This window comes from Mirounga angustirostris, unplaced genomic scaffold (genome assembly GCF_029215605.1).
Source record: "Mirounga angustirostris isolate CCGP_5_RB_7025 unplaced genomic scaffold, mMirAng1.0.hap1 SCAF_1, whole genome shotgun sequence".
NCBI classification, from domain to species: Eukaryota; Metazoa; Chordata; class Mammalia; order Carnivora; family Phocidae; genus Mirounga; species Mirounga angustirostris.
The window spans coordinates 210,465,449-210,525,601 of NW_026991709.1; the positions used below are offsets into that span (position 1 = coordinate 210,465,449).

A 60,153-nucleotide genomic window follows, 5' to 3' on the forward strand; every position below is an offset into this window, starting at 1 on the left:
TAGTCTTTCTTCCTCACTAATAATCTAGAATTCTTCCCCTGCCAGATGCTCCTCCTTGCATCCCATTTGGCTACCCAGTGGAACATTCATATAAGGCAAGACAATGGGCGCCTGGGTGGCTCAGTTGGTTGGGCGACTGCCTTCGGCTCAGGTCATGATCCTGGAGTCCCAGGATCGAGTCCCGTATCGGGCTCCCTGCTCGGCAGGGAGCCTGCTTCTCCCTCTGACCCTCCCCCCTCTCATGCTCTCTCTATCTCATTCTCTCTCTCAAATAAATAAATAAAATCTTTAAAAAAAAAAAAGAAAAGAAAAGAAAAGCAAGACAAGTGCTTAATTTTTTTCCCTTCATATACCACTCTTCAAAATAATGAATTCATTCCCCATCATCCTCTGAAGGTGATGAACTAGGCTTTTTAAAGAAGTCATTATGGGGGCGCCTGGGTGGCTCAGATGGTTAAGCGTCTGTCTTCGGCTCAGGTCATGATCCCAGGGTCCTGGGATCGAGCCCCACATTGGGCTCCTGGCTCAGTGGGGAGCCTGCTTCTCCCTCTCCCCCTGTTCATGCTCTCTTTCTCTCTGTATCTCTGTGTCTCAAATGAATAAATAAAATCTTTAAATAAATAAATAAATAAATAAAGATGTCATTATGGGGGCGCCTGGCTGGCTAGGTCGGTGGAGTGTGCAACTCTTGATCTTGGGGTTGTAAATTCAAGCCCCACGTTGAGTGTAGAGATTACTTTAAAAATAAAATCTTTATTTAAAAAACGTCATTATAGGGGTGCCTGGGTGGCTCAGTCATTAGGTGTCAGCCTTCGGCTCGGGTCATGATCCCAGGGTCCTGGGATCAAGCCCCGCGTCCGGCTCCTGGCTTGGCGGGGAGCCTGCTTCTCCCTCTCCCATTCCCCCTGCTTGTGTGCCCTCTCTCGCTAGTTCTCTCTCTGTCAAATAAATAAATAAAATCTTAAAAATAATAATAATTTTAAAAGTCCTTATACAAAACAGATGAACATAGAGGAAGGGAAGGAAAAATAAAACAAGATAAAAACAGAGAGAGAGGCAAACCATGAGAGACCCTTAATAATAAAGAACAAACTGAGGGTTGCTGGAGGGGTGGTGGGTGGGAGATGGGCTAGAGGGGTGATGGGCATTAAGGAGGGCACTTGTTATGATGAGCACTGGGTGTTATATAGTGATGAGTCACTAAATTCTCCGGAAACCAATACTACTCTATGTATTAACTAACTTGAATATAAATAAAAACTTAGAGAAGGAAAAAAATAAAAATAAAAAAGTCATCACAAGTTTATGGATTTAAACACATCATGTTTCAGTCCATTGTAGTTATCCTCACTGATGGGCCCACCTGGCCAGTGGGAGCCTTTGCAGGTTGGGACCTGTTTCAAATGTCTCTAGTGGGGACACCTAGTAGCTCAGTCAGTTAGGTGTCTGTCTTCAGTTCGGGTCATGATCCCAGGGTCCTGGGATTGAGCCCAGAGTGGGGCTCCCTGCTTGCCTGGGAGCCTGCTTCTCCCTCTCCCTCTCCCTTCCTCCCCTCCTCCCTGCTTGTGCTCTCTCTCTCTCAAATAAATAAATAAAATCTTTAAAATAAAACCAAATGGGGGCACCTGGGTAGCTCAGTTGGTTAAGTGTCTGCCTTCGGCTTGGGTCATGATTCCAGGGTCTTGGGATCGAATCCCACATGGAGCTCCCCACTCAGCGGGGAGTCTGCTTCTCCCTCTCCCTCTGCCCCTCCCCTCTGCTCATGCTCGCTCTCTCTCAAAATAAATAAATAAAATCTTTTAAAAAATAAAATAAAATGTTTGTAGTGGTCTTTTTTTTAAAAGATTTTATTTATTTATTTATTTGAGAGAGAGAGAGAGAGAATGAGAGAGAGCAAGCACATGAGAAGGGGGAGGGTCAGAGGGAGAAGCAGACTCCCCGCCGAGCAGGGAGCCCGATGCCGGACTCGATCCAGTGATTCCAGGATCATGACCTGAGCCAAAGGCAGTCGTCCAACCAACTGAGCCACCCAGGCGCCCTCTAGTGGTCTTTGATAGTGCTCTTGCTCTCTCGTATGACCAGATGTTCCAGGCGCATCTCAGACACCTTCTGTCCCTCACTTGCATCAGATAGAAACTCCAAGAAACTCTAGTTTCTTTTGGTGAGAAGGTATATTAGTTTGGGTGCTAGGAATGTTCATTACTGGGTTGGTAATTGTGTCCAGACTTTTTAGTGAACAGAGCTGGAGGGGATATATATTATATTTTACATGTACATATAATGTGCATACCCTATAACATAGGTTTTAATATATAGTTCATAATATATGTAATAATCACAATATATAATCATACAATATCATAAGACACTATCAACAGAGTGAGAAGACAACCCACAAAATGGGAGAAAATATTTGCAAACCATATACCTGATAAGGGATTAATGTCCAGAATATATGAAGAATTCCTACAACTCAACAACCAAAAGATGAACAATCCAATTCAAAAATGGGCAAAGGACTTCAATATATATTTCTCCAAAGAAGATACAGTAGTCACCCCTCCCATCCACGGTTTCACTTTCTATGGGTTTTTTTTTTGGGGGGGGGAGGACTTCTTTGTAGTAGGAGGAGAAGGAAAAGGTTTATTTCTTTATTTTACTTTTTTAAGTAATCTCTATGCCCAACGTGGGGCTCAAACCATGACCCCTAGATCAAGAGTCACATGCTCCACCTACTGAGCCAGCCAGGCGCCCCAATGCTTTACATAGTCCTAGTTACCTGCGGTCAACCATGGTCAGGAAGCAGATGATCCTCCCAACGTGGTGAGAAGCTCAATAGTAGCCTAACGCTACATCACAATGCCGATGTCGTTCACCTCACTTCATCTCATGACTTAGGTAATTTATCACCTCACATCATCACAGAAAGAAGGGTGAGTACAGTACAATTTAAGATATTTTCAGAGAGAGAGAGACCACCGTCACAACTTTTATTAGAGTATATTGTTATAATTGTCTTATTTTATTATTTGTTATTATTGTTAATCTCTTACTGTGCCTCATTTATAAACTAAACTTTGTCATATGTATATACGCATAAGAGAAAATACAGTATATATAGTATATAGGATTCAGTACGTTCCGCATTTTCAGGTCTCCATCGGGGGTCTTGGCGCATACGCTCCGTGGAAAAGGGGAGAATACCATATACAATACATGCTGTGTGAGCACATGAAAAAATGTTCAACATCACCAGTCATTAGGGAAATGCAAATCAAAACTACAATGAGATAGCACTTCACGCCCACCAGGATGGCTATTATCAAAATAAGTGTTGGCAAGAATGTGGAGAAATCGGAACCCTCATCCATTGCTGGTGGGAGGGTAATAGGACACGGCCACTCTGGAAAACGATTTGGTAGTTCCTCAAAAAGTTAAGCATTATTTTTTCCAGTTTCCAAACACCATTCCAGTAGAAAATGTGACACTTCTCTGTCCCATCCTATCCAGCTGAGGCTTGAGCCAGAGGAGAAGAGAGGGGGGCCCCTGGCCACTCCAGACTCACATGAACCCCTTGGGAGCCACTTTCAGCCCCTTTGCCAGATCAAGGGCCTCCTGGGAACTCCAGAGCAGCCCGCACCCCAGCCTGGACTGTCCAGCTGCCCCAGAGTGGCTGTGTCTACCCCTCAACACTCACTCCCCCAAACCTGAGAGCTGACTGGCGCCAGTTGGGAGTCTGGAAGGACAGTATCTCCTTTCACTCACTCCCCAGCCTCAGCCACCATCCTCCTCTGCAGACTCCAAATCCAGCCCGTCCACATCCTGTTAGCTGCCCCACCTGAACAGTTCTGGAATCCATGTCCAGTTAATCCAGGACCCCATCCCCCCAGGCTTCCTTGCTGCCCTCCTGCCCCACCCCTGAGCTTTGAACAATCTGTATCTTTCACCAGGCAGAAGTGGTGCTGGAGTTTCTCTCCTTCTGCTGGGTCTCCTTCTTAGCCTGGTTGAAAGTTACACAAATGTGTGTTGCAGTGTTATTTCATACACTTCACACCTAGGTTAAAAGTAGCCTTTTGTCCTTATTCAGTATTTATTTAAAGCAATTTAAAGCAACCAATCTGGACAATGATGCAGGCAAGAAACTAATGGGTGAAAGTCTGAGGAGAAACAGTATCTTTGCATAGCTTCAATATATCTGCCCATACAATACATATTGATTACAAAGGAGAAAATTGTAAGGCTGCAGATGAGAAACAGATAGGGTCTGCCCCAGGTGAAGGTAGTTAAAATGGCTGGTAAAAGGGCAAATGAATATCACCTGCCTCCTGATATCATGCACAGAGGACACATCATCACCTTGGCAGCATTCTTCCCAAAGATGCAGAACCCGAATCTAATCATGAGGAAAAGTCAGACAAACCCAAACAGGGCCATACTATAAAATGACTGGCCTATGATCTTCAAAAATATCAGTCACAAAAGACAGGTAAAGGAGAAAGAATGTTCCAGGTGAAGGAAGTTAAAAGGGCAACGGGGAGCCTGGGTGACTCACTCAGTTAAGCACTCAACTCTTAATTTGGGCTCAGGTCATGATCTCAGGGTCATGAGATTGAGCCCCGCATCAGGCTCTGTGCTGGGTATGGAGCCTGCTTAAGATTCTCTTTCTCCCTCTCCCTCTGCCCCTCACCCCCCAACTCTCTCTCTCTCTCTCTCAAAATTAATTAAGTAATTAATTAATTTGAAAAGCAGGGGGCATGGCCTCCAAATGCAATACATGATCCTGGATTAGACCAGAGAGCTGAAAATAAACATTGTTCTAAAGGCTCTTATTGGACGATTGATAAAATTTGAACACAATCTGTAGTTTAGATAGCAATATTATATCAATATTAAATTTTCTGATTGTGACCATTGTACCGTGGTTGTATAAGCAATGTTTCTTAACTGGAGGCAGTTCTGTTACCCCGCGGACATTATTAGTTGGGGGGGGGGGGGTAATAGTCAGATGCTACTGACATCTAGTGGGTGGAGGCCACGGATGCTAAAAATCTGACCATGCATTGGACAGTCGCCCACAGCAAAGAATTCTCCAGCCCAAATGTCAACAGTGACAAGGCAGAGAAACCCTTTGTAAGAGAGTGTCTTTCTTATCAGGGAATATAAATTGAAGTATTTAGGTATAGGATGGGTCATATCTGGGAGAAAAAAAAAATCTCTCTCTCTCCCTCTCTCTCTCTCTCTCTCCATGGATCCTCTTTATGTTCCTCAAACACATCAGCCACGTTCCTGCCTCAGGGCCTCTGCACTGGAATGCTCTTCCCCCAGATATCTGCTTGACTTACTGCTCTACTTAAAATTGCAAGCGTCCCTCTATTCCAATGATTCCCTTTTTGGATTTATTTTTCTCCTTAGTATTCATCACCATGTAATATGCTATATATTCCCCTTACTTGTATGTCCCTCAGACACTGTTATTGTGTCAGGTCCTTGTGGTAGGGCAAGGACCTTTGTCCCCATTGCGTGGCACACAGTAGGTTTTCAATAAATGTTTGATGAATGGCCTAAAAGAAGGAGGAAGGGCAGAGAGGAGGAGGAAGAGGAAAGTTGCTACTCATCATCTCCACATCTCCCCCTTTGACTGCTCCTCTGAATCTCTCATCTCCTAGGCCAAGCCCCCGAGGCCTCCGTGGGTGCCCCGCTGCCTTCCCGAGTCGCGCACAAGGGGTGCCTAGAGCACCTCACCTCCCTCCCGGGTCTGGAGTAGCGGATATGGAAAGCCTAAGGGCCGCTCTCGGATCTGCCACCAGGGGGCGGTGCGGCGCTTGTGCGCCGAGTAGCTGCGAAGAAATTTTCCTTTGGAACAAAAAATGCCAACTTAAATTTTTCTTATTGTTATAAAAAACTAATCTCTAAAAATTAACATATTCACTATAGATATTTAAGAAGCTAAAGAGAAAAACAAAAATTGCTGCACCAGCCCTCCTGGGAACTCAAAAGGAGATCCACCAGCATATTTTACTTTGATCACCATTTGCTCTGTCGAAATTTTTATTTTGACTTTTATTTTGGAGAATTTTAAAACCAAAAAAAAAAAAAAATAGAGAAGTGTACTTCATGCCACTAAACTACACTTAAAGTAGTTAAAATGGTAAATTTTATGATATATATCTTCTCCCACAATGAAAAAAATATGTGTGTGTATATATATATATATATAAAACATAGACACGGGGTTATCAACCCAATCTTGCTTCATCACCTCCCATTTTCCCACTTCCTTCCCAACTGGATTTTTTTTTAAGATTTTATTTATTTGCAAGAGAGAGCAAGCGAGTACAAGCAGGGGAGCAGCAGAGGGAGAGGGAGAAGCAGGCTTCCCACTGAGCAGGGAGCCAGACATGGGGCTCCATCCCAGGACCCTGAGATCATGACCCCAGGGGAAGGCAGTTGCTTAACTTACTGAGCCACCCAGGAGCCTCTAGCCACTTTAATTTTAAAAGGCAAAGCAAAGAAGGTAAAATTTATTGTGATCATTTAATTTTAACCCAACACATCCAGAATTTGAATATTCCAACACACAATCAATGTTGAAAATTAGTCAGGGGCACCTGGGTGGCTCAGTCAGTTAAGTGTCTGCCTTCAGCTCAGGTCATGATCTTGGGGTCCTGGGATCGAGCCCCATGTTGGGCTCCCTGCTCAGCGGGAAGTCTGCTTCTCCCTCTCCTCCCTGCTCGTGCTCTCTCTCACTATCACTCTCTCTCTCTCAAATAAATAAATACAATCTTTTTAAAAATTAGTCAAATATTTCACGTTCCTTTCTTTTCTTTTCTTTTTTCAGCCAAGTCTTCCAAATCTGGCATCTTGTTTAGAGCACATCTCAACTTAGAATGGCCACATTTCAAGCGCTTGTAAGCCACAGGTAACTCGTTGTTGTTGGGGTTTTTTTTAAGATTTTATTTATTTATTTGACAGAGAGAGACACAGCGAGAGAGGGAACACAAGCAGGGGGAGTGGGAGAGGGAGAAGCAGACTCCCCGCCGAGCAGGGAGCCCGATGCGGGACTCGATCCCGGGACTCCAGGATCATGACCTGAGCCGAAGGCAGCCGCTTAACCGACTGAGCCACCCAGGCCCCCCTCATTGTTATTATTTTGAATGGTGAACTAATTCTAGACATTTTTTCAGCTTCAAGTTTGATTTTTCAGCAAGGCAACTTTATCAGTGGTGATGTCCATGGCTTCCTCTCTTCTGTGAAACAGCATCAGTAAATATCCTAGTGAATGAATGTGCCCACAGAAGCCCTGCCTGAGGTTATTCATCTGTTTGTGTGTCTCTCACCAGCTTCCTTTCTCATAGACATGCTTAAAAAGAGAAATTGGAATGCCACTGGTTACGCAGTTTGGATTTCTCATTTAGCACACCCTATATTTTTCCCAGGTTACTAGCTGCTTCCTTAAACTAGCTTGCAGTTTGAAAGTGTGTTGCACTCTAGGTCTTTTCCCTAATGTTGAAACACTTAGGTTTTTCCTGAGTGTTACCGTTGCAACAAATCATTGTTTAAGGAGGTGGTGTAACTAGTTCATTACAATGTTGTAGTTTAGGGGGCACCTGGTTCTCGCTCTTGGGAGCACCTTTCGCTCTTGGGATGGTGAGTTGGATCCCAACTCTACTTTGGGCATAGGGATTATTTTTTTTTAATGTTGTGGTTTGAATCAAATATTTATGCATAAAAATAAAACCATAAATGTTTAACAAAAAAAAGAGAGAATTATCTTGCAAAAGTAAGATTTTCTGTGACTTAAAACCCAGAAGTAAAAAAAAAAAAAGTTTCTTCTTTCTCTCTCACACAGAAATAAAACTTCTCTATGGCAAAAATATATTCAGAGCAGGCAACAGCTCTTTCTGCCCACTGGTTCTGTCCCCATGCTTTAATAAAATCAAGTTTTTGCACCAAAATACACACACACACACACACACACATATATTCAGAACAAAGAGGCGCCTGGCTGAGTCAGTCTGAAGAGGATACAATTCTTAATCTCAGGGTTGGGAGATCAATCCCCACGTCGGGTGTGGAGCCTTCTTAAAATAAATAAATAAATAAATATTTATTTATTTATATTTTTTCAGTATATATACTGAAAAATTATATATTTACTTATATATAAGTGTATGTTAACATATAAATTTATTCTTTATATATTTATATGTTAAGTATAAATTTATATATATAAATGATATATATACACATGTATATTTCATATATATGCAATTATATATATATGTATATATATAAACTGAAAAAAGTTTGCAATTCATATCCCAGAAACAATCTGACTGAGAAGGAGCTGCTAGAAATCAGTAAGAAAAAGAACATGCCAATTTCAAAAAAAAAAAGGATAAAGGAAATAGAAATGGCTATTAAACATTTGAAAAGATAATCTTGTGCTAAGATGATAATTAAATGGTGAGATGCCGTTTTCTGCCTATCAGATTGGCAAAAGTCCTGAAGTTTAGTAAGACATTTTATCGGCAATGCTGAGGGAAAATAAGTGCTCTCATACATTTTTGGTGCCAACATACACTGGCCGAACTCCATGGAGGGCAGTTTGGTAATATTTATCAAAATTACTAATATACATGCCCTCTGACCCAGTAATTCCACTTTGGGAAATTCATTCTGAAGGTCTAATTGCAAAGTGCAACATGGCAACCTGCAAGGTTATTTATTACTGCGTGGTTTGTGGTAGCAAAAGATTAGAGACCTGGTTAAATAAATTATAGTACAAACATAAATGGAATACTATACACCCAAGCAAATAACTGATAAGAACTCTGAGATTTATGTCAAGTGAAGAAAGATACAAAACAGTGCATGCAATATACTATGTTCTGTGCAAAAAGGTCTTGGATGCATTGCTTATATCTGTCTAAATAAACACAAGAAGGATAGAGAAAGAACTCTTGACACTGATTTTATGCAGGGAACTGAGCAATACGGAAGAGGAGTGCTAGGCAAATTAAAATTAAAATTTGAAATTAGGGGCATCTGGCTGGTTCAGTCAGTAGAGCATGTAACTCTGGTCTTGGGGTCATGAGTTTGAGTTTGAGCCCCACATTGGGTGTAGAGATTACTTTAAAAATAATAATAAATACATAAAAATAATTATAATGTGAAATTTAAAAAAAAAGATTCCTGGGACGTCTGGCTGGCTCAGTCAGTAGAACATGTGACTCTTAATCTCAGGGTTGTAGGCTAGAGCCCCATGTTAGGTATAGACATTACTTAAAAATAAAATCTTTATGGGGCGCCTGGGTGGCTCAGTCGGTTAAGTGGCTGCCTTTGGCTCAGGTCATGATCCCAGGGTGCTGGGATCGAGCCCCACCTCGGGCTCCCTGCTCAGTGGAGAGTCTGCTTCTCCCTCTCCCTCTGCCTGCCTCTCTGCCTACTTGTGCTCTCTGTCAAATAAATAAATAAAATCTTTAAAAAATAAAATAAAATAAAATCTTTAAAAAAACATTCCCCCAGGGGCACCTGGGTTGTTCAGTCAGTTGAGCATCTGCCTTGGGCTCAGGTCATGATCCTGGAGTCCTGGGATTGAGTCCTGCGTTGGGCTCCCTGCTCAGCGGGAGCCTGCTTCTCCCTCTCCCTCTGCTCCATCCCCCTCATGCACTCTCTCTCTCTCTCTCAAATAAATAAATAAAATATTTTTTAAAAATCCCCCAAAAGAGGGCGCTTGGGTGGCTCAGTCTTTAAGCGTCTGCCTTCCGCTCAGGTCATGATCCCAGGGTCCTGCGATGAGCCCCTCATCAGGCTCCCTGCTCAGCGGGAAGCCTGCTTCTCCCTCTCCCACTCCCCATGCTTGTGTTCCGTCTCTCACTGTGTTTCTCTCTGTCAAATAAATAAATAAAATCTTCAAAAATCCCCCAAAAGAAAGGAAAGCATTATCCAATCAAAATCTTGTACATGAATGTCCATAGCAAATTTATTTATTGGGAAACAACCCAAGTGTCCTTCAACAGATGAATGGATAAAGACACTGTGATTGATCCATATTATCATTAAAAATAAATATACTACTGATTTCCAACGGGGGTGAATCTCAAAGTAAACACGCTGGGTGAAAGAAGCCAGACAAAAAAAGAGGGCATTCTATCTGATGGCATTGGTATAAAAATTCTAGAAAAGGCAACATACTCTGGAGTGACAGAAAGCAAGTCATGAGTACACAGAGAAGTGGGAGGAGCCAGTGAGAGGGGTTCCCAAGAAATGCAAAGAAGCTTGGATGCGGTAGAGGCGCAAGGAAGCTTGGGTGTGATGGATACGTCCATTACCTTGATTATGGTGATAGTTTCACAGGCATATTCATATGTCACTGTCAATTACGTTGTGCCCTTGAAATGCGCCATGTTATGGCCGTGCCGATTCGACTTTAACATGCTATATTAGTCATCTTCAGCTGCTGTAACAAAATGCCACAGGCCGAGTGGCTTAAACAACAGACATTTATTTCTCACAGTTCTGGAGGCTGGGAAGTCCGAGATCAAGGTGCTGGTAGATTTGGTTCCTGGGGAGAGCTCTCTTCCTGGCTTGTAGGCAGCCGCCTTCCGGCTGCATCCTCATATATGTCTCTCTGTGTCTCTTTTTATAAGGGCACCAATGCCATCATGGGGAACCCACCCTCATAACCTAATCACTTGCAAAAGCCCCCATCTCCAAATACCATCACATTGGGGGGTTAGGTTTTCCACATATGAATTGTAAGAGAATACAAACATTCCGTCCATAACAATTTTTTATTTTATTTTCATTTATTTATTTATTTTTATTATGTTCAGTTAGCCAACATATGTTTTTGATTACTTTAATTTTTTTAAAGATTTTTAAAGACAGAGAGAGAGCACAAGCAGGGCGAGGGGCAGGCAGAAGGGAGAGGCAGTCTCCCCGCCAAGCAAGGAGCCTGATTCGGGACTTGATCCCAGGACCCTGGGATCATGACCTGAGCCAAAGGTAGACACTTAACCAACTGAACCACCCAGGAGTCCATGTCCATAACAATTTTTTTAAATGAGGATATGTAAACATACAAAAAACCCTCAAAAGTGAGGAGTAGTAAACCTGGATAAACATTCTCAAAACAAAGTTTTGTGTAGACACATGATTAGGAAGGAGGGACTTCAGCATCTCTTTTTAGACTTTTTGGGTTTGGGGCAATGTAAATGCAGTACCCTTTCAAAACTGCCACTTACAAAAAAAAATGGCAAGATTAAAAAAAAAAAGATTCAATGATTTGGAACTAGAAAGAACTAGATTAAAATCTTGGCTCTTCCAAGCTGTGTGACTTTGGCTAAGTATCTGAACATCTCTGAACCTCAGTCTTCCCAACAGTCAGAAAGGGAAAGGAACACTGTCCTTTCCAGGGCTTGTTTGAGATTGACATAATATGGACCAGTCCTGACGGTACAAAGATGAGGACTAAATAAAGGTGCACTTTATGGTTATTACTCCTTCCTTAGTGAGTTGAGAGTTGTTGGCTGCCAGGTTCACATGCACACAAGCTCCCAGGCTGGGGGAACTCTGAGACAGGGTGCAGATGCGGAACCTGCCCCATTCTTTTCTAGGGGCCAACCCACAATCTGATTCATCCTTTTTTCCCTGAGCCTCTGAGCCTCCTGCCCTATGGCTGATCTCTCCTGTCAACCTGGCTGTGACCAGAGGCTGGTAGGAAAGGGCATGAGCAGTGGCTGGAGGTGGTGAGGGCCATTCCCTGGACAGAGGCCAGCAGCCTCCCTTGGGGTGTCCGCATACACACCCCCGTTGTCCCTCTGGGCTTGCCTGGGATGGACTGGGCACGTGTCCCGGGCTATGGTGCATTTTTCATGCTCTCCCTCCAACCTGGGCCATCCATTCCTTACCCTCTTCCTCTGGTTGATCTTGTGGGATTGTTCCCTTTCCTGGGCTCTACTAGATTCACATGCTTCACATGACTGACCATCCAGGATTAAATTTAAAGTTAAAATAATCACTATTCAATCAAACTTCCAGTTATAAGATAAATAAGTCCTGGGGATGTGTAACATACAGCTTGGTGACTACAGTTAATAATACTGTAGTGACCATTTGAAAGCTGCTAAGAGACTAGATCTTAAAAGTTCTCATCACAAAAACAAAAACATTTTGTAACTATGTAGAGTGACGGATGGTGATTAGACGTATGGTGGTGATCATTTTGCAACACATACAAGTATTGAATCATTATATTGTATACCTGAAACTAACATAATGTTATACGTCAATTATGCCTCAATAAAAAGATAAATTTTTAAAAATCACAACGAACAGTGCTGGCAAGGGACAGACGGACATCACGTGCCTCCTGATATGCACAGAGGACAAAATATCACTGCCAAAAAAATGTCTAATCGGGAGGAAACATCAGACAAATGCAAAGTGAAGGACATTCTATAAATAACTGGTGTGTAGACTTCAGAAATGTCGATGCCATGAAGGACAAGATTGGTCCAGATTAAGGGGAGGCAAAAGAGACACAAACAAAACTCAGCATGTGATCCTGGATGGGATCCCAAGAGAAAACACAGCTAAAGGGACATGGTGGAATATGGACCGTAGATTAGATAATGGCATGTGTCAGGGTCACATTTCCTGACGTTGTGAACCATGCTGCAGTGCCCAGGAGAGTGGCCTTGTTCTCAGCAGAAGTCAAAGGCACACATCGTGCCGGCAACATACACTCACGCCGTTCAGAAAAAATCAGTGCGGGGCGCCTGGGTGGCTCAGTTGGTTAAGCGACTGCCTTCGGCTCAGGTCATGATCCTGGAGTCCCGGGATCGAGTCCCGCATCGGGCTCCCTGCTCGGCAGGGAGAGTCTGCTTCTCCCTCTGACCCTCCCCCCTCTCATGTGCTCGCTCGCTCTCTCATTCTGTCTCAAATAAATAAATAAAATAAAATCTTTAAAAAAAAAAAAGAAAGAAAAAATCAGTGCGTGTGTGAAAGAGTATATATCATTTTTCTTTTTCCCTCTGTGCGCATATTATATCCATATCTATATCTGTATCTGTATTTTCTATTTATGGGCACGTGTATTATATATCTCTGTGTATATATATGTATATATATGTGTGTGTCTCTGTACATAAATGTACCTCTCTCCATATATGTGTGGAGTTTGTGTTATACATATATATCTGTGTATATTAATATGTCCCTACAATTTGTGTATTATGTATATATTTATGTATATATGTGTATTATATATCTCTGTGTATATTATCTATATATGTAGCTCTCTACATATAAATATGTGTATGATACGTATGTCTTTCTCCATAAATGTTTGATATATACATCTCTCAATATATTTGTGTGTATAGGGGCGCCCTGGTGGCTCAGTCGTTAAGGATCTGCCTTCAGCTCAGGTCATGATCCCAGGGAGCCCAATGCAGGGCTCGATCCCAGGACCCTGGGATCATGACCTGAGCTAAAGGCAGACGCTTAATGATTGAGCCACCCAGGTGCCCCCAAATAAATATTAAAAAAAAAATAGAAGCACAGCTCACCAAAGGCTCACCAGGCACAGTCCCATCCCCAGGCCCTTGCAGTGGCTGTCCCCTCTGCTGGGTACATGGGTGCTCAGAGAACATCTTCTCGGAATTTATAGATAGAATGATAAATCTAGTGGAACAAGTTAACAATTGGCAAATCTCTATGAAGACTATACAGGAAGCCTATGACCTCTTCTTGCAACATTTCTATAAGTTGAAGTTATTTCAAAATTAAAGATTAAAAAAAAAAGAAACTGCAGCGTCATGTGGTCTGTCTCCCCGGGCAAGCTTTTCCAAAAAGAGCTTAAAGCGTAAGCTCTTTTCAAACCCCTACAAAAACATTCAAGATTTGAAAACAAAACATACTTTCTTGCAAATTTGGAAAGAAAAAAAAAGTCTGCAATACTAAAATTAACACGTTTAATTAGATGTCTACAAAATGTCACATGATATCAACTTGACTGCAACTCAACTCCATGTAGATAATTCATCCCAGGGCCCTGGTCCCCCCACCGATTTGTGAAGTCTTGAGGACAGGACTGTGTTGACATGCCCTGGGTTGTATCCCCACTGGATGGCACAGGGCCTTGGCACATGATAGGTAATTAAGTAACATTTGCAGAACGTATAAAGCGAGCCAGAGCTGGGTCTGGCCCCCAGAGCTGGGATCTCCGTGAGGGCCGTTACAGGATCTCGATGTGCGTTGAGTCCCTGGTACAATGGAGAAGTCCCCTCCAACATTTGCAGGGCCAGGGCAAGAGTACTAGTGGAGATCCATATACCATATATCTAAATATGTGAAGTTCTACATCAAATTAACTGTGGTAGGGTGTTCAGTAATGGCCCCCAATCCTTCATGCCTAGTGATACCCATACCCTTGTGTAGCTTTGGCTGTTGGGGCATCAGCAAAGGAGATCCAAGCAGAGGCTTAAAACATGTTGGGTTGGGACGCCTGGGTGGCTCAGTTGTTGAGCGTCTGCCTTCGGCTCAGGTCATGATCCCAGGGTCCTGGGATCGAGGCCCGCATCGGGCTCCCTGCTCAGCCAGGAGACTGCTTCTCCCTCTCCCACTCCCCCTGCTTGTGTTTCCTCTCTAGCTGTCTCTCTCTCTGTGTCAAATAAATAAATCTTTAAAAAAAAAAATGTTGGGTCTTTGGTCTTATTCTCTTGCAACACTGTCTTGTCCATGCAAGAAGTTCAGTCAATCCTGCTGGAAAGGCTCTATAGAGGAGGACCCAGGGGTCCTGTCCGACAGCCCCAGCTAACCACCAGATACAAAATGTTCACCTTGGATCATCCGTTCCCAGTGGAGGTCAGGCGAGTCTTGAGTGACACCAGTAACACAAACTGCCCCACCAAGTCCCCTGAATGTAGTTTTGAGCCCCTAAGTTCTGAGAATGTTTGTTACACAGCAATAATAAGGAAACGAATGAACTAATTAACTCCTGTCAAATAATAAAATATGACCTGTCCTAGTTATTAAATATATTTATTAAATATATCTTCAAAACCATATGAAAGGCCAGTTTCAAGTTTCTTACTTCTTTTTGTCTTATCAAGATTTCTTTTAGATTTTTTTTTATTGTGGTGAAATACACATAATGGAAAATTGATCGTTTTATTTATTTATTTATTTAAGATTTTATTTTATTTAGGGTACCTGGGTGGCCTGATTAAATTAATTAACTAAATAATTAAATTAAATAAAGATTTATTTATTAATTTGAGAGAGAGAGAGCGAGAGAGAGCACGAGCAGGGGGGAGGGGCAGAAGGAGAGGGAGAAGCCAGCTCCCTGCTAAGCGGGGAGCCCGATGTGGGGCTCAGTCTTAGGACCCTGGGATCCTGACCTAAGCTGAAGGCAGATGCTCAACCAACTGAGCCACGCAGGCGTCCCCATTTTAACCATTTAAACTATGCAATTCAGTTATGTACGTTCATGATGTATTACCAGCATCATACATAGTTCCAGAATTTTTCCAGCACACTAAATGGAAACTCTGTACCCCTGGTCTAGAGGGGAGTCTGTAAGCTCCAGTAAATACATCCCTGCTCCCACAACTCCTCACCTGGTCGGGGGAGGTCACCCTTTAAGTGCAGTACCCTCCTAGGAGCCCCTCTTGCCCAGGTATGAGACTGGCACTAGCAATGGAAAATCACCAGCCCTAAGGCAATGACCAAAGTCCTCAGGGATGTGCAAAAGACAGAGCATGGAAGGGACTATGTCACACGGCTGCGACAGGGTTGGAAGGCTTGCCCTGGCCACAGAGGCCGCTTCCCATCAGCTCCGGCCCATTGCAAACAAGCAGGACTGCAGACCACCCTTGCTGGTCCTTCCAATTTTGCAAGGGAAACCAAAAATCTAGATTTTCATTAGAAAGCTCCTGATATTCAAAATTCTGGGCAGACCAAAGCAAGCATATCTGTCTTCAGGCAGGGTTTGGCAGTGGGGCCCAGTATAGGATCATGCAAGGTCTGTGCCTAAAACATGGGCAAGGGGTGGAGTGGGTGCCAGAGGAGAAATGGCAGAGGGGGCTTGGCTTCTGCCAACGTGGACAGGTGACAGGACTGTGACTCATGAGAGTGGCATTAACTGTACCCGTTGTCAGCCCCTGGCAGAACTCAAAACAGAATACAGTTGCAGCAGGGTTAAGCCCAATAAAAGCTCCTAGTCTTCCTGGGAGACTAGCCCCCTCACACCTCCTCTTTCAGGTCACGTGACCTCTCTGTGCCTCAGTTTCCTCTTCTTTCTTTAATTTTTTAAAATTCTGCTTTAATTTTTTTTAACAAATTTCTGTTTTTTTTATTTTTAAATATTTTATTTATTTGAGAGAGAGAGAGAGAGAGCACAAGCCAACAGAGCGGCAGGCAGAGGGAGAAACAGACTCCCTGCTGAGCAAGGAGCCCGATGCGGGGCTAGATCCCAGGACCCTGGAATCATGACCTGAGCTGAAGGCAGAAGCTAAACCGACTGAGCCACCCAGGCGCCCCTGCTTTAATTGTTTTTAAGTAGACTCCACACCCAACGTGGGACTTGAGCCCACAACCCTGAGATCAAGAGTTGCGTGCTCTACCATCTGAGCCAGCCAGGCGCCCCTCCTCTTTTTTTTTTTTTTTTTTTAAAGATTTCATTTATTCATTTGAGAGAGAGACAGAGAGAGCACACAAGCAGGGGGAGAGGCAGAGGGAGAGGGAGAAGCAGGCCTCCTGCCGAGCCAGCCAGGAGCCTGGTGTGGGGCTTGATCCCAGGACCCCAGGATCATCACCCGAGCAGAAGGCAGATGCCCAACCATCTGAGCCACCCAGGTGCCCCCTCTTTTTTAAAATGGAGATTAAAACAGTATCGTGCCAACCACATAAGGCATGCTAAGTGAATGAATGTATGTAAAATACTTAAAATAGTGCCCGTCACAGAGCGGGCACTATTTAATCATTGGCTATTGTATTAGTTATCTATAGTGTTAGCTGCATATTGATTCTGGCTTGGGGTCTCATGAGGTTGCTAACACATCTCAGCTGAGGCTGCATCATTTGGAAGCTTGACTGGGGCTGCAGGATCTGCTTCCAAAATAGTCCCTTGGGGGCGCCTGGGTGGCTCAGTTGGTTAAGCGTCAACTCTCTTTTTTTTAAAGATTTTATTTATTTATTTGACAGAGAGAGAGATAGTGAGAGTAGGAACACAAGCAGGGGGAGTAGGAGAGGGAGAAGCAGGCCCCCTGCCGAGCAGAGAGCCCAATGTGGGACTCGATCCCAGGACCCTGGGATCACGACCGGAGCCAAAGGCAGATGCCCAGTGACTGAGCCACCCGGGCACCCAAGCGTCAACTCTTGATTTTGGCTCAGGTCATGATCTCAGGGTCATGAGATGGAGCCCCATGTCAGGCTCTGAGCTCAGCAGGGAGTCTGCTTCATTCCCTCTCGCTTTGCCCCTCTCCCCCATCTTTCTCTAAAAATAAATAAATAAATCTTCAGAACAGTTCCCTTGCATAGTCTACAGGCTGATGTTGGTCGTTGTGGGGGGAGGGGTCCAGTTCTTCATCACACCGTGTGGATCTCTCCAAAGGGCTGCTTGAGTATCCTCACAGCATGGAGGCCGGCTTCTCCCAGAACAACTGATCTAATCAAGAACAAGACAGAAGCCACATGGTTTTTCATGAGCTAACCTAGGAAAGTTGCACACACCATCATTTCAAGAATATCCTCTTGGTTATACCACGGGGATGAACTATAGAAGGGCATGGGTGTCAGGAGGCAAGGACCACAGGGCTATTATGCACAAAGGCGGCATCCCTCGGCTGCCAGGAACACAGTTGTCAGTCAGCAAGCCTACTTTTTTTTTTTAAGATTTATTTATTTATTTATTTGAGAGAGAGAGAATGAGAGAGAGAGCACATGAGAGTGGGGGAGGGTCAGAGGGAGAAGCAGAATCCCCGCCGAGCAGGGACCCCGACGCGGGACTCGATCCAGGGACTCCAGGATCATGACCTGAGCCGAAGGCAGTCGCTTAACCAACTGAGCCACCCAGGCGCCCAAGCCTACTTTTGTAGTATGTTCAGAGCAGGTGCCTCTAAGAGCTTTGGCATGTTTTATGCCCTCCACAACATGGCACAGAGGATGAAGTCCCTGAAAAGTGAATCGAGAAAAGGCCAGCATCAGGTTGAGAAAGTAACTGATCATTTCTCTCAGTGCCAGAAGCCAGGAGAGAAGACAGCACACCCCGATACTTAAATCACCCACTTGGAGAGAGGCCAGGGCCTGGGGGATGGACAGGCCAGCTGCCAGGGCAGATGGTGGCTGTCTGGATCTACTCCTTGCAAAGAGACTTTCCTTCCTGCCCTTCCCATCGGCCTGTCACGGCTTCCGGGATCAGCCATCCTGGCATCTGGCCCGGGCCAGGGCCAAGTGTATGAGTGGTGACCTGCACGTCAGCCCCGGGGCTCGAAGTTTCAGATTCCAGAGACTGAGCTGGCTCCGAGCCCTGCTGAGTCAACTCTGTTCTTGTCTGTGCTCCGAGCCAGCCTGCCCAGGGTTCTTCCTGGCATGCAGACTTTTCTTTGCCAGCCTCAATTTCCTGACAGGGTGTACAGTGGAGCTGGTGGGGAAGGAGGGAGAGGACTTGAGTCAGAATTCGTGGAATGAGGGGCGCCTGGGTGGCTCAGTCGGTTAAGCAACCTACTCTTGGTCATGATCTTAGGGGTTGTGGGATCTATCCCTCCATTGGGCTGGTCGCCCATCAGGGAGTCTGCTTGAAAGACTCCCTCCCTCTGCCCCTCCCCTCACTTCAGCAGGGTCGTGCGCAGGAGCACGCGCGCTCTCTCTCTCTCAACATAAATAAATAAATCTTAAAAAAAAAAAAAAAGTTTGTTGAATGAATGCTTAGACTTTTGGAACGAACATGGTCCAGCCCCACAGCCTCACTTAGTTCTTCCTTTGTCCCAGCCTTGCCCCTACCCCAGGCTGAGTGTTGGACTCTCTCCACTAGCCTGGGAATTACTACCGGAGAACAGAGGACTGTTTGTTGAATGAATGAATGAATGAATGAATGAATGAGGAGGAGGAGCCCTTCTTTCCTGTATCAGCTCTTGCTGTTCCGATGTGTCTGCTGTGATACAGGCCGAGACTGAAGACACTGCAGACCCTGGGGTAGAGGGTGGACATGGAGAGTGAGCCCCGAGCTGGAGTCTGAACAAGATCGACCCGGGGCCATCCCTAGGGCACTCAGTTGTGGGAAGTGGGATGAGAGACGTCAGACGATCCCACAAACACATCTGCAGTGACGAATCCTTGAGCGGAAAGGAGGGTGGGAGCCCAGAGACGGCTCCCAAGGGGTCCAGCCCCGTCTTGGGCTGTTCTCCGGGAAGTCTCCGGAGGCGGGGGTGTTTGAGGTGTCCCGGGCTCCATGCCCGGCCTTGCTGGACTCAGCGCACCAGGGCCCTTGCTTATTCGTCTCCCCCCGCCCTCTCCCCAGCTTCTGATTTGGGGAGCGGGGTCCGGAGTACCCCCAGCCCCGTGAGTGCCCGCTGAGCGCGGCGGGTGCGACGTGGACGGCTTGGGATTCCAGCGCTTGGAAGGGGGCCGCGGAGAGTCACGTCTTCCATGGTGGGCAGGGAAACGCTGCAGGGCCTGGCGGGGAGGAGCTAGAGTTTTGCACCCCCAAGGCGCACCCCCACCCCCATAACTACCCGGCCGCCTCGAGAGCACAGAACCCCACCCCCGGCCGCACGCCCCGCCCCCGGCACTCCCTGCGCCCCGCCTCCGAGGCTCCCCTTTCCCTCTCGCACCGGCCTTATAAAAGGGGGCGTCGCGGGGACAAGCCAAGCCCAAAGGGCTGGAGGCTGTGCTCCGAGGCTTCCTGGCGGCTTCTGCACGCGACTGAGTCTCCGCCAGGGCCCCCGCGTCTCCAGCCCTCGAATCTCGAGCCCCCGCGTCCGCCCCGCGTCCCCGAGTCCCCGAGTCCCCGAGTCCAGGCCACCCCCGGAAGGATGCGCTGTGCTCCGACGGCTTCGGCAGCCCTGATGCTGTGTGCGGCCACCGCCGGGCTGCTGAGCGCGCAGGGCCGCCCGGCGCCTCCTCCCGAGCCGCCGCGCTTCGCGTCCTGGGACGAGGTGAACGTGCTGGCTCACGGGCTCCTGCAGCTCGGCCACGGGCTGCGTGAGCACGTGGAGCGCACCCGGGGACAGCTGGGCGCGCTGGAGCGGCGTCTGGGCGCCTGCGGGGCAGCCTGCGGGGAGTCTGGGGGGTCCGCCGCGCCCCCGCGCGCGCCCGAGGGCCTGCTTCCCAGCGGCGAAGCTGCCCCCGACACCCTCCGCAGTCTGCAGGTACTGCTGCTCCTACTTCTCCCCTAAGGGTCTTGAACAGTGTGGGCGGGACGGGGATGCATCCGGGGTTCCCTGGGAGGGAGGGTTGGAAGGAGGGACAAGTGGATCAATGGAGAGGCTTGCCGTACAAGGCCGGGTCCTCCCCACCGTTTTCACGCTCTCCCAGACTCAGCTCAAGACTCAGAACGGCAGGATTGAGCAACTCTTCCACAAGGTGGCCCAGCAGCAGCGACACCTGGAGAAGCAGCACATGAAAATACAGAATCTGCAAAGCCAGGTGCCTGGTGCTTGCCCGGGGTGGGGCAGGAGGTCGAAGCTCGACCTGTGGGTGTGGACTTAGAGCCAGGTGAAGCAGCGTGAGCCAGCCAGACCTGATATCCTCCTCCTGTCCTGTCCAGGTGGGCCTCCTGGCCGCCAAGCACCTGGGCCACGGGATGGCCAAGCCTGCCAGGAAGAAGAGGCTACCCAAGATAGCACAGCTCGTGGGCCCTGCTCACAACATCAGCCGCCTGCACAGTGAGTGCCCAGTCCTTTGCTGTCCTCTGGCAATCCCCTCCCCCCAACCACCACACACACACTTGCCATTCCTGTTCCCCTCCTGGTCCGGTCCACCTTACTGGGAAGAAGAGAGGCCCTGGCTCTGGGTTCCTGTGGGCTCACTTGTCTCTCCGGTGAAGGGCTGATGGGAGTACCTCCCACCTCATCCCTGCCCCTTAGCAGCTAGGCCACCCCATCCTTCTTCCTGGCAAGCCATTGGCTCTCCCCAAAGCCTCGCTGGCCACTAACTGGAGCAGGGCTTGGGGAAGAGGGTCCAAGAGGAACTTGAGCTGCAGGAATGTGGGGAAGGGGGTGTTGCAGTGCAAGGACACCTTCCTGAAGGTTGGAACCTTCTCTGAGGGCACAATGGTGGACAAGAGGGTGCTAGCTAGGGATCCTGGGGTTCTGATTGGGTGAAGAGAGAGGGCTGCCTGGGAGGGGGGCTCTGAACTTGGGCGCCCCATGGTCTCTTGGAGTGTAGATCTAGGACGGGGGGTGAAGGCAGGGAACCCCCATCTCCCTGGCCAGACATACCACTCACTCTTTTTTTTTTTAAGATTTTATTTATTTATTTGAGCGAGAGAGAATGAGAGACAGAGAGCGTGAGAGGGAGGAGGGTCAGAGGGAGAAGCAGACTCCCCGCCGAGCGGGGAGTCCGATGCGGGACTTGATCCCGGGACTCCAGGATCATGACCTGAGCCGAAGGCAGTCGCTTAACCAACTGAGCCACCCAGGCGCCCATCCCTCTTGAATCTCTTACAAATCCAGGGCTCCTGACCCACACACCTGGTTCCTCACCTCTCTCTTGGTCCCAAAGTCCCTGATTATCCCCCTTCCCACGCCCCCATTCCTGAAGAGAATGGGCCTTTTCCACTGTCACACGTTCTGGGTCCTTTATTGTGCCTCCCTGATTGCCCCAAGTCTCCCGCAGCATGTCTCTGTGTGTCTGACCCAGGCTCCCAGCTCCTGGTGTCTCTGTTTGCCCCCTAAGTTCAGGGCTCCGGATGCGGTTGGCTTCCCCATGGTCCCCCTACCCCATCACCCCAGCCTGGCATCAGTGGTCATGTGCAGCCAACTGGGTGAGAGTTCGGATTCCCTCCTTCACACCAGAGGCTGGTTGCTGGTTGTCAGCCCTCTGGTCTTAGGGCTCCTCCTCCCTCCCCCCCACTTCCCTCCCCCCACTCCTCCTCCGTGCCAGCCAGTAAGGGTCCAGTGCACCCTCCCAAGCCTCCGCCCTGGGATGAGGGGTCTTGGAACAGGCCAGCAGGCATGGGTCTGGGCTGGGGGATGTGAGGGGGGGTGCATGGGTTTGGGGACTCCCAGACTCGGGGCCTAGCCCTGCCAAGTAGGGGAAGGTTCAGAGCTGGAGAGACAAACAGCTGGTGTTAATGGAAGCCACATTGGTGGTTTGGCCGGGTGCCGTCCAGATTGGAAGAGAGGAAAGTAGGGGAAAGGGGAGCTGCTCCAGGGGCCGGAAAATGTCTCCAGTCGCTCTGGGCCCGCCCCCAGCCCCCCAGCTGCCCCCCCTCGCTCCAGTATGGACTTCCCTTCCCTGGGGCAACCTTTCCCCTACTTTCCTGGCTGGGCTGGGGGCGGGGACTTCCCCAGCCTCTGGACCCGCCCAAGCCATCTCTCCCTCCTCTCCTCCTTCTTTTCCTCCTTGGTTCATCAATCCTTCCCCTCCTGGGACCCCAGCGGGCGCTTCTGTCCCTGCAGTCCCCATCCAGGCCCTCGGCATCCCCTGCCTGACGAAGCAGAGCCACTTCTGCTCAGCTTCCCCCCACCTTCCCCACTCTGGCCCAGCTTCTCACTCACTCATTCCTCCAGTCTTTATTAAACACCTGCTGTGGGTCAGGATCAGCCTGGGCACTGGTGCCAGACTGTGGGCAAAGAGCCACTCTGTCCCTGGCCCCAAGGAATCCTCATTCAGTGGCAGAGAGACCACCAGATGACCCCCCCCCCCCCCCAGTGTTGGGAGCGGGAAGTCCTCCGTGCTCCTTTTGGGAGGCTGGCCTGGTCTGGGAGTCAAGGAAGGCATCCCTTCCAGAAGCTGGGATCTTTAGAATGAGGCAACAAAGGTCTGACGGAGGAGGGTCCTGGGCAGCATGACTGGCACGTGCAAAGTCCCTGTGGCAGGAGCATGCGTGGCGCAGGGAAGGCTGTGTGGCCAGAGGTGGGAGTGCGGTGTGGGAGGATGGTGGATGGCACAGGGGCCATCCAGGAGGGGGCCCTGGTGAACCCAGGATTGCCCCCTCATGTTCCTGTCACCCACTGCCCAGCCCCTAACATGCCTGTTTCCTGAGAACCCTCCTGCCTCAATCTTCCCGCCCTTCTCTTTTTCTGCCCTTCAGGGCTGCCCAGGGACTGCCAAGAGCTGTTTGACGATGGAGAGAGGCAAAGTGGACTGTTCCAGATCCAGCCTCAGGGGTCCCCGCCTTTCCTGGTGAACTGCAAGATGACCTCAGGTAGGATTTGCTGGCCCTCTGGGGAGCCCTGCATCATGCCATGGGCCTTGTCCTCTTTCTATCAAATGCAGCTCCCCACCACCGCGCATGGTTGAGCCAGGTTCTGTGGGCCCAGAGAAGCTCTCTAGATTTCTGCTGCCCCTTCCCTCCCTGCTGGGTCCTTGGGACAATGATCTAGGCTGAGCCCCTTGCCCACTGGCCAGCCCACCTTTGACCACCTTCCTCCAGTCCTGCTGGGATGAATGAGAGGAACATTGCCCTCTTCGGATTTGGAGGCAGTTTGGGGTTTGGGAGTCAGATGAGGAGTCCGGGTCCCCTGCAAGAAGGGTTCTCCTGACGACATTGCACCTCTCTGGGCAGATGGAGGCTGGACTATAATTCAGAGGCGCCGGGATGGCTCTGTGGACTTTAACCAGCCCTGGGAAGCCTACAAAGCTGGCTTTGGAGACCCTCAAGGTGGGTGTTTCCAGTGGGGCCAGAGGTATTGGGGGAAGGAGGGGGCTTGGAGATGGGTCTGTCTCACTGATTGGCCTCTCCCCGGTAGGTGAGTTCTGGCTGGGCTTGGAGAAGGTGCACCGCATCCTGGGGGACCGTGGCAGCCGCCTGACTGTGCAGCTGCAGGACTGGGAGGGCAATGCCGAGTCACTGCAGTTCCCTGTCCACCTGGGCGGTGAGGACACAGCCTATAGCCTACAGCTCACAGCTCCCGTGGCCAGTGAACTGGGGGCCACCACTGCTGCGCCCAGTGGCCTCTCCCTGCCCTTCTCCACTTGGGATCAGGACCACGACCTCCGTGGGGACAAGAACTGTGCCAAGAGCCTCTCTGGTGAGCAAGCTTTGTCCCTTCCCTCCCTTGCACCACAAGGGCAAGACCTCCCCTGCCCGCCTTTCTGCATCCCTGTCCGCCTTCAAGGCCAAATTCCATCTCTTCTCTGCCTCCTTTTCTCCTTACTTGCTGTGTGCCTTTGGGCAACTGACTTACCCTCTCCCACCTTCAGTTTGCCTGTCTTTAAAATGGGTGTAAGCACAGTGCCCACTCCATAGGATTATTTCGAGATGACATTTGTGCTAGAGGGGCTGGCGTGTGGCAAAGCCACCAAGATAAACCCTGTTTTGTTCGAACGAAATCCGAGGCAGAGCCTAGGCCCTGTGAAGTGAAGTCTATGAGGCTGCTTTTTGGTGGGTCAGAACTGATGGAAAACCAGTAATTCATGTGGGCCAGTCTCCATATATAAATTGATGAACCAGAGGATGATCATATCAAGTCTTTCATACACAGTCGCCATGTGCCAGGTACAGAGAAGGAATGTGCCACAGTCACAGACGTGAGAGCTGTAGTTACTGGGAGGGGAGGGGGCCCAGAGCCCCTGAGACTCCTTTGTCACAGCCCGGGGTTCTTCAGGACGCAGTGTGACAATCACGAGAAACATCGTCCCCTCTAAAGTTTGTAAAGTCCGACACCTCGCCTCCTTCCCATCCCAGTCCCAGCGGAGGCACAGGGACCCCAGCCTGACCAGGTTCCGTTTTCTCCGACCCCGGCAGGTGGCTGGTGGTTTGGCACTTGCAGCCATTCCAACCTCAACGGCCAGTACTTCCGTTCCGTCCCACCCCAGCGGCAGCAGCGTAAGAAGGGCATCTTCTGGAAGACCTGGCGGGGCCGTTACTACCCGCTGCAGGCCACCACAATGCTGATCCAGCCCACAGAGACTGAAGCAGCCTCCTAGCCTCCTCCCTGGGGCCTGGTCCCAGGCTCGTAGAAGACAGTGACTCTGACTCTGGCCCAGCATGTGGCCACTCCTGGCCTCGGCAGGGGCTCAAAACAGGGGCCATCTGGAGCCTCATGGACCGAGAAGACGCTCACAACCGGAGAGGCCCCCCTTTCCGAGTGGGGGGCTGCAGGTGATGCCCTCTGAGGACAGAGCTGCAGGGCACAGACTCCTGGAAGCGTGAGACTGAGAGGCGTTGAGACCCACTCCTTGCCCGCCTGAGGTGTCGGGGACAGAGGGGGACCATTTGGGGGCAGCCAGGCCAGCCCTCGATGGCGGATTCAGTCACATTGACTGGCTGGGGGACCAGGGCTCCCGTGGGCCCCCGGTGCCCTCACAGTGCTCTGGTGTGTGGGTGCTGTGGGATGAGCGGGCGCCAGTGGCGTCCGGGAGGAGCTTGCAGAATCCTTGCAATAAAAGCAACCTCAGAACATTTCATTCTTCTTTGTTCCTCAGTTGGTTTTTAAAAGAGTGGTCAGTTTCAAAGTCCACAGAAATATGTTCCCAGGGTGGAGGGTGCACACTCCCAGATCTTTTGAGAACACTGGTTAGTCCTACCACCTGACACCCGATTTTAATTTCCTTCATGATTTCACAATGTGTGTCTCAATTTTTATTTTCTTTTTTTTTTTAAGATTTTATTTATTTATTTGAGACAGAGAGAATGAGAGACAGAGAGCATGAGGGGGAGGAGGGTCAGAGGCAGAAGCAGGCTCCCCGCCGAGCAGGGAGCCGGATGCGGGACTCGATCCCGGGACTCCAGGATCATGACCCGAGCCGAAGGCAGTCGCTTAACCAACTGAGCCACCCAGGCGCCCTCAATTTTTATTTTCAAAAAAGCGAAACCCTCATTCAGTCCTTCTGGAAGCAGATAATGGAGACAATGAGAACCCTTCTTTTTTTTTTTTTTAAAAGATTTTATTTATTTAACAGAGAGAGACATAGCGAGAGCAGGAACACAAGCAGGGGGAGTGGGAGAGGGAGAAGCAAGCTTCCCGGAGAGCGGGAAGCCTGATGTGGGACTCGATCCCAGGACCCTGGGATCATGACCTGAGCCGAAGGCAGACGCTCAATGACTGAGCCACCCAGGCGCCCCAGTGCAGACTTTTTTTTTTAAGATTTTATTTATTTGATAGCAAGAGCAGGAACACAAGCAGGGGGGAGTGGGAGAGGGAGAAGCAAGCTTCCCGGAGAGCGGGAAGCCCGATGTGGGACTCGATCCCAGGACCCTGGGATCACGACCTGAGCCGAAGGCAGACGCTTAACGACTGAGCCACCCAGGCGCCCAATGAGAACCCTTCTTGATCATACTTACACACATGAATCACAGTGAACTTTTTAGCATCCGGACAGCTGATAGAAATATAATGTGCGTCACATGTTTAATTTAATTTTTTTTTTCTAATAGTCACGTTAAACAAAAAGGAAAAATAAACATACACACACAAAAAAAGTTAAAAAAAAGGGCGCTTGGGTGGCTCAGTGGGTAAAGTATCTGCCTTCGGCTCAGGTTATGATCCTGGGGGTCCTGGGATTGATTCCTGAGTCAGGCTCCTAGCTCATTAGGGAGTCTGCTTCTCCCTCTCCCTCTGCCCCTCCCCCTGCTTGTGCTCTCTCTCTCTCTCTCTCTCTCTCTCTGTCAAATAAATGAATAAAATCTTAAAAAAAAAAAAAAAAGGTAAAAAGAGGGGCACCTGGGTGGCTCAGTCAGTTAAAGGTCAGACTCTTGATTTCAGCTCAGGTTATGATCTCAGGGTTGTAAAATTGAGCCCCACAGTGGGCCAAGCTGGGCATGGAGCCTGCCTAAAAGATTCTCTCTCTCTCTGCCCCTCCCTCCATCCCTCTCCAAAAAAAATAAAAGAAACATATGAAAAGAATTTTAGAAATGTATTTTTATCGGGGTGGCTCAGTAGCTCAGTTGGTTGAGCACCTGGCTCTTGAGTTCAGCTCAGGTCATAATCCCAGGGTCATGGGATTGAGCCCCTTGTTGGCTCCACGCTGAGCATGGTGCCTGCTTGGGGTTCTCTCTATCCCTCTCCCTCTGCCCTCCCTATCCCCCCACATGCTTGTTCTCTTTCCCTCTCTCAAAAAATAAATAAATAAAATAAATGTATTTTTATCAAACCCAGTAACCAAAATATTACCATTTCAACATGTGAGTGATATACAGGTTATTAATGTATTAATGCAGGATATTAAGATTAGTATTATATTAAAGCATATACACTGCTTTTTTTGTACTAAGTCTTTGGAACCCAGTGTTTGTTTTATGCTTAGGTTCACATCTCAATTGGGACCGGCCATATTTCTTTTTTTTTTTTAACATTTTTTTAAAGATTTTATTTATTTGTCAGAGAGCATGAGCAGGGGAAGCGGCAGGGAGAGAGAGAAGCAGGCTACCCACTGAGCAGGGAGTCCAATGCAGGACTCGGTCCCAGGACCCTGGGATCATGACCGGAGAGGAAGGCAGACACTTAACGGACCGAGCCACCCAGGCGCCCCAGGACGGGCCATATTTCATGAGCTCAACAACCACAGGGGGTAATAACCACCATACTGGACAGCCAACTCTAGTATATACATTCATGCAGTGTTTTGGGTAAATTCTTCACATTTTAACCACATCTGCATAAGTTATCCTTTAAGTTGGACATGAAAATATGTCTATAAATTCAACTAATATTTACTGAGCTCCTACCACCTCCCAAGCCGTTGTACTAAGTGCTTGGGATACTCTAGTGAACAAAAAGATTCCTACCCTACCCTCACCAAGCTTACCTTCAAAGTCCCTCCTTATCACAGATATGTTGGCTTATAACTGATGGTCCAAAATGAGGCCATCACTTCGGGTGGGGGAAAAACATATGAATAGCTGTTGACACACTGGCAAGAAGGGTGGGATTGACTGAGAAGGGGCTTGAGGCAGCTTTCTCCAGTGATGGTGATGTTCTGAACCTTGATAGAGGTGGGTTACTCCTCCATATGCCTTTGTCTCTGTAAATGCACACTTAAGATTTGTATTTCATTGTATGTAAATTTCACCTTCGAAGGAAAAAAAAAAAGAGCCATAAACAAATACTGAACTCTGGTTAATGATATGCATGCTGAAGTGTTTCGAGGGGAAGTAGACTGATGTCTTCAACTTTATTTTTTCCAGCTATATTGAGATACAACGGACATATGACATTGTGTCAGTTTAAGGTGTACAATGTGTTGATTTGATACAAGTATATATATATATTTTTTAAGATTTTATTTATTTATTTGAGAGAGAGAATGAGATAGAGAGAGCATGAGAGGGGGGAGGGTCAGAGGGAGAAGCAGGCTCCCCGCTGAGCAGGGAGCCCGATGTGGGACTTGATCCAGGGACTCCAGGATCATGACCTGAGCCGAAGGCAGTGGCTTAACCAACTGAGCCACCCAGGCGCCCCGATACAAGTATATATTGTGAAATGGTTACCCCCATAGTGTTAGCTGTCACCTCCATCACATCACAGTTATTTCTTTTCTGTGGTGAGAACATTTAATCTCTATTCTCTTAGCAACTTTCAAGTACTAACTATAATCACCATGCTATATGCTAGATTCCTTCAAATGTTCAACTTTCTTTGAAATTCATCAAAGGGTTGGGTGGGTGGCTAGAGAGATGGATATGTGATAAAATAAAATGTTAATAGTGAAATCTAGATATTTTCTATAAAATTCTTTTCATTTTTCTAAATGTTAAAAAAAATTTCAGAAGAAAATGGCAAGAAAAATTCTAGCCAGATCCTGTTGCCTTCTGAAGGCTCTCAGTCAGAGCTCTGTATAGAAAGGGAGATGGGGGGGACACCCAGGTGGCAGAGTCGGTCAAGCATCCAACTCTTGGTTTTGGCTCAGGTGGTGATCTCGGGGTGGTGAGATCGAGCCCTACATTGGGCTCTGCACTCAGTATGGAGGAGTTTGCTTAAGTCTCTCTCTCTCCCTCTGCCCCTTCCCCTCCCTGCTCTCTCTCTCTCTCAAATAAATAAATCTTTTTTCAAAAAATGAGGGGTGCCTGGGTGGCTCAGTTGGTTGAGCATCTGCCTTCGGCTCAGGTCACGACCACAGGTTCCTGGATTGGGCCCCGCGTCAGACTCCCCACTCAGTGGTGAGTCTGCTTCTCCCTCTGCCTCTTCCCATGGCTCATGCTCCCCCCCCACCCCCATGTCATATAATTAAATAAAATCTTTTTAAAAATTAAAAAACGAAAGGGAGATGAGGGAGAGAAAACTGTTCAAGAGGTATGAGCAAGGGGCACCTGGGTGGCTCAGTCGGTAAAGCGTCTGCCTTCGGCTCAGGTTATGGTCCCGGGGTCCTGGGATTGAGCCCCACATTGGGCTCCCTGCTCCGCAGGAGGCCTGCTTCTCCCTCTCCCACTCCCCCTGCTTGTGTTCCCTCTCTCGCTGTGTCTCTCTCTGTCATACAAATAAATACAATCTTAAAAAAAAAAAGAGGTATGGGCAAGAAAGAGTAAGTCTCTCTCCTTGGTAATAAAATACGTCAGAAATGGGACAAGGGTGCAACTTTCTCAGCATGTGGTTCAGTGCTATTTAATGCACTGCCTAAAATTACCACTCATATCATGTGGTCTGGAATAATATGATGCCTTGTCTCCAGGACACATGTTTGGGAAAAATAACATCTGCGTGTGCCCTGGGTCCCAGCTGCTGTTTTAATAGGAAAACCTATCTTTCCAATATGCTTTTTAAGTGTTCTTAGGGAAGTGGTGGGGGCCCCTTTGCTAGAGGAAAAGTCTGTGCTTTTCTGGTCCTGTGGCTCTTCCTGGTTGGTGCTGGGGACACAGTAACTTCGCTGGGGCCCTGGCTGAGTATGGGTGATGAACTCCTTAGTCGGAGGCCAGACCCTCTCCAGAATCCTTGTTTGGGGGTGTCCTGTCCCAGGCAGGCTTGCAGAGTCTCCCTTGAGCCCACTGTGGCTGGAACTGGTGGGAAGTGCTGCCTATGGAGGTTGGGGCAGTAGGGGGTTCCCTCACCTCTGCCCTCTTAATCCTCAAACTCTGTCAAGAGAGCTTATCTCCCCAACACTGTCACATCTCCTGTCATCACGGCCTCTCTCATCCCGGGGAACAACACAAAGAATAACCACTAGGACTGGGAACCGAACGAGCGCCAGGATGTGAATCCAGACCCGCCCAACTCTGGAGTCCGAGTCTTCAACCACATCATTCTCCCGGTTGACTAGAGATAGTCTGTTAAAGCTCTGTGGCTTCAGTTCCTGCACCTGGAAAATGGGGGGTGGGGAGCCTCTGGTACCCCACCCTCCCATCCCTACCCCTTTCTGTTCTCCTGGTGCTGTGAGGAGTTCATGTGGCAGTAAATGAAAAGCACTCCAAACAGTGTCTGGCTCATAGCACACAATAAAAACATTAGGCAACATTACTAATATTACTATGAGCTATCCTGGAGAAAAGGCTTCAGGGTGGAGGTGGCTTTTGAGTCAGTTTTCAAAGAAGACCAGGGGTGGGGGGGTGGGGGGGTGGCATTCCAGGAAGAGCGCACAGTGAGAGCGCTTGTGACCTTGGCAGGAAGTAAAGCTCACTGGGGAACCATTTAATAGCCCCACCTGGCTGCAGCATTTGGGCAGGAAGCTAGGATGGTGAACTGGGAGTTGGGGGAGAGGGCATTTGTAAGGGAATGTGCAAGGCTTCAAGCCAACTGCCTGGGAGTGTGCTGACAAGGCCCAGGAGGGTCCACTCTGGTCTGGCTTCCAGTCTTGCTTTTTTCAACTTGTCCAATCTCTTGGCTCCTGGACCCCACTCTCCAGCCACCATGGCTACCTGGCTGTTCAGATCCATCAGAGTCTCTCTCACTTGCTGTTGTGTCCCCCTGGAATGCTGTTCCCACCACCTCCTCCCCTCCCCCAAACAGTGCAAATGCCACCTCCCCCAGGATGCCTTCCCTGGGTCCCTAGCTAAGGAGCGCCACCATCATCACATAATCCAAGTTATTCCCCTCACTGCTCGCTTCCCATTCTGAAATTATCTTGTGCAGATTGTTTACTGGCTTTTTGTGTGCCTGACCCCATTAGATGCCAGCTGTGAGGGCTTGGACTTTGTCTTATTCAATGCTGCAGACCCAGCACCTAGAGCACTGCCTGGTACTTAGTAGGTGCTCAGTAAATGTTTACAACGGAAGAACTGAAAGATTTTTGAACAGGTGAGCGGGACAATCTGACTTATGTTTTAAAAGACTCCTCTGGGGCTCCTGGCTGGCTCAGTCTGTGGAGCATGTGACTCTTGATCTCGGGGTGGTGAGTTTGAGTCTCATGTTGGGCATAGAGTTTACCTAAAAAAAAAAAAAGACTCCTCTGACTGCAGACTGTGTGGGGTGAGGGCAGAGCAGGGAGATCTGGGGATAGACAACAGCTCAGGTCCAGGGAGTGATGATGGGGCCAGGACTGAGATGGTGGCAGTGGCGGCGGTGAGAAGTGGTCAGAAATTGAGAAGGGAGGAGGGGAAAACAGTAAGACAACTGAAGGAAAGGAGGCAGGAAGAAGCAGGGGACTAAAGGAAGAGGAGAGAGGAATCCATGACCTTTGGCTGTGAGCTGGGCAGGAGAGGAGGATTGAGGTGCGGGGTGGCGTGGGGGACACGGAGTCACAGGAGGAGTGGATATGGGAAAAGAGGCCAAATTAGTGTCTCGGATGCCTGTTGGACAATGCAGGGATGAGGTCCACGAGGCAATGATAATAATTATAATTATAGTAAAATAACTACCACAGAGCTCTCTGGTTACATTATTCGTCACTCATCAAATATTTACTGAACACTGCGGACACAGCACCAGCAGAGACAGACAAGAGTCCTTGCCTTCATGGGGCTGATGAGCTGTTGGCAGGGGACTAGAGAAATTAATGGATCAAGAAATACTTATTTATTTATTATTTATTTATTTATTTATTTATTTAAAATTAGCTCTACGCCCAAATGGGGCCCGAACCCCCGAGATAAGGGTCGCATACTCCACCGACTGAGCCAGGCAGGCGCCCCCAGAAATACAGTCTAATATCAGGTAGTGGTAAATCCTCCGGGGGAGGAAGGTGGAATATAACAGGGCAAGGGGATAGAGAAGGGGAGATCATGTTGGGGAGAGTCTGACGTCCAGGAAGGACTTTATATTTGTTAAAGCCTCAATGACAGAAAGTGGATGGTTGATTTAGTATGTCTTTAGGTCTCGAGATGATCTAGTTATCTTCCAAAGATTCCACGAAGTGAGTTTCTCCCGTCATGTAGCGGAGGAAACTGAGGTAGTGGGGTACCTTAATGACTCCCAAATACAGCGATGGAAATCCAACCAAGAACCGAGAGGGAACCCCCAGGTGGGAAAAAACAAAAAACAAAAACCCGCTCAGAGGCCGGGAAACGGTCATTTACTGGGGAGGGCAGAGAGAGGCGGGGTTCGGGGGAAGCAGAGCGCGCGCATTGACCTATGACGTCATCGGGACGTTAGCTAGCGTAACATCACCTGGACGTAGCCCCATTTCCCTTCCCGGACAGGTCCTCTGGTACTCCCGGACCGTCTGAATCAAGCCTCTCATTGGTTACTCGTTCCATCAATCTGTTTCATTCTTACAGTCTTCCGCCCCGCCTTCGAGAGCCCACCTCTGATAGGCTGATGCAGCCGTCACTTCAGAAAGGTCCGCATTCCTTCCGCCTTTCTCCAGGAGACCGAAGGCGAGGAGGGTGGATCCCAGGCGGTGCCCACCCTTGAGGCTCTGCTTCTGCCTCTGATTGGCTGCCCTGGGTGCCGGTCGCTACGCCACCCGCCTCTGATTGGTCATCCAGCCGCCGCTCTGCGCGGCGCCGGCTCCGCCCCCGTCGGGTGTTTGTGGTGGGGCTGCGGAGTCGCCGATCCCGCCGGAAGCGCCAGGACAATGGGGACCAGGGACGACGAGTACGACTATCTATTCAAAGGTGCGGTCTGTGGGACAGAGACGGGCGAGCGCACGGCGGCAAGGCGGCGGGCAGGCGGGTTGAGGCTGCGCTCCAGGCCGCTAGGCCCAGGCCGGAGTCCGGGACTTGGGGCCCAGCGGGTTAGGCAGCGGGGAAGGCCGGGGCAGTTTGGGCTCGGTCAGCTTTGGGCTGGAGTGCGCGGCCGTGCGGAGCGGGCGTCCCAGAGAGGCCTGGGGGCCCTGGATGCGCCGAGGCGGGGCCGGGGCCCAGAGGGGGTGGGGCCCCAAGCGGTGGGAGAGGCCGTTAGGGGCGGGGCCTCCGGGGGCGGGGCCTCCCCAGCATTTGGCGGGCCGACTGGGTGGAAAGCTCCATTCGTGGTGGGGGCGGGGCCATAGGAGGCGGGGCTAGGGCGTAGTGGGCGTGTCCAAGAAATGGGCTGGCTCTGGGCAGGTGGGGGTGATTCTCTCACGGAGTGGGAGGAGCCGGTCCTGATTGGCGGCGGCATGTCTGGGGGCGGTGCCTGGGAAGGGAGAGGACGCGAGGGGATGAGGCGTGTGGTGGGGGACCCTGGATTTGGGACCCTGGGTTGGGGTGCTGACCCAGAATTGCGTGGAAGGGGCGCCTGGCGGGGGGACTGTGTGTGCTGGACCCAGGCTTGGTGGTTAACAGTAACCACCAGTTATTATCTTTTGAACTCTTAGAACTCTTAATAGAACCACCAAAGTACCTGCCCTTCTCTAAGCACTTCACGAATTCATTGAATGTTCACCCCAACCCTGTGAGGTCGTCGATAGTATCCAGCCTCTCTCTCTGGACCTGGAAACCGAGACCCAGAGAGACAGGGCACATTTGAAAAGTGTTGGAGCGGGATTTGAACCCAGGTCAGCTCTGGGCTTTACCACCTAAGGAGTATATGTGGGACTAAGCTTGTTAGACCACCTCCCCCAACACATGGGCACCGATGGGCTGGCCTTCGGCCAACCTGCTAGAGGATCGTCCCTGCCCAAGGGACAGAGGGTTCTAGGAGCCAAAAGTGCCGCCGTGGCAGGTCAGACAGCCACGGCCGGCCTAGCTCCCTCGCCCTGCCGCTCAAGCTGGGGAGACTCCCTCCACATCGCTGGGGGTGTGGACTGACCTAAGTCACTAGCTTTAGAGGTGCCTGGCTGGTTCAGTCTAGCATGCAACGCTTGATCTCTGGGTTGTAAGTTGGAGCCCCACTTTGGGTGTAGAGATTACTTAAAAACAAAATCTTAAAAAAAAAGAAAAAAAGAGTCACTGGCTTCACAGTGCCTTCTGGGCCAACCTGGGCTTTGGCCAGGCCCGGGGCTGTCTGTTTTGAGCTCCCTGGCTGACAATGGTTGCCCTTGATCGCTAACCCTGGGCCCGCATGAAGCACCTTTGTCCTGCTGCCTGCCGTGTGAGGGTCTGCCTCCCACACCAGCGGTTGACATTGTCCCCTCGTTGGGGAAGCCTGGCTATCTCTGGGAGTGCGGTCCGTGTCCATCACTGACCGTTGTGCCTGTGTTATCATCCCACACATTGGGGCCGGAAGCCTGGGGACCTTGGGGATGTGGAGAGCGGGGTGGAGCACTCCCTACCTGGGATATCCATGTGGTGAAAGGCTTCTGGGCTGGGGGAGTGCCCACACAGAGGCCCAGAGTTGTCACGTGGCACCGTGGGCCCCGGGGAGCTGTGTGCAGGCTCATAAGTCACTGGCAGGTGAAGCTGTGTGGTCAGCAGGTATCAGGCCAAGGTCCTGGTGCCGACTTGCCCTGGGGTCTCACATTAGAGTCAGGGGAAGCTCTTCTGTCAGTCCCCCAAAGGGACTGGCCACCGGTGGACGGGACTCCATCCTGCTGTGGCTGGGGCCCTGAGGCCTCTGCTCCCCAGGTCCTGGTTGCAGGGCGGGGGGCCTTAAGCCTAGTCGTCAACCTCCAAGCTTCTGGAGCCATTGCCCACTTGTTATTTTCAGCCGCTTGCTGTTATAAATAACCCAGCTCGAGTGTTTGCACTAGTCATCTTTTGCCCTTTGGGTTATTTCCTTGAAGTATGTTCCCAGAAGTCCAGTTACTGGGTCAGGGGCAATGGAGCGACTGTGTGCTTCCCGGGACTCATCTCCAGAGTCCTCTTCCTGGAAGCCCAGATCTGGCTTCGGCGGCAACTGGCACAGGGCGGGGGTATGGGTGGGGGCTGCCTGCCCCGCTGCCCTCCCCCCTCAGCCTACTTTTCTGAGTCATTCAGGGTTAGAAGTGAAAGTTGAGCCCACAAGGTCAGTATTTCCCAAACCGCGGGCATCTGAGACCTCACGTTCACATGTGTGTCTTGTTGGAGGTCTCCCTATTATCTCTGCATATTTCTCTTGAAATCCACTCAGTTTTTCACTCCAACGGGAGAAGGAAACTGTGTGGGTCTGGCACATACTCCTTACCTCGAGGCTCCCCAGCCCCATCACCTAGTCCGAGGTGGGGCCCCTTCAGGAGGGGAGGAGCAGTGATCGTCATGCCCCCAACCCTGTGCTCAGCCTCCCCCAGGCTTTAGTCACCTTCTGGCCCTTCCCTTGGCACGGAGGCGCCACACTTCTCACTTGGGATGCTGACTGCCCCCGGCTTAGCCCTCCCACCACCGCCTTGGTTGGTTTGGCCGCCACATCACACGGTGGCTCCCCTGACCTCCCAAGACCAAGGCCAGCAGATCCCCCTGGGTGTTTTCCCCACATGCTGTTTATTTTCCTCACTGCGCTTTCTGTCTTCCCCCAGGAGTGAGGTTGTTTATTTGTACCTAATTATAGATTCTCGTGTTCAGCCTGCTAACATTTTATCCTGACAGCTATGGGCCATTTTCCCAACCTGCAGATCAGCCCCTGGGGGCTGCCCTGATCTCTCTTGGCTTGGACCAGGCTGCGGGATCCACAGTGGGAGCAGCTATGTCCCCAAGGGCCACGAAGGACTTCCTGGAGCCCCCCAGCCACTCACCTGGCCTCTGAGGATGTGGGTTGAAGTGGGAAGCTGCTGTGGTAGCCCAGGACCTTGTCCCCTGGGCTTTGCCCACCCCTGTGCCATCCATGAGTCCTTTTGGGAAAGGGGGTGAGGAGAGAGTAGCAGCCAGAGCCCAGGGAACAGGCCAGCCCCATGCTCACCCTCCTCTGCTGAGTGTTCCTGAGGTAGCCTCCTTGCTCTCCAGCCTGGGCAGGGCCCCCACCAGACCCCCTGGTAAGGACCCGAGCACGCCATCTTCCCCCATTGGCCCATGGTGGCCTTGTCTGTGCCCTGGCTTTGGGCCCCGATCTGTCCTCCGCTCTGATTCCCTGGGATATAACTGTGGCAGGATTGCCCTCAAGTGCCAGTCTCTGGGGCCTGCGATGGTCAGGGCTGGCTTCCTGGGGTGGGGGGGAAGCAGGGGCCTGCTCTGCCTGGAGTAGGGGAGCCAGCACCCCCCCCCAAATGGCCACAGTCTACCTGGGTGTCAGCGTGTGGGCCCCAGGGGTGCCACGCTGTCATGAGGCAGGTCGGAGGACCCAGGGCTTCAAGAGGTGCCAGCTCTTTATTTTTGCCAACTGGGCTTGCCTGCTCTGCCAGCCAAGTGGCATGTCCAGGGGAGCCGTTTCCCAGCCAGTGATGCCACCGACTTCTGTGGAAATGCTAGGGGCTGTGTCCTCAAGGGCCCTTTATTTCCCCAAGACAACAGATCACTTGTGCCTTGGACAATGCTGTTCTCATTCCTAGCCCTCACATGGGGCCAGCCTGGCCACTGCCCCACTGGCCACCTCCCTGCATCAGGCACCGTGGGCCAGGGGCGGGCCGGCAGTTCATCTGTGCAGTGGCTGGGGGCTCTCATCTTGTCCTGGCCTCCGCTTTCTCACTGGGTGACCCTGGGCCAGGAACTTGGTCACTCCAGGCCGAGTGGCCCCCAGCTGCATAAGGGGAAGGATAATATGAACATTCGCTCCTGGGATGGCCCTGAGAACGCAATCACAAAGCCTTCAGGGCTGGGCCTGGCCCGAGGTGCTGAGGAGATTGTTGGCTAGGCCAGGGCAGAGTTGAGGGGGCCAAGGCTGGCAAGGGAGGGAGGGGATGGGGGTGGCCATACAGGGCAGAGCCCAGAAGGGACCCTCCCGCTCATTTCCTGTTCCATTCCCGAGGGCATACGCATTGTGAGCCAGCCTCTCCAGCCTTGGCCAGGTCCCAGTGGCCACGCGGGAAGGAGGTGAGGGGTTGGGGGTGTGGGTGGTGGGCTCCACAGCGTGGGTGAGAGTCACAGGCCCTTGTCCATCTCCACCTCTTTCCACCTTCTCCGAGGTCGGCTCACAGTCTTCCGTTGGGCACCTACATTGTCAAGAGAACACCTGCCTTGTTATCCCAGGTCATGGAGGCCAGGTCACATGTTGGTTTGAAGGGAGAGGAGAGGCCTGACTTGAGGGGTTTTGAAGGATGAGCAGGAGTTTACCCACTACTCCGAGGGTCAGGATGCCCCAGATGGTGGGAGAGGAGGAGGCTGGACCCAGATCCCTGAGCTTAGCTCTGGATGCAGGAGACATGGGTTCAGATCCTGACAAACCACTTTCCAGCCAGGTGGCCCTGGGCAAGTCACTGTCTGGTGAGCAGGGTTGGGAGGTAGGAGCAGGCCTGCAAACAGGCGTGTGCTCACAGTGCCTTGGGCTCGGCATTCTCCTGCTTCCTCTTGTAAAGGTTACATGAGACTTGTGTGAGGTGGGGCACATCGAGGGCTTTCTTAGGACAGACTCATTAAACATTCTTGTTCTTAGTCTTCTGGGGGCTGCCTTACCTGCCCCTTCCTCCTCTGTGGCCTGAGGATGGTAACCTGGGTGGGGGGAGCTGTGGAGGAAAGGCCGGCGGGGAGGGGGGTGGGCTTTTAAGAGGATGGCAGCGAGGGCCTGCCTCCTCGATCGAGTGCCATCTGAGGGACCACACCGAGGAGGGGAGGGCAGACAGCAGGCAGGTACCCGGGCAAGAATGTCCAGGCAAAGTGCAGCGTGGCCCTGTCTAGCTTCGAGTTCCAGTGAGGAGGCCCGTGTGGCTGGAGCAGAGTGGGCGAGGGGGAGAGAGGGAGGGCAGGGAGGGCATGGGGCAGGTGGTGCAAGGCCCTGTGGGCCTCTGGGAGGATTTGGACTTTTACATCTGGGAGGTGGGAGCCCTGGAGGGCTGTGGGCAGAGCAGTGGTGGGAGCCACTCAGGTGCTCACAGGCGCCCTCTGGTGGCCTCCAGGAGAACAGCCTGGTGGTTGGCTATGAGAGTAACCACAAGGACCCCAGGAGAGGTGCCGGTGGTGTGGCCCCAGGTGGGGCAGTGAAGGTGGTCAGAAGCCGTGGGAATTTGGCCATGCACATATACAACTTTCCATCGAGGAAAAACTTAACTGGGGCTGTGGGTGACCAAACCTACAGCCCCCGTGGCTTTCCACTGGACAGACCCACTCTTGGGTGCCAGAGCCCAAGGTCCACACGTGGGGGTCCATGTGGTTTCTGCCTGGGGTGTCTGGTCAGACAGCCATGTGTTGTTTCTTCTCCGCTGCACATATTCCCACGCGTACATGGGCAGCTCACACACTGTGCAGACGCAGACGTGAGACTCCAGTGTGCGCTGGGTCTAAGGACAGCATCTTGGGCTCACACTCTTCCCGGACCAGCTCATGTGGCCCTACCACAGAGCCTGGGGCACCTTGGCCCCTAGAGGCAGTGCTTCTCTGGCTGGGGCAGAGGGATGCAGGGAGAGACTGGAGGGGCCTGCCCTGCCCTGCTCAGGAGGACTCTGTGCTCTGGATGTCTCTGCAGGAAGGGCTGACTCTGGGGGCGTCGGGGTGGCAGGCTCTGTGCCTTTGCATATGCATCTAGAGGGCACATTCCTGTTCCGCATGAGCCAGCTCTGACGATGCCGGGGCTGAATGTGGGTTTGCTTGCGGCAACCCTTCATGAGGAAGCAGCGGGTGGGCGTGGGGGGGAGGCTTCTCATTTCCTGTGACTTAGAGCTCCAGAGACAGACCCTTGTAGGTAAGAACCTAGCAATAACTGTTCCCTGCCTGCCTTAGCATGCTAGATGCTACTGGAGTTCTGATCCTGCCTTTTCTCCTCGAGTCCCCCTTCTGCAGAAAAGGCAGCCCAGAGAGGTTAAATGACTCGCCCAAGGTGGCCCAGCCCTGAAGCCTTCTTGGCCTCCGGGCTGCAGGGGAGGGTCAGGGGTTGATAGATCCCCACTCTGCCTGCCCGCCGGGATGTCTGGGTGCGTACATCGGCACTGGGGCAGCCCTGCTCTGAAGGATCAGAGACAGCGGGGTGTTGCACTGTCCACAGCGGCTGTGTTTCCGGGAGCCTTGAGCCTGTGCTTGCTTCTGCACCAGCAGATGTGGAGCCTCGGGCTCCAGGACAGCCCTGCTGCTCTGATGTTGGCTTTCAAGTTTGTGCAGCACCCAGGGTGCCGCTGGCGGTCCTGCAGGTGGGCATGGGTGCTGTATGGGCCTTGGCTCAGGGAGGCCGGCCTGCCGAGTCTCACCTGTCTCCCTCCTGCCCCCAAAGTGGTGCTCATTGGGGACTCGGGCGTGGGGAAGAGCAACCTGCTATCACGCTTCACCCGCAACGAGTTCAACCTGGAGAGCAAGAGCACCATCGGCGTGGAGTTTGCCACCCGCAGCATCCAGGTGGACGGCAAGACCATCAAGGCGCAGATCTGGGACACCGCCGGCCAGGAGCGCTACCGAGCCATCACCTCGGCGTGAGTGACGGGCTGGGGCGATGCAGGAAGCCATGCGTGTGGGGCCGGTGGGCCCAGAAGGGTGGGCGGGAGGTGGGCAGGCTCGGTGGGCAGCCGCTCCTTGGCCCAGGATGGAGGGACAGGACCTCCAGGAGTTATGGGACCGTTGGGAAGACCAGTGCCCAGTCCTGGCCATGCTGTGACCCTAGGGTAGACATGTCCTACGGTTCCTCTGAGCCCTGGAGTCCCTGTCCCTTAAGGCACTGTGGTTTCACCGACGCTGGCTGCACCGTGAGGGTTGTTACCCTGGACTGGTCCCCTCTGCCCGCTCCCCAGCCCTGCCTGCTCGCCTGCCCTGCCTATCTTCCCTCAGCTTCCCTCTGCGCTTCAGCTCAGACCCTGTCCCACCCTCTCCCTGTCCTCCCACATAGGCCTGGCATCCCTCGCCTCCCTGTGGTCCCCCGCTACCAGGACCCACTGGGGCTGCCTCTCCCTAGACCCTCCCAGCGTTCCGCCGCTTCCAGTCAGTCACTTGCGCCCTCGGGACTCCCTCCACTGAGGCCTGGTCACCTTCTCATGTCCCTAATCCCTCAGGGTGGATGGGTGTCTGTCAGTCGCCTTGATGGTCAGACTGGCCAAGCCATGGTGGGCATCGGGGCTTTTGCCCAGCAGCGGCCCTTTCCTTCTTCCCTTTTGTGACTGACCCCGTGAGGGTCTGCTGACCCCAGGTCCCAAGCTCCTTGCTCTGGCCCCGTAGTCCTGAGCTGAACCCGGGGAGCAGAGCCAGAATTGGGGACACACACCCCACCCTCGAGGCCACAGTGGCCACCCCTCGGGCAGGCTCTGTGCCCCCTGCCCCGTGTGTGGGGGCCAAGGAGCTGCTGCCCACCGAGCCTGGGAGGCCCCTGTGGGTAGCTCACGCGCTGCGCCCATAGGTACTACCGCGGCGCCGTGGGCGCGCTGCTCGTGTATGACATCGCCAAGCACCTGACCTACGAGAACGTGGAGCGCTGGCTGAAGGAGCTGCGGGACCACGCCGACAGCAACATCGTCATCATGCTGGTGGGCAACAAGAGTGACCTGCGCCACCTGCGGGCCGTGCCCACTGACGAGGCTCGTGCCTTTGCAGGTGAGTTGTGCCAGGCCGGAGCAGGTGTGGCTGGGGGGGGTGGGGCATGTGGGTGTCACATGGGGCCGCCTGCCCAGGCCTCCCCCAGGGGCCACATTCCTGAAAGTGGGACTGTGACTGAGGCATCGGAGAACCATCTGGAAGGCAGGCCCCTGCCAGCTTGCCCTTCCTGAGGTGTGGGCATCTCAGTCCTGTCTCTTTGGCTCCCACCATTCATTTCTTGGCCAGGCAAGCGGGCAAGCAAGCAGGGTCCCTGGGAGGATGCAGGGTAGCCCTCCCCCCCACCCCCACTGCTCACCTGGGCAATATTCTTTTTGTTCCAGAGAAGAACAACTTGTCTTTCATTGAGACCTCAGCCTTGGATTCCACCAACGTCGAGGAAGCTTTCAAGAACATCCTCACAGGTGGTCACTGGGCCTGGCTGGGGCCATGGTAACCCCAACATGCCCACTGTGGGTGGGCCTGGGAAGGGCACCAGCCACCCCGGTTGCCTGCTCCAGAACACAGTCCCTGAAGCTTTATTCTTGAAACCCGAAAGCCGGTCTGGACATGAGGACAGACATGGCGTGCTTCCTGGGATCAGGCCGGATCCTGAGGACATAGAGACCCCCTCTGCCGTGGCCCCACCCGAGAACAGCCAGCTGGGTCAGCCGCGGGGCCATAGGGCCCCTGGGCTCCTGGGCTCCTGGGCGTTTGTTCTGAGGAGGAGGGGCCTCTGATCTTACAGGAGAAGAGGCGCGGCTGGGGGGGGTAGCCCTGTGACCAGACATGGGTCCCGCCCTTGCTGAGCACCCAGCCAGCACTTGGTGACCGGGTGGGAGCCTCCAGGAGCCCAGCCCCTGCTGTCATTCCCCCCGACATGATGGGGGGACACACGGGGCACAGAGGGGGGGCCTTTGAGAGGGGTCTTGGGCTCAGCCTGGGGGGTGCTCCCCAGAGGACACTGAGGTCCAGATGGGTCACCCCGCATTCCCCCACCTGCAGAGATCTACCGCATCGTGTCACAGAAGCAGATCGCAGACCGCGCAGCCCACGATGAGTCCCCCGGCAACAACGTGGTGGACATCAGCGTGCCGCCCACCACCGACGGACAGAAACCCAACAAGCTGCAGTGCTGCCAGAACCTGTGAGCGCTCCGCGCCCCGCCCGCGCGCGCGTGCGCGTCCTCCGCCCGCCCCGCACCGCGCTGCGCTCCCCTGCCCCGCCCTCTCCGCCCCTCCCGTGGAGCTCCGCATGGCTGGCTGCGGCCCCTGAAGAACAGGAGTCATCGAGTGGCAACTGCTGTCCCCGCTCGAGGAAAGCCAGACGCCCGGGTCGCCGCGCCTGCTCTTCTCGGGTCCCAGTGTGCATCTCGGCGGGCCAGGGAGGGTGGCAGGCTGCACGGGGCCGACCGGAGGCGAGGAGGAGGGGCGCGCCCAGCGGGCTTCTCCAGTTTTCCACGGCAGACTCCAGGGAGCGACGGCCTCCCTCCCTCTGTGGCCGGTTGGCCCCACTGCCCCCCCCCCCCAGTCCCCACCCAGAACCCCCTTCCGAGCTGCTGCTCGAAGAGCAAGGCGCCAGGGGGCCGGGGCAGGCGGACACTCTGGGCTCCCGGCCCCCTTGCTCCCCCCCACACAGCCAGCACCCGCACACGCCTTCGACGTCTCCCGTGCGTGCGCGACCAGCTCCTGCCTGTAGATTTGTGCTGGGAGAAGACCCCTATCCCCCCTCACCCTCCTTTTGCACGCAGCGCGCTCTCCAGCCCCTTCCTGGGCCCCTCTCTGTCTTGTCTCCCGTCTGGTCAGGAACCTGTTTGCAAGTGAAGCAATATCTCCGTGTTTTGTATATACAACCGCTCTTGTAGCCTTTGGTTTTTTTGTTATTGTAGAGAAACACAGATTCTTTATACACTTTGTAAGATTGACGCCAAACCCCAGCTCTCGACCTCTTATTCTCCCTGTGGCCCACGCACTGTTGCCCCGATGCCTCGTTTCTTCCGCCCGTTACTAAAATGTATAATCCGACTTCCTGTACAGAAACCTGCCGCTGCGCCTTTGTCTTCATTCTCTCCGCCAGGCGGCCACGGCTGGGCCAGGGCTTCCCGAGGCACACGTCCCGCTGCGGGCTGCGTCGGCCCGGCTCAGCCCCGCAGGGAGCTAGAAGAGCAGGTCCAAGCGCCACCCGGGACAGTGCGGAGGCCCACGAGCTGACCATGGGGGCCTTGGCCTGCAGGGGAGGGGTGGGTGCCCTGTCCAAGCTGCCCCTGTGGCTGGGGGATGTACTCAACTTCTTCTCGGCCCAGGAGCTGAGGGTGCCTCCTAGCAGGGGCTGACCTGTGCCCGCTGCTCCCCATTCCCAGCCCTGGGGTTGGACTGTCCTCGCTTCCATCTGCTGCCCACGGCCGCCGCCTCCCCTGGGGTCTCATCAAGGACACGCAAGAGGGACTCGACCAGGGGATGTTGGTGATACCGGCGCCACTCCAGCTCTCCCCATCCCAGGCTGCCCTTTAAGGAGGGCCCAGTGGGAGGACACTGGTGCCAGAGGGGAGGCAGGCGGCCTGGAGTTCCTCTGCCTCTCCCCAGGATCCAGCTTCTCCCCTGGCCTGAGGGCCATTTGCCACTATGGTGGAAGTGTTGCTATCCCCCTCGCCTCCCCCCAATCCCTGCCCTGACCATGTGACCCAGTAACTCCTCTCTCACCTGAGTGCCTGCAGCTGTTCTAGAAGCTCTACCCTCTGGCTGAAGCCACTTATGCCCTTGACCCCTTGAAGAGCCACCAGAGACGGGGTCTACTTCTCCCAATGCCAGGCTTTGGCCGCTCTGCCTGGAGAGCTGGGCAAACCCAGGCAGTCTTTCCAGAAGAGCCCTGAGCCACAGGGGGCTGTTCCCATAGGGGAGTTGGAGTGAGGCAGGGTGTGTGCTCCAGGCCAGGGGGCGTCCTGAGCCAAGGCCAGCAACAGGACAGCGGCAGATCTGGTGGGGCCACAGACACTCCAGGGACCATTCACTCAGACCCTGGGGGTGCTGAATCTGGATTTGGGCAAGGTGGGCGTAGGGAGGACAGAGGGTGGGCAGAGGCTTCAGGCAGGCTGGGTGAAGTAATGAGGCACCCTGGAAGGTTTCAGGCAGTCCAAAGATCAGATCTGTCCTGAGCCTCCATGGACTGGCCGGGCCCGAGGCACATACCAGGGAACAAGACTGAGATGGAATTGTCCCCTTGGGGGGTTACAGTCCAGCGATGCTGTTTCAGTTACTCTGATTTCAGTGATGTAGTAAGCCCAGCATGTACACTCGGTGCCAGGCACTGTTCTTAAGTCTTTTTTTTTTTTTAATGGTGATAAAATACACAACATTAAATTGGCCATCTTGACCACTTTTCTGTGTACAGCTCAGTGGCATTAAGTATATTCAGTGTTGAGCAACCATGCCCACCCATCTGTCTCCAGAACTCTTCATCTTGCAAAACTGAGACTCTGTCCCCGTGAAGCATCATCTCCCCACCCCCTGCCCCATCCCAGGCTCCCACCATCTACTTCCTGTCTGTGAATTTGACTCCTCTAGGGACCTATAAGTGGAATCCTACAGTATTTGTTCTTTTGTGACTGGCTTATTTCACTTAGTATAATGTCTTCAAGGTTCATCCACATTGTAGCAGGTGTTAGAAGTTCCTTTTTAATAAAAGGCTGAATGATCGTCCATTGTATGGATAGTCCACTTCTTGTTTATCCATTCATCCATCAATGGATATTTGGGTCACTTCCACTTGCTGGCCATTGTGGATCATGCTGCTGTGAACACGGGTGTACAGATAGAGGTGTTCAGGTCCCTGCTTTCAGTTCTTTTGGGTAGATAGCCAGAAATGGAATCACTGGGTTATAGGGTGACTCTGTGTTTAATTTTTCCACAAACTGTGTTAACCTAAATAAATTATGTCATTTAAAAGTGGGGAGAGGGGCGCCTGGGTGGCTCAGTTGGTTAAGCGTCTGCCTTCGGCTCAGGTCATGATCTCAGGGTCCCAAGTTGGACTCCCTACTCAGTGAGGAGTCTGCTTCTCTCTCTCCCACTGCTCCTCCCCCTGCCACTTGTGTTCTCTTTCTCTCTCTCAAATAAATAAAATCTTGTTTTTGCTTTTGTTTTTTTTTTTAAAGATTTCATTTATCTTTTTTTTAAAGATTTTATTTATTTCTTTGACAGAGAGACAGCGAGAGAGGGAACACAAGCAGGGGGAGTGGGAGAGGGAGAAGCAGGCTTCCCGCCGAGCAGGGAGCCCGATGCGGGCTCGATCCCAGGACCCCGGGATCATGACCTGAGCCGAAGGCAGATGCTTAACGACTGAGCCACCCAGGCGCCCCTCTTTTTTTTTTTTTTTAAGATTTTATTTATTGATTTGACAGAGAGAGCACAAGCGGGGAGGGGGGGAGTGGCAGACAGAAGGAGAGGGAGAAGCAGGCTCCCCGCTGAGCAAGGAGCCTGATGTGGGGCTTGATCCCAGGACCCCGGGATCATGACCTGAGGCGAAGGCAGACACTTAACCGACTGAGCCACCCAGGCACTCTCTTTTTTTAAGGAGATTTTTAAAAAGATTTTATTTATTTGAGAGAGAGAGAGAACAAGCAGGGGGAGGGGCAAAGGGAGAGGGAGAAGCAGGCTCCCAGCTGAGCAGGGAGCAACTGAGTCAGCCAGGCCCCCTGACATTATTTAAAGAATTTTTAAAAACCCCGGTAAATGGATTTTTTTTAAGGTTTTATTTTATTTTTTTAAGGAATCTCTATACCCAACGTGGGTCTCAAACTTGCAACCCTGAGATCAAGATTCGCATGCTCTACCGGCTGAGCCAGCCAGGCTCCCCCCAGTAAATGGATTTAAACATTTGATGTGTTTATTTATGTATGTATTTATTTCTTTATTAAGATTTTATTTACGGGGCGCCTGGGTGGCTCAGATGGTTAAGCGTCTGCCTTCGGCTCGGGTCGTGATCTCAGGGTCCTGGGATCGAGTCCCGCATCGGGCTCCCTGCTCCTTGGGAGCCTGCTTCTCCCTCTGCCTCTCTCTCTCTGTCTCTAATGAATAAATAAATAAAATATTTAAAAAAAAAAAAAAAAAGATTTTATTTACTTATTTGACAGAGAGGGACAGAGCGAAAGAGAGAACACAAGCAGGGGTAGTGGGAGAGGGAGAAGCAGGCTTCCCGCAGAGGAGGGAGCCCGATGCGGGGCTTGATCCCAGGACCCTGAGATCATGACTGGAACTGAAGGCAGACGCTTAACGACTGAGCCACTCAGGCTCCCCTTAACATTTGATGTGTTTAGATCTACTGCACCCATTACCCTTATTGAAGGGCAAATCATCCCACTTGTGGCCAGTGAGAGCTTTTTCTAGTTGACTCCCACTGACACTACCTTACTAGGTAATGTCTTTGAGAACGCCTGCGCTTTCTGGTATATCAGATTGTGTCAGGTTCATCTTGTACATTTCCTGCCCCGGACCCAGAATCAGGTATTTCCCCAGCGTTCCCTGGTTCGTTCAACTGGAAGTGATAATTTAGAGACTATGATCTGGGTTTAAGGAGTGCTGATGGCAACAAAGTCAGTCTTTGTTTCAGACCTTTTCAGTGGACAGAGCCAGGAAATGTTTGCTTTTTTGCAAAGATAAAATATATTGTGACGCTCCCAATTCAAGTTCAAAACCATAAGGTTTTTATTAGCATAATCAACCTTATGTCTGTACCTCCTTCACTCCCTCTGAAAATCCCAGTCCTTGACATGAAGGTATTACTTTGTTTTTGCTTTATGCAAAACTAAATATGCAACAGGCTCAGAATAACAATTGCAACATCACCATCAACAATATAGTGGTGGTATGTAGGGTTAAATTGTCGTTTTAAAGTCACTAGACGTTCATCTCTCTGTTGTTTTGTCACCAACTGGATACAGAAGTTTCTCTGTTTTATTTTCATTTTTAGGGCTACCTTTACACTTTAAAATTTGTTTTATAATTATATGCAATATTTTACATGGTTGTAAAGCCAAATATATAAAACAAGGTATATTTTCAAAAGTCTAACATGTATCTCTGTCCCCTTCCTCCTTCTTCTCTCTAACCTTTTAAACAATGTTATGATTTATCTTTTCACCTCTGAAAAATAAAGCTAGTACAACACAACAGAATGTAACTTAGGTAATCGAATTGCTCCATATATTTCATAAAGGCAGGGCAGGAGGGGAGAGGAGTACTGAGGCAATTCTCTATCCTACCTCAGGTCCTTTGCATGTGCCTGAACACTCTGCCTGGGATTCTTCTCCCCTCTTTTCTCTTAGTTCCCCTCTGCTCTGTATCAGTTGTCAGTTCAATTGCTTCTTCCTTAAGGCAGTATTTTTGGACTTTCCAAATTATTCCATGATATGTCCCCCTCACTTGCTACAATTTATTACTTTTGTAATTAAGAATTACACAACTGGTTAATTCCCTAGGTTAAGGTCCATGAAGGCAACAGTATTTGTCTTAATCCTGTGTCCCCAGAGCCTAGTACAGTGCCTGGCTCATAACAGGCCCTCTTATTGATCTTTATTACATCTAGTGAATGAACCTATTGCATGAATGAATGAGCAAGTGAATGATGAATAAATGGCGTTGGCTTTAGGCTCTTCCACGGCCCCCTAACCTCTCTAGGCTGCCGTTTTCCCTCTGTAAAGTGTGATCATACGGTTCGTCTCTCTTTCCCTCCCAGAATTAATGAGAAGCATATGGGAGGTGATGAACACTTACAAATCCCTTAGCTGGGTGTCACGTTCAAGTCCGTAACGGTTAGCTAGCACTGGTCGTCGGCAGGTGGCGCCACCAACCCCGCTCGTGCCCCCTGCCGGGATGGGGCGGGGTCAGGGTTGGGGGTGGAGCCGGATCTGGGGGCGGAGTTAAGACGCGGTGGGGGCGGAGCCAGCAGCTGCGGCGCCGCGGGGCCTGTGCGGCCCAGGACGTCCCTGTCGCCTCCGGCCCCGCCTCCTGGGGCGGGACGTGCACGGGTATTGGCTAGTGCGGGCGAGAGGCAGTAGCCATTGGGCCGTGGCACCGTCGGCTCGGCGGGCGGTGTCCGGACGCAGGTGCCGGCCGGAGCCGAGCTGGCGGCGCTGACGGGACCGGCCGGGCCGGGACCGGGGCCGGGGCTAGTGGAGGGGCCTGCGCGGCCGCCCGGCCCGGCCGCGAGTCAGGTAGGCACGGGCGGGCTGATGGGGTGGGGGGGGGGGGCGCGGGTCCGCGGGCCGGCCCCGGGTTCGAGGCCCGAGCCTGGCTCCCGAGCGGGACGATCAGGCTCAGACCGTCGGCCTCAGCCTTCTCCGGAACGAGGTATCGCAGTTCCCGTCTCGAGGGCGGCGGGAGGTCCCCGGGACCCGGCACACAGTAGGTGCCTCTCCGAGCCTCGGTTTCCTCAGCTGTGAAACCGGGTCATCCCAGCGCCAACCTAATGGGGCTTGTTGGGAGAATTCAGAAGGTGGCCGATGAGGAAAGACCCTTGCACACAGTAGGCTGTCAATAAGCGCCTTCCTCAACCTCCTTCCAGCGGGGCTCTGCCTGGAAAATAGTAAATATTATAATGACCCAGGCACTGTCTACAAAGGACCTGCTTAGCAGAGTGCCTGGCTGTTAGTGGGTGCTCAAAACGGGGTAGCCAGAATTTATATGATTCTCTTATTTAGTCCTCTAGGGACCTTAATAGGTGGAAGTACTAGAAATGTTCCCTGTTAGATGAAGAAATCGAGGCTCAGAGAAGTCTTTTCTCTTGGGGCCATACATAGAACGAGAGCAGAGCTGGGCTTAAACCTGGCCTCCAATGCAGGGCCATGCAAGGACTGCAGGACACACAGGAGCCTCTCTCTGGTGAGCGAAGAGGAATGAATGCATTTTACAGGCTCCACATTTCTTCTAAAAATAAGAGCAGCATTTAGTGCCCACTTACTGTGTGCCAGATTTTGGCTGTGCCTTGTCTCATCAAACCCTCTAACAGCTCTGTAAGCTGATGACAGTAATCGTTAAGAAGAGCTAATATTTACTGACTTCTTAATAATTAGGAGTGTATGAGCTGGGTATTGTTATGACCTTCATTTTACAGACGAGAAAACTGAGGCCCAGACAGTGAAGCAGTTTGCCCGAATGGGCACCGTTAGGGCCCTCTGACTCCTCTTCCTGTAGTTTCTTGCCCTCAGGGAAAGGACGCTGGACAGGTTGCTTTGCCTCAGCGCCACCCCAAGTGGGCCTAGACAAGGACAAGCTTTGCCGGAGGAATTGAGCCTGGGGGCTCCTTCTCAAGAGTCCCTCAGCAAAGTCCATCAGCTCCATCAACTTACTTGACAAAAGAGAAGGATGAGGCCCAGAGAGGCAAAGTGGCTTGTTCCTGGACACACAGCATCAGTGACAGAGTCAAGATTTTAAAAAATCCAGGTCTTCTGAGTCCTAGACCCACTCACTGGACTAAGTTGAAATCTTGGTCCTGTCCCTTCTTAGCTGTGTGATCTTGGGCAAAGAGCTGCCCCTCTCTGAGCCTCAGTCTCCTCACCTGTCAAATGAGGGTAATTATTAGATTTATGTCATAGATTTGTTGTGAAGACTCAGTGAAATCTATCCCCCAGGCATTGGGCCAAGTTCACTTGAGGCATTGGCTCACTCGCCCAGCCCAGCAGCCCCACAGCTGAGTCCAGCCTTGAGTTTAGCCCCTTCCAAGCCCAGGCTTCTGTGGTTTGCACAAGCCTCTAGCCTCTAGACATCCCTGATTCCCACCACGGGCCCTGGCAGACCAAGGTATGAGGATCAGGAGGGTTCTTTTCCCCCGCTTGCTCTTACACAGAGTAGGGGCTGAGAAATGAAACGCAGCAACTTTGTGCCCAACACAGGGCAGGCGCCAGGGACGACAGAGTGCATGTCCAACCTGGTGCCCCCTTCCCAGAGCTCACCGAGAGTGAAGAAATAAGAGCACTTCAGGGAGGGGTACATTCCATGAACACAATAATGTGGTCACGAATGGCACTTTGGCCAGGATGGTCAGGGAAGGCCTCTCCAGGCAGGTGATCTTTGAAGGGGACGCTTAGGGCAACTGTTTAGAGTTCAGCGAGCTTCTCAGTACTCAGCATGCGATAGGCCCTTAACGAACTGTAGCTGCTGTCATAATTTTGGTGATTTTCAGGCCTTGCTTTAGCAGATTTACTGATGAATCTCCCCCCGCCACCCAATAGTAACAGAAATGGCAGAACTTAATATATGGGAGCTGTGATGATTCTCGGAGCGCCCAATTCCTTGCAAGAATGTTAAGGCTGATGCTTGGAGGGGTGGGAAGAATGGATTCCCCTCTACGTGCATTCTCTTGGAGAGCCCAGAGGCTTCCCTGTTGACCTCTGAGCCGGAAGTTCCTCGGGAGGGATAGGAGCGCACACAACATGCCAGGCCCCCCGCCACCGCTGCCCCGAGGATGTTATCTGGGCCAAGCAGTCTTCCTCCCTGCTTCTCCTGCCTCTGGGCTGATATTTGCTTATCTGGCTGGCAGCGGCCCAACTGTGGAGGCTCCGAAGGGCACGGTGGGCCAGGAAGGCTTCTGGCTGAACTGTTAAGAGGGTGCTGATCCGTGGGCAGATGATGGCCTTGGTGCAAAGCGTTAGTCAATCACTTACTCTGGCTTTTCCCCTTCTGTCTTAAGTGTCAGATTTGGCCGGCAGGGGTTGGTAAAAGCTGCGTAGGGGGTGCCTCAGTGAGTGTTTCTGGCGTCTCTGGACTGCAGCTCCTGGAGACAGAGGCCTGAGGACAAGACCTCAGGGACCCCTGGCTCCAGGGTTCCTGTGTTGCCTCTGTTACTTCCAGGAAGTTCTCAGGGGGAGCACACAAGGTCTCACTGGCTCCTTCTGGGACGGGGGTGAAGGCTGCCAAGGGTTCCTTTTGGTGGAACAGACCCTAGGGTAGGGGGGAGAATAGTGCTGAAGCCCCCCACCCAGAGCAGACTTGAGGTCGCTGCCTAAGTCTCCGGCCATCTCCCACTGCTTCTCCTCGAGGACACGGGCATGGCTTGGATCACCTGCTCCAGTAGGAACAGAGGCTGCCCGAGTCCTTCCCAGCCTGCGTCGTTTTCCTGAAGGCCTGAGGTGTCCAGGAGGTATCAAACGATGCCCCATCCTGGTCTGTTCGCCCAGGTTTCTAGCTCAGTTCTGCCCAACTCCAAGGCAGGCTCACGTGCTGTGAGTGCAGCCCCGGAAATCCAGTCCATGGAGAACATGGGTCTAGGTGGTCAGCGGGCAGGGTTCCAGCCTACAGAAGCCCCAAGCACAAGGCCTGGCCCACAGCAGGCTCTCAGTAACTGTTCGGGGCCCTTCCCGGGTCTGGAGAGCTGATGCTGGGGGTGGCCTGCAGGCCTTGAGGGCTGGACCTGGCTGGCCTTTCTCAGGAGGGCTAGAGATAATAAAACCAAGCCCCTACTGTGCATCAGGCCTGGGCTGAGTTACAAGTGGCATCTCATTGAATCCCCCATTTTACAGATTGGGCGACTGAGGCTCCGAGAGCTGGATTCAAACCCTGGTCAGTGTTTGGCTCGATATCCTTGCCCTTAACCTCCCTGCCGGCCTCTCCCCAGGCTCCTGGGACCATGGGCCTCAGGCCCTGAGGACACAGGGCTCCCTGTGGCCATGACGACGGGTGACTGCTGCCACCTCCCTGGCTCCCTGTGTGACTGCTCGGGCAGCCCTGCCTTCTCCAAGGTCGTGGAGGCCACTGGCCTCGGGCCACCCCAGTACGTGGCGCAGGTGACTTCAAGGGATGGCCGGCTCCTCTCAACCGTCATCCGAGCCTTGGACACGTCAAGGTGAGTGGTGCCTGAGCAGGGGTCTTTGCCTTCACTTGCTTTACTCTCTGGGCCAAGTGATTTTCTCCCAGTCTGGGGTCAGAAATCCAATCATCTAGAGGGACCAGGTGGGTGAATAAACCAGGGAAAGGGGCCCCAGTCATAACTGCAGTGCAGATACAGAGGCCCCGGCCGGCCAGGTCTGGTTCTCCAGGAAAAGTGGAAATTCCAGATTGTCAGGTGAAATCTGAAGATTAGATGGTGGGGAGTAGCTCATGGTTTCGAGAGGCATGATAAGGAAGTGGATTCACAGCACCTGGGCTCAATCCTGCCCTGCAGCCCCTCTCCCTCTGGGACCAGGGACAACTTACTTTACCCTCGTCTCTTGGAGATGGGGACATCTTCCTCATTGCATTGTTCCGAGAGGCTCTTGCTGTGGTCCACATACGGTGTCTGCCCGCGGGTTTGCCACCTCGTATGCATTCGATAAAAGTATTTAAGGGCGCCTGGGTGGCTCAGTTGGTTAAGCGACTGCCTTCGGCTCAGGTCGTGATCCTGGAGTCCCAGGATCGAGTCCCGCATCGGGCTCCCTGCTCAGCGGGGAGTCTGCTTCTCCCTCTAACCCTCCCCTCTCTCATGTGCTCTCTCTCTGTCTCATTAAAAAAAAAAAAAAAAAAAGTATTTAAGCCCCGGTGCGGGCCTTCCAGACCCCCATGTGAGCTCCCCTGTCTGGTATGCCAATTTGTCATCATTTTCAAGGAAAAGAGTTTGAGGTAAACCCTTCAAATCTGAATCTGAATCCATTTTCACTCATTTGGATTTAAAACAGCCACCAGGTTGGCTAAGGGAACGAGACTCTGAGTGCTATCTTTTTCTTCTTAATTTTTCCAAGTTTTTCGCATTGTCGTCAGGTTTATCTACTAAGATTTCATTCCTAAGTTCTTTTCCAGTTTTTTTTTTCATTGTGGTAAAATATAGATAACCTAAAATGTGCCATTGTAACACTTTTTAAGTATACAGTTAGTTCAGTGCTACACTCACACTGTGGTGCAACCACCCCCACCACCCGTCTCTAGAACTTTCTTCCCAAACTGAACCTCTGTCCCCATGAAACACGGACTGCCCGCCCCCTCCCCCACCCTGTGCCCACCATCTCCTCTCTGTCTCAGCAAATGTGACTCCTCCAGGGAGCTCCCAGAAGTACAATTGCATGGTATTCATCTTTCTGTGACTGGCTCGTTTCACTGAGCTCCATGTCATCAGGATTTATCCGTGTTGTGGCCTGTGTCAGAATTAATTCATAAGCTGTTCATTCCAACATCCAAAGAAGCCGATGGGAGGCCTTGCAGTGCTTTGGAGGGACCTCACTGCCATTCACCCTCCGAGTCTTTGCTTGGCGTCACTTCCGGCAGGAAGCCTCGCTCAAGCCCAGATGATATGGAGAGTTCTCCTGGGCCTCCTCCGGGGTGTGGGTTTTTATGCTCGCATCTCCATCAGCCCCCTTGAAGGCAGGACAGAGTCTGTGCCGGGCAAGCCAGGCTGGGAGCGAGGGGACATTTGGTGGGGTAGGGGGCCTGGGAAGAGGCTGACCAAGGCTAGGGTGTCCCTACCTGGGGTACCTGAGGGGCACTGAGTGAGCTGACCCCACTTTGCCCCACCCTCCCTCCTGACACCTGAGAACACCGAGGCCCAGAGGGAGGCGGACACCTGCCAGTGTCACTGAGCATTGCTGAAGCTTGAACCCGGGGCTCCTGCTTGGGTTGGAAGGGGAGAAGCTCGTTCAGTCCCACCAGCCAGTCTTGCAGTCCTCAGAGGCAGGGCAAGAGGCAGGGAGCAGAGAGTCCCTCAGTGACCCCCGCTGATGGTAAGGACAGCCATGCCCGCAAGACCACTAGGCTCTCTTGATCTGCTCCTTGGCCTCTTTGCTCATGGCTTCTCCCCTCTGATTTTTTTTTTTTTTTAAGTCATCTCTATACCCAACGTGGGGCTCAAACTCATGATCTTGAGATCAAGAGTCACAGGCTCCACTGACTGAGCCCGCCACGTGCCCCTCCCCTCTGAGTTTTGATACAACTCATCCCAAACCTGCCCAGGCTGGGGACCAGGGCAGAACCACCCTCCCAGAGAGAAGGCTGCCGTTTGTCCAAAGGGTTCTCATCCTCTTGAGCCTTCGGCGCTCTGCCCACCAGTCCGTGAGCGAGCCTAGGCCGTCCTCGAAGCTTCCCAGAGCATATCTGCACCCCCGGCCCTTCCTCCTGGCCTTTCCCTGCTGCCCCTTCCACGTGGCTTCTGCCGGCTTCCTTGCCCACACTCTCCCCTCTCTTGCTCTTGGAGTGTGCCCTGGGCAGCCCCACTGAGGCTTCGCCCCCGCCAACCCCTGGTCCATTTCCTTCTCAACTGTGCCATTTGCGTTATTTTCCTGCCAGAACTTCATGAGCAAAGCCCATTTCTCTTGTCCTGCCGTCTGGAACGGTGTAGGCAGTGTAGCATGGCCACTAAGGGGGGCCTGGGCCCCGGCTTTGCGGGCTACTAGCCGTGTGAGTTCATGCAAACGGGGTCACCCCTTGCTGCCTCAGTTTCCCCATCTGTGAAAGGAGGGCAAAATAGCCCCTTCCTCGCAGGTTCCCTGGGAGAATAACAGATTCGTCCACGTGCTGCCCTTGGAACAGGGCACGGTCCTTAATCAGTGCTCAGCAAGAAGTCAGGTTTCATTTTGTTTTGTTTTCTCCGAAGTGGCTTTTCCAAAAAAGTAGGGTTCCCCGGGACAAACCCCAAACTGACGTGGCTCTTCCTCAGGGTTCTGGTCCCTTCCACTTGCTGGGGTTGGCTTCCGGAGCAGGGAAGCCTGTTAACTCTGGGCAGGGGCGCTGTGGGATCAGGGTGGAGCCCGGTACAGCCTTTTGACATCGTAGGGGATGGCAGCAGCCCCGGCACAGGACTGACAAGAAAGTAGCCATGAGGGGTCCGCTCAAGGTTTTGGCTTCAAAGCAGCCAGGCTCTGCCCCACAGCAGGAGACGCTGAGGAGAGGATAGAAAACAGTTTCTGAGGGGAAACTGGTGTTATCTGGAAGACGGCCCTCCTGCTCCACCTCCTTCGTGTGTTCCTGCGGTTCACTCTCCGGGCAGAAATGTTTGGAAAACAATGACTCATGTGCTGGACAGCCTCTGCGCCCACCAAGGCCACACCTCCAGCCCTGAGCTGCCCCAGGAAGGACCCAGTATCCCCAGAGACCAGGCTGGGCCTGAGGCTTCCCTCAAGTGGCTTCCTGTGGACGCTTGTTATGTCTGTCTTCTGAGCCCATCTAGGACACAGGAGCAGGGGAACTACTCTCCCTGGATGCACAGGTTTCTCAAGTAGCATGGCCTTCAGGTGAGGCTAGATCCAGGGCCTCTGATGGTGTCCTTGAGAATCTGTCTTTCCCTGTTGCTTGTCTCTGCTTTCCTCTGTTTGGCATCATTCACAGACTCCACATGGGGACCAGACTGCTGCCATCAGCTCCAGACTTACATCAGCCTTGCTGTCTCTAGTTCTGGAGTTGAGGGGGCGGGGAGAATTTCAGGAATTAATCACAGTGACTCTGATTGCTTCACACATGCCTTTCCCTGAATCAGTCCTGGTGACGAGGGGTGTGTGGTGTTCTAATCGGTCAGGCCTGAGGTCATCAGGGGTGTTGTCAGCTCTGCTCTAGTCCTTGAGGACCGAGACTTGAGAGTGGGTTGGTTGCCCGGGACGGTTAGGGGAGTATTGCAGGGAAAGGAGGAACAGACGCTAGATGGGCAGCTATAAGAGATGCTCACCCTGGGCCTAAAAATGTGCCACAGGAACCCTGGGGAGGGAGCACACTGCTGCACTTTCGGGAATTTGGGAAAGCTTTACAAAGGAAAGGAGGTCTGGAGCTGGGCATTGAAGGATGAGTAGGAGTTTGCCAAGTGGCAGCGCAGGGGCAATGCTGACCTTATGATCCAGTGGGCAGCAAAGCAGGCGTAGGCAGGAAGATTGGTTGTTGCTCATGCGCTCTATCTCTGTGTCTAGCGATGGTCCCTTCTGCCGGATCTGCCACGAGGGAGCAAATGGGGAGAGCCTGCTGTCCCCATGTGGCTGCACTGGTACGCTGGGGGCCGTTCACAAGAGCTGTCTGGAGAGGTGGCTTTCCTCGTCCAACACCAGCTACTGTGAGTTGTGCCACACGGAGTTTGCAGTGGAGAAGCGGCCCCGGCCCCTCACAGAGGTATGCTTGGGAGCCCCAGGTTGGAGCGGGCAGGGGGCAGGCAGACAGGCCTGGGGCCGGAGGAGGGAACTGCCCAGGAGGATCCTTCTCTATGGAGTGGACCTCCTTCTCCCCCACCCCCATGGTAGAGTCTGTGGATGGGGGTGGGGAACCAGGCCCGAGACCCCGTGCCCCCTCCCTGTTCGGTCACCCCTGAAGCTGAGACCTGAAGAATGAGGAGCCAGCAATGCCAAGGACCCAAGCTGGGGAAGGACAGTCCTGGCAGAGGGCACAAGTGCAAAGGCCCTGAGGTCAGGAAGAGTTCGGCGTGCTTGATGAAGCCTGGGTGGCTGGAGTGGAGCGAGTTACAGGAGGGGGAGAGTGGCCCGGAGGAGGTATTGGCAGCTACTCCGGGCTTTGTGGGCTGTGCCCAGGAGCTTAGACTTTAGCCTGAGCGGAGTGGGTCAGGCCCGAGATGAGCATTCTCGGGCGTGGTGGCTGCCGCACTGCTCTCCGGAGCCCTGCTGGCTGACGGGTGCCCCCTGGACTCCTCCGGGCCTGCTTGGAGGGGGCAGCTGAGCGCTGTACAGTCATGTTGCTGGGCTGGGGGTGGGCTCTTGGAAAGGCCCCTGGCCCGCCCGGGGTGGCTGGGTGTTTAGGAGAACAGTACGGTGGGAGAGGCAGCACCCGCCTGCACCCCTCTCCCTTTGCCCTCGCCCTCCAGCCACATGGGCCTCCTCCCTGCTGTACTTTGCCCAGGCCACATACTCCCATATCAGGGCCCCACATTTGCTGTTCTGCAGCCTGGGGTGCTGTCTCCCCCGTTCTTCACATGGCTGCTTCTGCTCATTCCGTTCAACTCACGGTCCCCTCCTCAACAAGGCCGTCCCCTCACCGACCGTCCACCCCATTTCATACCTCTTGTACTAGCGTGGGAGCTCCGGGAGGTCAGGGACCCTTCTGTTCCATTGACCGGAATTACCATGAGCGAAGCCCACTTCTCTCGCCCCTTCATCTGCGGGGGCCCTGCGACAAGACCCCCCAGCCAGACCCCCCCCAGCTTGCAGTCCTGGCTCTGTGGGTGACCAGTTGTGTGAGTTTGCACAAATGAGTCCGTCCCTCTGTGCCCTCAGTATCCCCCGTCTGCACAATGGGGGCACCTAGCAGGACCTGGGAGCTCATCATAGGCTCAGTAAGTATGGGAGGGAAGGAAAGTATGGGAGGGTGGCGCACGGCCAGAGGCTGGTCCTGCGGGGCCCGCCCATCCAGATGGGTGTCTGCAGGCAGAGGCGCGAGGCCTGGAGGTCCCGCAACCCCATCCCCAGGCCGGGGCTCGTGGGAGGGCGTTACGAAGCTCGCCTCAGCAGCTCCTCCCCCCACCCCCGCAGTGGCTGAAGGACCCGGGGCCTCGGACAGAGAAGCGGACGCTGTGCTGTGACATGGTATGCTTCCTGTTCATCACGCCACTGGCTGCCATCTCAGGCTGGCTGTGCCTGCGCGGGGCCCAGGACCACCTCCGGCTGCACAGCCGGCTCGAGGCCGTGGGGCTCATCGCACTCACCATTGCCCTGTTCACCATCTACGTCCTCTGGACGCTGGTGAGTGGCTGCCAGCTGGAGGCATCTGGGGGTCTCTGGTTCAGAGCAGGCTGGCCAGGGCTTTGGGCAGTGGCTTGGGGGCCTCCCTGCCTGCCTCTGCCCGGTGGGAAGTGATTCCCAGCATCTCACGGAGCTCCAGATTCTGAGCCCAGCCAAGGCCCAGGGAAGCCGTGAGTTGGGGGTGAGCCTCCACCCCCAAGAGATGAGGACACCTGACTGTCAGTCTTGAACAGAGGCCCGCCATCCACAAGCTCAGCAAGACTAGCTGGGGTCAGGGGATAGAGAGGGTGGGAGGGTAAGAGGAAGAGCGAGACCAGGAGAATGAGAGGGACAGACAGACAGGAAGCTGAAGAGCTGGAGAGGGAAGGCCACTGGGATTGAGAGGGACTGGACTGGCAGCCATTAGGACCCTCGCCCAGAGAGGAGCCCCCCAGTGTCACCTCTTAGGTCTAACCACTGTTGTCTAGCTGTGGGAGCATTCCCTTCTCAAAAAGGATTGGCATCCACTAGCAGGTTTTTTCTTTTTTTTCTCTTTTTTTTAAAGCACATAGTATGAAACCATAGGTACTGCTTCGTAGTCTGCTTGCTTTCGCTTTGCTGATGTCCTTTAAAAAAAAAGGCAGCCACCCAACAGTTATTCATGGTCTGGATGTACCATATTTATTTAACTAATCCCTTTTGATGGACACCGGGATTCTTTCCAATGTTTTCTTCCCCTTCCTTTTTTTTTTTTCCTGTTATGAACAGTGCTTTGAGCACCACCTGCGCAAATGCCTTCTTGGAACTTGCTTGATCAAAGACTATGAACCATTGACATTGGTTTTAAAAAAATTTTTTTATAGACTTTATTTATTGGGTCAGTTTCAGGTTCACAGCAAAATTGAGCAGAAGATACAGAGAGTTCTCGTATATCCCCATCCCCATCCCCGGCCTCCCCCGCCATCAACGCGGGATCAGAGGGGCACCTCCATTACAGACGAGATCGGGCGCATTCAGGGTGGTATGGCCGTAGACGGGGCACCTCCATTACAATAGAGGAAACCTACATCGACACGTCACTATCCTCCAGAGCCTCCGTGGCTTACAGTAGGGTTCACACTTGGTGCTGTACGTTCTGTGGGGTTTGGACAGATGGATGATGAATGTACCCACTGTTATGGTATCATACAGAGTAGTTATACTGCCCTAAAAGTCCTCTGGCTCCGTCTGTTCATCCCTGCCCCCCCCCCGCCCAACTCCTGGCACCACTGATCCTTGTACCCTCTCCATAGTTTCATCCTTACAGAATGTCACAGAGCTGGAATCCTGCAGTCTGTAGCCTTGCAGCCTGGGTCCTTTCCCTTAGTGACCTGCATTTGAGGTTCTTCCATGTCTTTTCATGGCCGGAGAGCTCATTTCTTTTTTTAGCACTAATATTCCCTTGTCTGGATGTCCCGCCATTTATTTGTCCACTCACCTCCCGAAGAACATCTTGCTGGCTTCCGAGTTTGGGCAATTCTCTGACCCGGTGACATTTAATCCCTTCCAAGAGGCTGTACCACTTCAGTCCCATCCTGGGAGAAACAGAAAGGGAGCTCCTTGCTCCCTGCCGCCGACCCCTGCACTTTGCAGGGTCCCGAATGCCGGTGGGGAGTTTTCACAGGAGAGTGAATGGGTGTGTGTACACAGTCCGTGTGAGAGATGTATGAACGCTGTCTCTGCTTCTGGAAGCATGAGCCTGGCCCTGCTTTGGGCCAGAGCAGGTGCCACCTGGGCTCAGTGTCCCTCCCCTGGGGTGGAGACCAGCGGCTGGCATTCCCACCCACCCCCACCCTGCCCTGCAGGTCTCCTTCCGCTACCACTGCCAGCTATATTCTGAGTGGAGAAGGACCAACCAGAAAGTTCGCCTGAAGATCCGGGATGCAGATGGCTCGGAGGACGCCCAGCACTCCTCACTGGCAGCAGGACTCCTGAAGAAGGTGGCAGAGGAGACACCCGTGTGAAGGCCGGGCCAGCAGGGCCAGAGGCAGCTGGTGACGCCCTGGTATTTGGAAGGACAAAACCGCCCGACCCTTCCTGCACGGCCTGAATGCTTCTTAGGCCAAGAGACACCAAGCGGAGCTGTTTTCTGTGATCCCACGTGAAGATATTTTCCAGCTGTTTTGCACACTGTGGTACATGAGGACAGATGGACGTGGCCCTGAGCTTCGGACAGAGCAGGCACCCTGATCTCGTTCTGAGGCCCACCCGGCCCCCTTGGGGGCCAGCAGCCACGGCCGTAGGTGAACCAGGGCGCCCACGGGGCTGGGAGGTTCCGCAAGCTTCTTGCACTTCTCTGCACCTGACAGGCTCGCTTTCCTGGCACCCCTCGACTTTATAAAGTTGCACTGCGTTTCAAAAAAACCCACCCCGAATGAATAAAAGGAGCCCTTGCTGGACAAAACGGACTTGTCAGTTACATTTCTGAACCGAGGCCTCAAAGGGAGGCACCTGAGACCTGAAGGGAGTCAGGTTAAAAAAACAAAACCAGCCCCTCAGCTGGTTTTGAGGGATCTGTTGTAGAAGCCTGGAAGAAGCAAAGCCTGGGTTTTTGAGTGAAGAGCAGGTAGCAGGGTTATATAATAAATGATTTAAAGTAAATACACGTAAGAAGAACAGTTTCCATTTACTT

The 60,153-nt window shown here is 52.3% G+C and overlaps 3 protein-coding genes and 2 long non-coding RNA genes across 9 annotated transcripts; 4 read left to right on the forward strand and 1 right to left on the reverse strand.

Annotated features, from left to right (window-relative positions):
- Nucleotides 1-2,793: 2,793 nt before the first annotated feature.
- LOC135361726 (uncharacterized) lies at nucleotides 2,794-19,198 on the forward strand. 3 transcript variants are annotated; one of them, XR_010405507.1, is made up of 3 exons: nucleotides 2,794-2,933; nucleotides 6,839-6,919; nucleotides 19,000-19,198. It is a non-coding gene; the product is annotated as an uncharacterized LOC135361726 (long non-coding RNA). The 3 variants fall into 3 exon arrangements; XR_010405505.1 differs by lacking the exon at nucleotides 19,000-19,198 and adding an exon at nucleotides 12,315-12,451; XR_010405504.1 differs by lacking the exon at nucleotides 19,000-19,198 and adding an exon at nucleotides 7,185-7,540.
- Nucleotides 19,199-19,831: 633 nt separating this feature from the next.
- ANGPTL4 (angiopoietin like 4) lies at nucleotides 19,832-25,579 on the forward strand. The gene is made up of 7 exons (XM_045863152.2): nucleotides 19,832-20,378; nucleotides 20,545-20,655; nucleotides 20,777-20,894; nucleotides 23,267-23,380; nucleotides 23,741-23,836; nucleotides 23,925-24,206; nucleotides 24,923-25,579. The coding sequence occupies exons 1-7, from the start codon at nucleotides 20,043-20,045 to the stop codon at nucleotides 25,102-25,104; spliced, it is 1,239 nt and encodes a 412-aa protein (XP_045719108.1). The 5' UTR covers nucleotides 19,832-20,042; the 3' UTR covers nucleotides 25,105-25,579.
- A 672-nt stretch (nucleotides 25,580-26,251) lies between these two features.
- LOC123834161 (uncharacterized) lies at nucleotides 26,252-35,223 on the reverse strand. Its single transcript, XR_006788398.3, has 2 exons — nucleotides 34,678-35,223; nucleotides 26,252-33,599 (listed from the first exon to the last, which is right to left on the reverse strand). It is a non-coding gene; the product is annotated as an uncharacterized LOC123834161 (long non-coding RNA).
- Nucleotides 32,564-44,582, forward strand: RAB11B (RAB11B, member RAS oncogene family). Its single transcript, XM_045863153.3, has 5 exons — nucleotides 32,564-33,100; nucleotides 39,606-39,801; nucleotides 40,716-40,909; nucleotides 41,233-41,313; nucleotides 41,894-44,582. The coding sequence occupies exons 1-5, from the start codon at nucleotides 33,061-33,063 to the stop codon at nucleotides 42,037-42,039; spliced, it is 657 nt and encodes a 218-aa protein (XP_045719109.1). The 5' UTR covers nucleotides 32,564-33,060; the 3' UTR covers nucleotides 42,040-44,582.
- A 3,350-nt stretch (nucleotides 44,583-47,932) lies between these two features.
- On the forward strand, nucleotides 47,933-59,923 carry MARCHF2 (membrane associated ring-CH-type finger 2). 3 transcript variants are annotated; one of them, XM_045863155.3, is made up of 5 exons: nucleotides 47,933-48,092; nucleotides 51,396-51,718; nucleotides 55,731-55,926; nucleotides 57,294-57,503; nucleotides 59,327-59,923. In XM_045863155.3, exons 2-5 carry the CDS (start codon nucleotides 51,543-51,545, stop codon nucleotides 59,483-59,485), a joined length of 741 nt encoding a protein of 246 aa, XP_045719111.1. In that variant the 5' UTR covers nucleotides 47,933-48,092; nucleotides 51,396-51,542; the 3' UTR covers nucleotides 59,486-59,923. The 3 variants fall into 3 exon arrangements, with proteins under 3 accessions (XP_045719111.1, XP_045719110.1, XP_064428306.1); XM_045863154.3 differs by having other exon boundaries at nucleotides 51,491-51,718; XM_064572236.1 differs by lacking the exon at nucleotides 57,294-57,503.
- Nucleotides 59,924-60,153: the final 230 nt, after the last annotated feature.

Coding starts and splice junctions, on each gene's coding strand:
- RAB11B (XM_045863153.3), top strand. CDS start 33,061: ATGGGGACCAGGGACGACGAGTACGACTATCTATTCAAAG. Junction 33,101..39,605: donor GTACGACTATCTATTCAAAG/GTGCGGTCTGTG, acceptor CTGCCCCCAAAG/TGGTGCTCATTGGGGACTCG. Junction 41,314..41,893: donor TTTCAAGAACATCCTCACAG/GTGGTCACTGGG, acceptor CCCCACCTGCAG/AGATCTACCGCATCGTGTCA.
- MARCHF2 (XM_045863155.3), top strand. CDS start 51,543: ATGACGACGGGTGACTGCTGCCACCTCCCTGGCTCCCTGTGTGACTGC. Junction 51,719..55,730: donor CGAGCCTTGGACACGTCAAG/GTGAGTGGTGCC, acceptor CTCTGTGTCTAG/CGATGGTCCCTTCTGCCGGA. Junction 57,504..59,326: donor TCTACGTCCTCTGGACGCTG/GTGAGTGGCTGC, acceptor CCTGCCCTGCAG/GTCTCCTTCCGCTACCACTG.
- ANGPTL4 (XM_045863152.2), top strand. CDS start 20,043: ATGCGCTGTGCTCCGACGGCTTCGGCAGCCCTGATGCTGTGTGCGGCC. Junction 23,381..23,740: donor GAACTGCAAGATGACCTCAG/GTAGGATTTGCT, acceptor CTCTCTGGGCAG/ATGGAGGCTGGACTATAATT. Junction 23,837..23,924: donor TGGCTTTGGAGACCCTCAAG/GTGGGTGTTTCC, acceptor TCTCCCCGGTAG/GTGAGTTCTGGCTGGGCTTG.